The 72,089-nt window shown below is 34.9% G+C and overlaps 5 protein-coding genes across 6 annotated transcripts; all 5 read right to left on the bottom strand.

Annotated features, from left to right (window-relative positions):
• Positions 1-13,134: 13,134 nt before the first annotated feature.
• LOC119807611 (olfactory receptor 4C15-like) lies at positions 13,135-14,106 on the bottom strand. The gene has a single exon (XM_038319669.1). It carries the CDS (start codon positions 14,104-14,106, stop codon positions 13,135-13,137), a length of 972 nt encoding a protein of 323 aa, XP_038175597.1.
• An 18,967-nt stretch (positions 14,107-33,073) lies between these two features.
• LOC119807620 (olfactory receptor 4C15-like) lies at positions 33,074-34,045 on the bottom strand. Its single transcript, XM_038319697.1, has one exon. It carries the CDS (start codon positions 34,043-34,045, stop codon positions 33,074-33,076), a length of 972 nt encoding a protein of 323 aa, XP_038175625.1.
• A 16,171-nt stretch (positions 34,046-50,216) lies between these two features.
• Positions 50,217-51,134, bottom strand: LOC119806681 (olfactory receptor 4A15-like). Its single transcript, XM_038318557.1, has one exon. The coding sequence runs from the start codon at positions 51,132-51,134 to the stop codon at positions 50,217-50,219; it is 918 nt and encodes a 305-aa protein (XP_038174485.1).
• A 6,848-nt stretch (positions 51,135-57,982) lies between these two features.
• On the bottom strand, positions 57,983-60,121 carry LOC119807583 (olfactory receptor 4A5-like; the record flags this gene model as incomplete). Its single annotated transcript, XM_038319612.1, has 2 exons — positions 59,226-60,121; positions 57,983-57,995 (listed from the first exon to the last, which is right to left on the bottom strand). Coding segments are annotated over exons 1-2 (909 nt in total), but the record flags the coding sequence as incomplete, so codon positions are not given.
• Positions 60,122-68,886: 8,765 nt separating this feature from the next.
• On the bottom strand, positions 68,887-71,157 carry LOC119806866 (olfactory receptor 4A8-like). Of its 2 annotated transcripts, XM_038318927.1 has the most exons (2): positions 70,259-71,157; positions 68,887-68,905 (listed from the first exon to the last, which is right to left on the bottom strand). In XM_038318927.1, exons 1-2 carry the CDS (start codon positions 71,155-71,157, stop codon positions 68,887-68,889), a joined length of 918 nt encoding a protein of 305 aa, XP_038174855.1. The 2 variants fall into 2 exon arrangements, with proteins under 2 accessions (XP_038174855.1, XP_038174854.1); XM_038318926.1 differs by lacking the exon at positions 68,887-68,905 and having other exon boundaries at positions 70,234-71,157.
• Positions 71,158-72,089: the final 932 nt, after the last annotated feature.

The following is a 72,089-nucleotide window of genomic DNA, read 5'->3' as shown; positions in this document are numbered from 1 at the left end:
TACCTTCTCTTGCCCACCATATATTCATGATGATGCCCCTTTTTCTTAACTGGTCCTCCTGTATCTACTGGTTTTGTTTCTGACCCATGGGCTATAAGGTTGCTTATGTGAGCAAGTGTGTGGAATTATTTATTGGAGTTTTTCAACTTCACTAAAATAAAAAAAACTAAATAAAATGATACCCCTTCTCAATCAGTCTTTAACTGTCAATATCTCCTCAAGGAAAGGAGAGAGCTCATCAGTCCATTCCTTATTAATAATGCAATGTTACATTATTAAATTTTGTGCCATTTTGTGCAGTTAAAAACACATGCTGTTAATTTGTGATTCCAATTTCCTTGTCATATTCAGTCAAGTGATTTCATAGCATCTTTTCACTTGCAATTTCTTTCCCTCCTTGTCACACAAATAATAAAAACGCAGAGCCAGAAATTTGGTTTCAGCCTAAAAACCCGAAACGTAAAGCAGCCCAACCACTAGAAGTATCTTATCTTGTCCAAAACTGGCAATGGAGACTAAAAACAAACTAAGCCTCTCTCTCCTCTGATTTTATATTCCTTTTAGTGCTGAGATTAAAGGTGTGTAACTCCCTAGGACTAGGATTAAAGGTGTGAGCTACCACTACCTGGATTTGTTTTTGCATTGATCTTGTGCAACCCAGTGTGGCCTTTAAATATCAGAGATTGATCTGACTCTGTTTCCCAAATCCTAGGATAAAAGGTGTGTGACACCATTTCCTGACCCTTAATGGCTTTAGTTTTGCATCTGGTCTTCAGACAAGATTTATTTATGAAATACAAATAATATTCCTCTAAATTTTCCCTTATTCATCTACTACAAAAAGGAAGGCTATAAATACTATAAGAACTACATACAATAAGTGCAATGACTATATCCACTATATACAGGCAACGAATACATCAACAATGTCTAGTACATTTGCATTTGACAAATTCATAGAAAATCCTATCCTGGTGAGTCAAAATTTTTGTACCTAATTTATTACTATTACCTCCTTTCTGTGTCTGGTAAACAAGGAAAACTATATCTCGTCTTCAACTCCCTCAGAGACTCAAGAAGGAAGTAATATTAACTGAGTAAGCACAAGTAAGCAAATATCAAAAATTGTGAAAAAACCAGAACAGTTGGCTACCTGAACAATTATTCAAAGTTCCTCTATCATGTTGGAGCATATATATATCTGTGAAGCAGGATATTCTGAAAGGCTATTACTCTGTGTCTTGACAGTGTTTGGAAGTCACTTCCTTTGGACTAGAAATTTGCATTACATTGTTAAAAGAATTATATAGGTACAATATCTTGAGAAAGAGTAGAAATGTATGTAGAATTTCTTTACCAAAATTAATTTTAATGTACACAACTTATATACAATATATAAAAGTCCAATCCAATGTAAAATTTAAAACTAGTAGTTGCTTTTTAAAAAAGTAGATTCAAGCAGGCGGATCTCTGTGAGTTCGAGGCCAGCCTGGTCTACAAGAGCTAGTTCCAGGACAGGCTCCAAAGCTACAGAGAAACCCTGTCTCGAAAAACCAAAAAAAAAAAAATAATAATAATAAAAAAAATAAAAAGTAGATTCAATAATATACCCTTTGTTCCGATCATATCTATATCTCTCTTTTTTCTTTTTTTATTTATTTGGTTGTATTAATTCAGAAAACAAACTCTGTGAATGTTTTGAAATCATTCCTTTGTGATAGCTCTTCTAAAAGAGCTAAACTTTTCTTTTTTTCTTTTTTATTTATTTTTTCATTCAAAAATTTACACTTTCCCATTCCCCTCCTGCTCCCCTACTCACCCTCTTCTCTCCTCCTCCCTCCTTAAGAGAGGGCAGAGAACCCTGCCCTGAGGGAAGTCCAAGCCCCTCCATCCAGGCCTAGGAAGCTTTACATCCAAATAGACTAGGGTCCCAAAAAGCCTGTACATGCAGTAGAAACAAGTCCCAGTGCCTTTATCAATGGCTTCTCAGTCAGCCCCTATTTTCAGCCACATTCAGAGAGTCCGGTTTGATCACATACTCATTCAGTCCCCATCCAGCTGGATTTGGTGAGCTCCAATTAGAACAGGCACACTGTCTCTTTTCTTTTTTTTTTTTTTTTTTTTTTTTGAAGAAAATGATTTTTTTAATTCAAAAGATGTACAGATTATTATAAACTTATAACTGGTTTATAAGATAAGAATCCAATTTATAAGAAAATATGTAGTTTCTTAGGGTAGGATAAACAAGAAAAAGGAGGGGATATATTCAATCATACATAAAGCAATATTAGGACTACATATCAGGTAGCATCGTGGAATACCAGAAATGTGTCAGAGATAACATGGTAAAATGGGGAAAGTCTAACATTGCATATGTGAAGTAAGAACTTTTTTTTTTTATATTTAAAAATTTCCATCTCCTTCCCTCCTCCTCCCCCCTCCCTCCCCTCCTTCTCCCCCTTCTCTCCCCTCCTTCTCCCCCTTCCCTCCCCTCCCCTCCACCCATACCTTCCCTCCCTCCCTCTCAAGGCCAAGGAGCCATCAGGGTTCTCCACTCTATGCTAAGACCAAGGTCCTCCCAACTGGGAGCCTTCTCAGCTTGGTCGATCACCTTTCTCTTTTCTTTTAAAACAATAACCTTTAATCCAATTTCTTTGTTTAGCTTTTTTCTTCAACATTACCAGCAATAACTTGCAACAACTTCCCCTAAACAATGACAAATATCCATCAAATAGTTAAAAACCACCCACCTACCTTTTGGGAATGTGGACTTACACTTACTTCCAGTTCTCTGGGGGTGACAGTACCTTTAGGGGATCCTGAAAAAGATTGAGTTAATTGTCAAGTCCTGGGAGAGGTATGAATATCATTTTTTCTTCAGTCTACTCAAAATATGAAACTGCGGGAGTTGTCTCAAGTCCTGCCTAGAGAAGGCTGTTAGGCTAGATCAACTATCCACCTCAAAATTATTCTGAGCCATTTGTAGTTCAAAGCCAATCCTTAGGTGTTTTTTTTTTTCAGCTTAGTGGTCTTATCATAGTCCTGGAGGAGTCATCATTCTGGGGCCCCATCCTCCTTATGGAGACTTCAAAGGTCATTGTTAGGTGTGTTCATGTTTCACTGTAGAAAACTGATAAATACTCAAATCCAAAACTATGTTCTGAAAAGTAGATAAACCTTTTTCTACAATTAGTTAGTACTCTAAATGACCATTAATATCATGAAAAAGTTTTAAATCTAATAAATCCTTTTTCTATTTTTAAAGAAGTTTTAGTACAATCTTTTCTCATTTTGCATAGCTATCCCTGTTCCCACTCCCTCTCCTCTTCTTGCTCTACACTTCCCTCCACCTTACTCTCTAATCCATTCCTCAGAAAGGGTAAGTCTTCCGATGGGAAGTCAACAAAGTCTGAAGCTTCACTTCAAAGCAAGAGCAAGGCTCTTTCTGCTGTATCTAGGCTGCACAAGGTATCCATCCAAAGAGAAAATGCTCCTAGACACCAGTTCAAGCACTAGAGATAAATCCTCATCCCATGGCGTCACAGACCATCTAAGCCTCACAACTGTTCCTTATATTCAAGTTTGGTCCTATACAGGTTCCTCTGATATCACCTAAGAATCAGCAAACTCTGACTATCTCAGATCATCATGGATATTACCCTTTGCTCATATTATCACTCCTCCCTCTCTTTGACTAGTCTTTGGTAGCTCAGCCTAGTGCTTCACTGTAGATTTCAGTATCTGCTTCCATCAGTTGGTGGATGAAGGTTCTATGATGACAATTAAGGCAATCAACAATTTGATTACAGGAAAAGGTCAGTTTAGGCATCATCTCTATTGTTCCTTAGAGTTTTAGCTGGGGTCATCCTTGTGGATTCCTGAGAATTTACCTAATGCCAAGTTTCTTGCTCGCCCTTCAATGGTTCTTTCAATCAAACTGTCTCTCGTTTACTGCTCTTTCCCCTTCTTGAGCATTCAGTTCCCTCATGTTCTCCTCCTCTCTCACCTTCTCCAATCCCTCCCCCATTTCATCATTCCTTCCCTTGCCCCTCCTACTTTTTTCCAAAAGTCTTGTCTGTTTCCACTTCCCAGGGTGATCCATGTATGTCTGTCTTAGGGTTCTCCTTGTCACCTAGCTTCTCTGGGATGATGGACTTTAAACTGGTTATCCTTTGTTTTATGTATAATATCCATTTATGAGTGAGTAAATACTATGTTTGTCTAGTTTAGTCTGGGTTTCCTCATTCATAATGGTTTAGTCTAGTCCCATACATTTGCATGAAAATTTCAAGATGTCCTTTTTTAAATACTGATTAGCATTCCTGCGTGTACTGAGAAGCTTCTGTAAGGCAAAGAACACAGTCACTAAGAAGAAAAGAGCAACCTACTGAATGGAAAAAGATCTTAACTAGCCTCAGAATGGACAGAGACTGATCTCCAAAATATATAAAAAAATTCAAGAAATTGGACAAAATTTACCAAATAATCCAATAAAAAATGTGGTTCAGATCTAAAAAGAAAATTTTCAACAGATAAACTGCAAATGACCAAAAGACACTTATGGAATTGCTCAACATCTTTAGATATCAGTGAAATGCAAATCAAAATGGCTCTGAGATACCATCTTATACCAGTCAGAAAGGCTAAGATCAAAAACACCAAGGATAGTTTATGCTGGAGACGATATAGAGTAATGGGAACAATCCTTCTTTGCTAGTAGGAATGCAAACTTGTACAGTCATTTTGGAAATCAGTGGGGTGGCTTCTCATAAAATTGGGAATCAGTCTATCTCAGGACCCAGTTATAACACTCTTGGGCATATATCCAAAGAATGCACAATCGCACCACAAGGATATTTGCTCAACTATGTTCACAAGAAGCTTATTTATAATAGTCAGAATCTGAAAACAGCCTAGATGTCCCACAGCTGAAGAATGGATAAATCTTATAAATCTTAAACCTTAGGAAAATCTGTCAAATGTTCAATATAAAACCAAAAGATCGTGAGATTAAGATTAATCACAATAAAATAGTCCTTAAATTTCTGTTTTTCTTCTGTACTATGTTAGGTGTTTTTTTCTGACATAAGACAGAGATTTTGAATTTTACTTTGATAAGCATGTTTAGGCTTAGAGAAAGAGAGCTACACTCCAAATCCAAAGTCAACTTTAACCTTTAATTTGTCTGGAACTACAAAAAAATCATGTGTAATATATGTCTGCAGAGAATAGCAGAAACAAACATTTAGGAAAATTTATAAAATTTTACCCTGTTGGAAATGTGGTATACTAATAGAAAAAATTACTCTTTTTCTTGAGACATGTTTTCTGGATGATTTGTTCTTTTTCTTTAGATTTCTCATTTGTCTAAGAGTCTTCAGATTCCTCAACTGGATACCTTTATCCTCCTGAAAAGATAGAAACAAAACCCTTCCCCAACACTAATTTTGGGAGCTTCTCTCTTGGCAAATTGTATCTGATCAAATAAAAAGCATTTGTTAACTTATAGGTTAGTTCATATTAAAAGGCCATAATATTTGATGAACTATCATCTCTTCTGTTTGAGAGATGTCTCTTATCCAAATCGAATTTTTATCACTTTTGATAATATCTATAGCTTTCCTTCTTTGTGGATACAAAAGTAAAACACCTTCTCCAATGTAACACATATCTTGGCTTCCATTCTGAAGTCAGCACATCTTCAAAGTATATTGGCTGATTTAATTCCATAGTTTTTTCTACTACCCAATGTCTCCTCAGAGCTGTTATTCCTTTCCCATTAACACTGAGGAAATTCAAAGTTAATAAAGCATTGTGCAATCTATTTCTGTAAGTATTTTTGTCCCTTTCTGTTTATTTAACATATCCTTGATAGTTTGATTTGATTTTTCTATAACTGCCTGACCTATAGGAATTTTTGGTATACCTATAATGTGGTTTGTATTATAATAAGCAAAAACTGCTTCATTTTCTTAGAGAAAATATGCTGGAGCATAGTTCATCTTTATTTGTGAAGTTAACGCATCATGGCCTTAATGTCTAGCAAATGTGTGATTATTGAATCAGCCTTTTCCAAACTCAAAGTCGCTCCCCATTGAAAACTTGAATAGGTATCAATGGTGTGCTGCACATATTTTAGTTTTCCAAATTTACAAAACAGAACACATCCATCTACCAGATTGCATTCCTTTGAGTACCCTTTGGGTTACTTCCTACAGGTGTGATGTTTGGGTGCATAAATAACAAATAGGATATTTCTTTATAACTTCCTTGACTTGTTGCCATGTAATGGAAAAGTCCTTCTTAAAATCTTAGCTATTAACATGATTTTTTAATGAAATTCTGAGGTCTTCTTCACATTATCCAAGCAAAAATCGATCAATTTATGCATTACCTTGTGCTAGAAGAAGATCTGGCACCCACGTATGGGATCAGATGTGTGTTATGTGTAAGGAATGATGCCTATTCCTGATTTTGTCTTATACCCAAATAAATAATAAAATCAATTCTGTATCATCTGGCATAAATTCAGTGATTTCAATATGCAAAATAACCTTTTCTGCATATTGTGAATAAGTAACTTTGTTGAGAAGTTCTTTAAAATACTTTTGTACCATAAGATTAACATATAATTCTGACTTTTAGACAAAATCATAAGGTTTTTCTTGCACTCTACTTAAATTTTCTGATTTGTAACCTGCCTTTCCTGATTTATATGCATCAGTATAGAATGTAGGGGCTCAAGTTATTGGTGTGTCTCATACAATGTGAGAATCGAATTCTCTCATTTTAGGAGTAGTTGTTGCTAATTTCTCCCACACCCCCCCAAAATAAAACTGCTACCAGCTTTTTGCCGAGCTTCACTTTCTACCTGTAGTGATGAGCTGCAGGCTGCATTCCTGCCACCTGGCTCCTGGCCGCCTGGCTAGCTTATACCCTGAAATAACAACACACAAAGTGTATTCATTTAAACACTGCCTGGCCCATTAGTTTCAGCCTCTTATTAGCTAATTCTCACATCTTGCTTTAACCCATATTTAGTAATGTGTGTAGCACCATGAGGTGGTGTCTTACCGGGAAAGATTCAGCATGTCTGACCTGGTGGCTGGCTCCATGGCATCTGTCTCAGAGAGGAGAGGCATGGTGATAGCCTGAAGTGTCTGACTAACTTCCCTTCTTGCCAGCATTCTGTTCTCTCTACTCCACCTATCTAAATCCTGCCCTATCAAAAAGCCAAGGCAGTTTCTTTATTAACCAATGAGAGTCCTCAATCATCTACCCATAATTGGACAATTTCATCATTATTAAAATGTAGTATAATATCTGCTACATCTATTCCTTCTCATTGATGAAGTCTCAATTTTCCTTTACTAGTTAACTCAGAGATATTTTACATATATGTTTTTAATTTTTAGCTCTGTTTATGTGTTAAAAGTATCCATTCTAAGATCATATCTTTCTTCTGCATTAAAATTTCTGTAGGGGAATATTTATAGAATAATATGAACAGAACGCAGTTAAGATTCAGATTCACACAATCCACGTGTCTTCTGTAATTTTTTTCAAAGTCAATTTTCTCCCAGCATTAACTGATAATTCCCTGGGGAATATTTAAATTCTTGTCACCATCTAAAGTTTTGATTAAATGAACCAGTTCTTCAGGTTTTATCCCAATGGTGGGCCGTAGCTGGAAAATGTTGCTGGGCAATATTTGGAAGTCACTTAGAGTCTGCAATAGATCTCTCCTAATTTGCACCTTTTGGGGTCTAATTTTTGTAACCTTTCTTATAACATAAGTACTTAATAGAATCTCTTCTTTTATTTTTTTCAGGAGAAATTTGTAATTCCCCAAAAGGCAAAATTTTCTTTACTTCTATGAGCATTCTTTCTAAAGTATCTACATTTAAATCTAATAGCAAAATATTGCTTATGTAATGGTAAAATATAGATTGAGAAAATTGCTTATATATCATTTCCAATGGCTGACTTACAAATAGCAACACAGGGTGGGGCTATTTAACATTCCCTGATATCCTCTAGTGGGCTGAGAATTAGTATAAGAAGGCACTGAGATGGCAAATTTTTCTCTGTCTTTTTCTTGTAAAGGAGTAGTAAAGAAACAATCTTTTAAATCAATAAGTAAAAAGCCATCCTTTAGACAATAGAGCAGGCAAAGGAGAGTCCATTGGGTGAGTCACCTTTTTAACAACTATTATATCTGTTACCATTCTTCATATTCCAAATTTCTTTTTAACAACAATTATGGGGAGAATTCAAAGAGCTGCTTGATTTTTCAGTATGCTGAGATTCTAGTTGTTCTTGTACCAGTTGTTCTAAAGTCCGCAGTTCTTCTATTGTTTAAGGCCATTGCTGAATCATACAGGTTTGCCTGTCAATGATTTCAAAGGTAGGGCTGCAAGGTCTTTGAACTATCAGGGAGCTGTATTGCGCTATGCTTGTACATCCTGAATGATTAGTGACTGTTCTTTATAAAACGTTCTAACTATTTTTTTCTGAAACATACTTTAATCTATTCTTTCTTTCTAACGTGGGGAAATGTTAATCTGAGTATTCCATTGCTGCAACAAGTCATGTCCCCAGAAATCCATTGCTATGTTAGCAACATATGGTTTCACCATATCTGTCTTTCTGGCCTATATATTTGACCCATCTCATGCTCTGCTTTACATGAGATAGTTTCAATCCCTAGAATCTGAACATTTTTTTCCTGAAGACACTAATTTGGATGTCAAGATTCTGATGAAATTATTTTTACATTTGCCTCTGTGTCTACTACACCTTTAATGGCTTCATTTATTGTTGGAGAAGAGAGCCGCTTGTTGGTTCCTGCTGCCCAGAACTGAAATGATCACATAGAAACTGTATTAATTAAATTCTGTTTGTCCCATTAGCTCTATATTCTCATTGGCTAACTCTTACATAATAATTTAACCAATTTCTATTAATCTGTATATCACCATGATGTCAGGGTCTACCAGCAAAATTTCTGCACATCAATCTAGGCAGCAGCTCCATGGCATCTCTCTCACTTTGCCCTTCTTTCTCCCAACATTCAGTTTAGTTTTCCCCACCCACCTAAGTTCTGCTCTATCAATAGGCCAAGCCAGTTTTCTTTGTTCATTAATGGTAATCACAGCATACAGAGGGAAATACCACATCAATTTATCTGTGTTTTAAATTTTGGTCTTTATTTACAGATGCTTGCCAAAATACTTGCTTTATTGTTTCTTCAGAATTTTTTTTGTTTTCTCTTTTATAGCTGTTATAATATGAAGAACATTATTGTTCCTTAAAATAGGCATTATATTTTTAATTAATCTGGGAAGGAGTTTCCTCTAAAATGGAAGGAAATGACTGAACTGGATTTAGAATAGGGACTCAATTTGGTATAGGTGGCTGCCTGCAAGAGGCCCCTCAGGGAGTTTCCTGAGGGTAAAGAATTACTATGAATATTCCTTGAAGACCTACAATCATTAGTCCAATGACTGCCTTTGCCACACCTTCTGCCTAATCTGGGAGGAAGTGGTGTCTTAAATGAAATATTCTTAGAAATATAATTATTTCTAGAAATACTCTATTTACAATCTCTTTTAAAGTTATCTTCTTTGCCACATTACAACATTTGACACTTCAGTTTTTCCTCCAACTTCTGGAAATCACCTCTTCTATCTATGTATCATCATGTTTATGAGATTCTAGATTAATTGTGTCTCGGATCCACTCCTCAAAGGTGTTGACCTTGCCTCAGTCTAATTATCCTTTTGCATAGAGAACTGGCATTCTCAAAAGGCAAAGATTCAATTATTACTTGTCTAGTTTCTGAATTTGGTTTCTATCATTTTAATGCTGAAGTCAATCTTTTTATAAGACTATTGCTTCCTTTAATCTCTTTAAATCTAACAATGGCACAGGAGTCCTTTTAGCTGTAACTGACTTTCTGCCATTTGGCAATTTCTATCTTATTACTGGCTATATTAATTTGGCTGTCTGAAAATCTTAGGCTGTTCTTCTCTATTCTTATAATGCAATGCTGAAATTGGCTCTCCATTAAATACTACCCTGGTTTGAAACTTTCTGTAATCTGTTTTATTAGATTTTTCTAAGGCTTGTACGTTAGTGTCACAAGGAGCTGCTTGTTCATCCCAGCTGCCTGGCTAGTTTAGCCCTAAAATAACCACATAGAAACTGGATGAACTAAATCACTGCTTGGCCCATTAGCTCTAACTTCTTATTGGCTAACTCTCACATCTTATAATTAACCCATTTCTACTAATCTGTATATCACCACGAGGTTGTGGCCTACCAACAAAGTTCTGGCATGTCTATCTCTGATGGCGGGTCCATGGTGTCTTTCTCTGACTCTGCCTTCTTCCTCCAAGAATTCCGTTTAGTTTTCCCTACCTAGCTTTGTTCCTCTACAGCTTTGTTATAGGCCCAAAGCGGTTCCTTTATTAAACAATGAAAGCAACACCCAGACAGAATGACCTCCCACACCATTTTCCCTTTTCTGTTTAAATAAAAGGAAAGTTTAAACTTCAACATAGTAAAATTACATATAAAAAACAGGTATCAAACAAGAATTAGAGTTACAATATTTATATATACTTTATCTATTATCATAACTAATGCAAATTATGACTATAAGTACAAATTCTTCAACTCCATCAAAGACTCCAGAGGAATATGATATTACCTAAGTAAATAGAAAGTACATTGTAAACAACTTCCAAAACTCTAGAATTAACAGAGACATCTCGCTACCTGGACAGTCACCCAAAGTTTTTCTGTACCATTGTGGAGTCCATCTTCAGCCTACAGGCCCATAGTATCCAGTAGACTTTTCCATGAAGTAGGAAATTTCAAAAACAGGTCTGCCTATATTTACAGTTTGCCAGTCACTTTCTTCTGTATCCTGCAGAATGTTTCACAGACTCATGAAGCCAGAACCCTGAAGGATCATCTTACCTTTAGGAAAGTTCAGCAGTCATTTCTTTGTGGATCCTGAATGTCCTGTTCATCTAATAAACTCCATAAGGAGCCTCTTTGATGTCCATTTTCCTGTTGAAGTAGATTGGTGCTGCCAGGAGCAGATATGTCTCACTGTCATGAAAAGTTCTAAATTATTAAAACATTTAAATGCCATATTCTGAAGGTCTCTGAAAGATTTGAAGAATACCTAACTAACTGAAATATATATCTATATATCTAGAAAACCTAACATGACTACAATCTTGACTATTATTTAGATGACTATCTACTAACCTATATTTCTTATTTATACATTACATTTTTAAATGAGCCACACAAACACAATACCTTAGTCAAGATCAGAAATACATACACATATAACAAAACTGACCTCAAATTTGTATCAATAACCAAGATCCATGAATGCAAATTATTCATATATATATAATAACCCCTTAAATGTAAACAAACATTTGAAAATAGCAGGAGATATATGCTCAGTATATGAAATTTTAAATAATGATCAATATTTGTTAATGGTTTATGTTGTAGCATGGGTTTTTCCCAGGGAATCAGGTCCCATAGCTCATTCAAGAGGGGTACCCATGGAGCTGGAGAGATGGCTCAGTGGTTAAGAGCACTGACTGCTCTTCCAGAGGAGCCAGATTCAATTCCCAGCACTAACATGGCAGCTCACAACTGTCTGAAAATCCAGTTCCAGGTGATCTGATACCTTCACACCAATGCACATAAAATAAAGTTAAATAAATCATAAGAAGAGGGGTACCCACATCAATCCTTAGAAATTCTAATTGGTCATTTAAAAAATTCAGCACCTGACTCAAACTTTCCTCCAGGCATGAATAGTCCCAATTTTAAAATGTGTTCAAATGATCCAGCAACACTTGGACTTTAGGCTTTAGCCATGTTCCTATGCATTTCTAGGTTCTGAGGTCTCATCATCTCTTATAGGAACCTATTTTCTCTTGGAGCATTCATATATGTTTATTCTCCTTACTTAAAATACACACTAATTTAGTAAGACAAATTACCCATTCCAAGGGTTTGAAAAATCACTGTTTTTATTTTCAAAGAATAAAGTTAAATTAACTTCAATATTTGTCAATGTTTAGTGTGTTGGGGTTCCTGGGTAAGGCTTTCGAGCAGGACACAGGAGATGCAGAGTATGAACAACTGCATAATAAGCTTTATTTTGCATGGCTTTTTATACAGACTAAAAAGAACTACCTCAACTCTCAACCTGCCCCCTTACCCACATAGATGACTGTGAGATACTCTTACCTCACCCTGAATGAAACAAGGTCTCGATAAAAAGCAGTATACAAAATAAAAAGTATAAAGAAGCAAAGCACTTTGTTAATCTGTATCTGGTTAAGCCTGAAGAACTGAGCTCACAAGCCACATTGTTAATAAAGGTACAAATTCTTTCAGTCATTTCCCAACTTCATCTCATCTGCGCTAAAAGTCAGTTTTGTGTTTCCACAAATTTCCATATGTCAATGCTAACCAGTCAATTCATAGTGAAAGTGTGATCTTAGAAAGATCTTAGAAATACAGTTTTCTCATACCAGTGTTAAGGCATTCTATAAAAAATGATGCCATCTTTTAAAAGTAATGACTGATTACTTTTCATAACATTGTGACCTTTTCTTTTCTTTTCTTTTTCTTTTTTTTTTAGCTGAGGACTGATCCCAGGGCCATGTACTTGCTAGGCAAGTACTATACCACTGAGCTAAATCCCAAACCTTGACTTCTTGATATTTTTAAAATTAGTTTTCTAACTGTAATTATTGATTTGTGTATGTATACCTATGTGAACAGTGTGCATGGGAATATGCAAATGAGAAGTAGATGTTGTATGTACCTGTCCACATGCATGCTGAAAAAAAAGAAGGCTCCGACTCTGTCCATGTATTGTTTTCTACCTTATATCCTTAAGACAAGCTCTCTACTGAACCTTGACTTCACTGGTTTTCGTTACACTTTACAACACCAGTACTTCATTGAAAGTGTGCTACCATGTCTTACTTTTGACATGGGTGCTGAACATCAGTAAAAATATCCTGTTTTCCCTACATTGGTATTACCTAAACTCTGTCTCCAATGCACTAGAAGTATAATAATTTAATAGTCATGAGAAACTGCTATTAATCTCTTAAACATTTTCCGGATAGCATTCTTCATTTCCTTATTCCTGAAAGTGTAAACTATAGGATTCAGAAGTGGTGTCAAGATGGTAGCAAATAAAAATACACTTTTTTCAGAGGAGAAAGCTGATGTAGGTCGTGCATATATTAATATGCATGACACAAAGAACAAAAGCACAACAGTAATGTGGGATCCACAGGTAGAGAGAGCTTTCAGTCTCCCTTCAGAGCTGTGGGCTCTCAGAGAGTACAATATGACACCATAGGAAACAAGCAAAATAGAGAAGATTATGATGCAGATAGACCCACTGTTAGCAAACACCAAAATGACAAATATGTGTGTGTCAGTACAGGCAAGTTTTAGTAATGGGAACAAGTCACACATGTAGTGATCAATGACATTAGGCCCACAGAATGGCAGTTGCAAAGTGAAAGTAACTTGTATGATAGAATGCAAGAAGCCTCCAATCCAGGATATTGCCACCAAAATACCACAGAGCCTTCGGGTCATAATGGAATAATAGTGTAACGGCTTGCAAATGGCCACATAACGGTCATAGGCCATGGCTGACAGGACAATCACCTCTATTCCAGTGAAGAAGTGGAAAGCAAAGAGTTGTGTCATGCAACATTCAAAGGAAGTGGTCTTTGTCTCATAGAAGAAGTCTACAATCATCTTGGGTGTGACTGTAGAAGAAGTGCATGCATCCAATAAGGACAGGAATATCAGGAAGAAGTACATGGGGGAAACCAGCAGTGCAGGGCTGTAGATGATGGTCACCACGATTATCATGTTGCCCCAAAGAGTTGCAAGGTAGATCAACAAAAATAAAACAAACAATATTTTCTCAACTTCTGCATTCTGTGAAAGCCCAAGGAGTATGAACTCTGTGACAATGCTCTGGTTTTGCATTATTGTCAAGGAGATACTGAAGTAAAATCTTTTCATATAAATCTGAAATTATGAGAGAAGAATAAATCTTTAAATGTATATAATCACCATGTACAAGTTGGTACTTCTTTGATTGTTTTGCTATTAAAAAATAATATTTTTAAGGTATAGTTGCATAACATGTAGTACTGAAGTTGAGATAAATTATTGAATACTTTAAAAAGCCACATTTGATATTTTGAAGATTAAAATATCTACTTTGTTGAGACTATACCCATTAGTCTATCTATGAAGGGTCAGTTATGCTGGGTCAGTTTTTATTAGTCCTTATGTGATTCTCGAAGTAAAATATTGGAATGAATTGTTAAATATCCTATATATAAGTGAAGAACACATTGTAAGTCTCATTGTCTGATCACAACACTGACTTATTTACCAACAGAAGAGGCAAAATATTTTAGGACAAACCTCAAATTCATAGATTCAGCTTAAATATGTGTACACATGTTGATTTATAGGAACTTCCAATGAATTAATCTGTTCTTTATAAAACAAAAAATTCTTTTAAAAAGTATGTAGCATTCGTCTTTATGCATATGTTGAAAGGTTGTAAATTTCAAAAAATTCATCACTTTATAAAATAACAAGAACTTTGCGAAACTTAACGTAGCAGCTGTTTTCATAACAGCTAAGTAAACTACTATAAAAAACGCAAATAAAAACAGTTGCTCTGACCTTAAATACCTAGACCTAGTCAGCATTATGTTATAGTGGTTTGTAAGCTTTAATTTTGCAAAAATTACCAAAAAATTTTATAATCAAACAAGAAAGATACTCAATCTGGGTTGTTACAGACAGAAGATCTAATATCCATGATATCTCCACAGAATTAACAGGGTCAAAAATGAGATTTTTCTCCTCTGTAAAAAACTTCAGGTAAGGGGTGTTCTTTGTAATCCCTTTCACCCTCTAAAGGGTAAAGCATGGTCTTCTTTGGTCATTTTGCAAATGAGACATCTTGATAAAGCTACAGAGTCAATAATGAATGATCAGAAGGCCAAGGAACAATCAGCTATGAATGAAAATTAGTGACAACATATAACTAAAAAAAGAGAAACTCTCCTTCAAATAAAATTTAGAGTTTTCTAACTTAATTATTTGCTATGATGCATTCTTTCAAATTTATAAGAATTCACTATAAAACATGTTATAATGTCTTACCTGCTCATCTCCAAGTACTAAATGTTTAAATTTGAAAAATATCAAAATGTTACTCATGGTAGCATTCCATTATAATGTTAGGTGTAATTAATTCACAAAAACCCCACTCAACTGTATCATCAAAAGCAAGTACTTCCATAAATCTTCTATGTAAATATTCCGGTTTTCTAATACATTTTCTTCAGGTAGTTACCACCCAAAGATGTCTGTACCTTTTTCTGTGAATTGTTCTCATGTATGGGCACATGTCTAATGGTAAAATATCTGTGTGTATAAGAAAAATGTGTTTGTTCTGAAATGAAAAATGAGATGTTTAAATATGTGACATCTCAAGAAAGTAGACATCATTTTGAATGTTCATAAATATATCATATGATAATGACAGGGTATTTATTTTTCAACAGTAATTTACATGATGTCCTGAGTTCTGTTCCTCACTACCTTATTTAATATGACCTCCATCTACTCACATGCTATAATCAAGGAAACAGTGTTTTGAAAGAAACCCTATAAACTCACTGGACCAGGCAGTAATCCTTTACTATACATTAGAATGATCATCACTTAGATTACCAATTGTTCTTCAGAGCTAATTCAGGAAGAACAAAGACAAGACGAGGTGCTCATGTATGAAATGTCAGAATGAACCTAGCATTTTACACAATGTAAATGCAAATGAAAACAACAGCTACTCCAGACTTTGAGACATGTGCTGAGATCCAAAACTATCATAGTGGATTGTGTTACTTTATATTCTCAAAGTTCTAGATGTTATGGTTTTGGTCCCTGTCCCTTTAACAGACAAGCCAAGCCCATTCCCTCCCCATCTGCTGAGGCAGGCTGATCTTCAGCTTCTGGCCTGAGCTCACTCTTTTCCATCTTCCTCTCGGAGAGGCAGCTTCGCTTCTCCCTCTCTCCCCACTTCTCTGCTCTCCCTTCTCTCTCCTCCTCTCCCTTCCCCCTTCATAACCCCTTGAATAAATATTCAACCTCACTCTGCAAGTCATGTCTATCCATGTCTCTGTCTTCTGCCCACCCACCATGTGTCTCCCTGCCTGGGACCAGCCACTGCTCGGGGACCGGCAGCCATCCCTGCCTGGGACTGGCTGCTCGCAGGGCCCACTGTCTGCCGCCACATGGCCTGCTACCACCATTTGGGACTTTAGAGCATTTGCTGCTTGCCTACAGCTGCCGCCTGGGACTCCGTAGCATTTTTTTTAAAGAAACACAACACTAGACACCTTGAGTTTCATTCTTATGGATTTTATAAGTAGGTACATCCTAAGTGTTTTAGGGAAAAGTCACAAAAATAAGGATGGAATCAGAAGCATAGATATAAATGAGTGTTTAAAACAAATTGTCACATATATCAGAGAGAAGTTACGATACTGTTAGTTGTAATTCCTGCTCACATGTCAAAATTGACAATTTTTTTATAATAATTCACGTGGCAGATTATTTTTAATATTTTAGTGAGTTGTGACCATTTCAATACACTGTGCCTCCTCATGTTCTTAAAATTAGTGGTCCAAGTTAGTTACTCCTGTGTGAGCTTTCTTATAAGTAGAAAACTGAGGAATTCAAAGAAAATATAACCCTAAGCTAATTTTAATATTAAGTGAATTTAGCTTCATATTTCTAATTTTAATTAAGATTTTAACAAATTGTTATTTGTTACAAACAAAAATGACACTAACATTTCCCAGTGAGTCAGGTTTCAAAATACATGTTAACACATCCACTATGGAAAATAAATGCAATGTAGTTGTGGTTTCTGATCACAAGGGTCGTGATTTTAAACCATTGAAAACATAATCGACCTAAGCAGAGTGTGTAGTATAGATTTATTCTTACAATATAATATTAGAGGGGTTACAATTCAAGATTAAGCTAAATATAAATAAAATGTTTAGGTAAATATGGTTTGTCCATGTTTATTTTACGATCATGACAATCCATATTCACAGTATTCACAGTGAGGCAGTGTCTGAGTCATGTAAAACTATGTGAGTTACATTCTGTAATCATCAATACTGTCATGTCCTAACATAAAATGAGACTACATAAAATTTTATGTAAAAAGAAAAACAGCTCACTTTCTGTTATTAAATGAGCGAAAGGAAGACTGTCTGTAGAATAGCCATGCACCATTTACTGAACTACTAGACTTCAGTGTTTTGGATCCATGAAAGACAAATGAGTATATCTCCATTTTGTGTTTTGTGTTGAGGACAGACATTGGAGGAAGACAGGGTGAGAAGGTCTGATGCAGCCCAGGCTGTACTCAAAGACACCACTGTTGTGGGAACTGTTTACATATCACTTAGTCTGGGATGACTTTAAATTTCAGATCTTCTATTTTCTCTCTAGATGTTTGTATATCAATCCTAGGTCACCACACCAAGCCAAATCCTTATTTCCTATCAACACATTCTACAAACTATCCTTCAAAAAAAGATTTGAATTTTGAATATTTAAACAGTGTCCACATGCATATGTTGATGAAAATTGAATCAGCTAAAGAACAAATGTCAGTTTACAATGACATTTTAGATGCTGGAGAGAGGGTTCAATAGTTAAGAGCTCTCATTTTCACCCAGGGAACCTGAATTCACTTTCAGCACCAGATCAGGTGGCACAGCCCTCTCTAACTCTAGGTCAGAAGCTCAATTCCTCGTCTGGCTGTAGTAGACTCCTGCAGAATAATGGCATATATCAATTATGAAAAAACACATATCCATAAATAAAAATAAAAGAAAACCACATTTTAAAATGATACCAATTATTATAAAATTTATACACTCAAATATTAATTCAGGAAAATACATCTGCAAAAAAATAGAAACATGAACATGTTTATATTCTTTTTATTATAATTCCCAGTTATTAAATTATATTCCAAAATAAAGTTAAATGAAGGATATTTACATTAGAATATAAAACATAAAACAAAGTTAAATGAAGAAAATTTACACTAGAATATAATACTTTCAAAATATTTTAAACAGAAAACTATCTAAAACAATCATAATAAGGTAGCTGTTTATATAAGACTATCACAAACTAAAATCACACTATGATTCTATAGAAAATACACTTAATAAAGAAGTAATAATATCAAGCCTCAGCTTTTCAACAGTAAATTACGTGAAAAATAGAGGATTAACTGTCCACTTATGAATATTTGAATGTATTTAATATTATAAAAGGAAAAACATAAAATAATATTAACTTATGTTATAAATAATGGATTTAGTTTTTATGAACCAAATATTTAAAATTAAACATTCCTTTAAATTACTGTAAATGGCTCTGAGGTTTGCAAAGCTTCCACTGGCAAAAGTGAAGTCAACAGGATAACCACATAGCATCTGACAGTAACGATTTTTCCTTTTTAACATTACAATGATATTTCTGAGATTATAGTATAAATATATCATTTTTGGCCTTCACTCTCTTTCCTCCATAGACTTCCATGTGGAACCTTTCTTTTCATCATTTATTGTCTCACGTATTTCTGTGTGAGCATATTAAATATAGCCCTAAATACAGACTTCTCAGTCCATATAATCTTACCTTTAGGAGTTTTGAAAAGTATTATAATCTTTTCACAAACGGCAATACCATAAATTCAACTGTTTAAAACTTTCATTTGCTCTTTGACTTCTGTTTCCATGTTCTCATATAGGAACTAACTCATGTTCTCTGTATTTCTTCCCAGACACTCCATTGTTTTCTTTTCTCTAACAGTCAGACACTGTAAGAACCTAATCTTTTTCTTGTCTTGTTCAGAATCCCTCGCTACACAACTGTGGCCGCTGAACCATGTTCTGGAGTAGTGAACTTGAGAAATTTGATTCCCTGTGTCCTGCTGTCCATATTGCAAATACTTCCTTCCCATTCCTTTTAGCACCATTGCTTTTGATAGCATATTAATAACAGAAATTAATGCAGTGGCTTTGTTAACTGCAAAGTGTATAAAACATTCATACCTATCAAGGGATTAGTAGGAAAATATCATCCTGAATAGTTGCTTTTAAGTATATTTCAAGTGAAAAACTTAATATTGTGGTCACAAAGAATATTGATAAATTTAAAAGTTACTGGAAATTGTCCTCTATGGTAAAATTCTACAAAACCAGCATATTTTTACCTAAGATTATTTTTTAGCAGTAAAAATCTTATTGCTGTGTAGTTAATAGCTATATAAATTCCTTACTGTCACTCTCTAGGCAAAGTATTCTCTTCAGATTACTAATTCTTTTTTCTCTGTTGTTTTCCCAAAATGCCTCAGTTTTGCTTGTCTTGCTGTTCTTGTAAAACAGGAAAGGATTTACTATTCCCTTTTATTGCTTTGCTAAGGAATTCTACTTTTTTCCTAAAAGTTCCTTCTTACTGTTTGTGTAATTTTGTTGATGTTAAGAGAGACTGAGTCACCACCATGAGCACCGAAGCAGTTTCAATCCTTTTTGGTCTGAACAGTTCAGAAGCACCTTCTATAGCCCAGAGAAAGTTAAGTGTGCATACTTAAACCAGCAGACTACACAGGGACTTAAGGCATTCTTCCTGATTTAGAACTCTTCCCTGTACCATACTTAGTGTCCAGTTATGGAAAAATATATTTAATATTATCTGTCATTGACAAACACCCCAACTAACCCAGGTCCTGTGTCATCATTCCTTACAAAACTTCAAACATACTATTTTCTAAGCAATGATATCAGAAGAGTAAGAACGCCTGTGTTACTTGCTGAAACAATTTTTTCAAAAAAACAAACTGCTAATGGAGAGATAATAGATAAAAATCATTTCTCATGTCTCTTTGCTTTCAACTTCAAGATAAGTTGAAAATGTATTTAGTTTTATTAGACTTAAAGAAGCAGCTGTTCACATGAAGGAAGGAAAGGAGGAAGGAAGGAAGGAAAGAAGTAGGAAGAATAAAGGAAGGAACGACCATGTGCTCACTCTGACAACTGAGTTTTTTAGCATCTGAGAAATTATTAGTTGAAAAGTTCTGTCCTCTGAGTTCTATTTATGTCATTTTCATCACTGATGTATCCATTTCTCATAATAATATAATCATGATGTCCACACTAATGATGAGGAGTCTGAACACCAGAGTGTATGTAACCCATATACACAGCTGGGAATAGTATGCACTTTCCATTCTTTAAACACAGTACCCTTACACATAGCATCCACACTTAAAAGCACTCCGTATAATTTAAACTCATTAGTGAAAATGTTGAAATGTACCTTAAATAGAACACCAGGCAGCACATCTGAGAAAAGTCTGAAGTTAGATATCACCTATTCTTTCTAGCGAAGTCCATTCATGGTTACCAAAATTCCATTTGTGTCTGACTACCCTGTACACATGAGAGAGAAAACAGTGATCCTGGAAGTTAATGGAAAACATGTTAGCATTTCTTCTCAGGTTCTGCCATCAGCATGGTCTCAGGATGCAAGAAAAATAAAAAAGCCAAGTCTTCCTACTGTGTTATCAGTAGATTTATAGAGGTTTCTCTAAGAGGTGACCAATCTGGGAGAGTTATTCTTATTCCCCTGAGTTTTTAGTATTTCTTTCTGCATGTGTTTGAGATATAATTTTTTTCTTGAATACTTGCTTGAGTGTTTAAAACACTTTTTTATTAAAATGGTTAGAAAGAGCTTAATGTTTCCAAAAGAGATTCTTTTTCATTTTCCTTATATGCTGAAATCTGCCACTAGAAAGACTTTTGTATTTTTGTCTTTCACATTCAATGTTCTTTTTAAATAAGAATTTTATAAGTCCACATATGCTATTTTTCTTTTGAATAATAGGTTTGTATATAATAATTGTTTCATGTAACACTGTATTTAGAGAAAGAACACTGCTATAATATGGATGTAATACAATGTTTCTCTAGTACATTTAAGCACAATGTTTGGGTACTCATTAAACATAATAGTTTATGGGTTCTTTCGTAAAAAATGCTTTCACTAATTCCTACATGAAATGTATACTGTTTGAGAAATAAAGTATCCAAGACAACTCTTCAAAGAAAAATATTTTATGAAAATCTGTTTTTAAAGGTATATGTTAATTTGAATGTTGTTCACTTAAACTAAATTTCTTCAGGTTGTGTATCTACAGCATTTGTGGCTTGGTTGGGGGTTATCTGTTTTACTCCATACTCGAGATTGAACTTGTTCTTTCTTTGCTTCAGAAACACTGGAATCTTAGGCTTGGGCCAAAATCTTTGACTTATATCATAAGTTAAAAAGCATAAGTGGACTTTCTAGATTTGGGCGGATATAGTGTATCTTCACAATATGTGAAAGGATCTTGAAGATCACTTTAAGAAAAGGGATGCAGCCTTGATATTGCTGCTTGAGGGAAATCTTAAAAGTTGTCTCTTAGATCATTTAAACAATGAAACAAGTCAAATAGTCTACAGAATTTTATAATTCTTAAGTGTTGGTTTCTACCCTTCTTATCTGTTTGCACAACTCCAATAAGTAGAAATTAAGTAACTTATGACATGACAGTACTCGACTGTTTGTTTCAGAGGGTAGAGTATTCTCCTTTAACTTAAATGTCACATGTCTGTCCCATGAATTACATCCCATAGTAGGTGATAAGAGATCTTTAATGTTCAGCATTCAGATACTAACAATTTCTGTATTCAACTCAATTTAAACTACTAGTACCTTGCTAACAAAAAATAACAAAACAACTTTTCCTTCTTTGCTTAATTCTTTATCATCTATTTGTATATGAAAAGCAGAGCTTAAAAAGTACAAACAATACTTTTAAATATCATTAAGGAAGAATATAGAAAAAAATATGTTTATGATTATTTAACATTTATATATAATGCAGAAATACTATAAGTTTTTTTTTTTAGTTCAAAACATAAAACTTAAAAAGGGGGAAAGGGGAAGGAGAAATAACTCAGTACTTAGGAGTACTGTGGTTCTTAGAGAGAAACCATGTTTAATTCACAACACCTACATGGTGGCTCAAAGCCAACTATAATCTAGTTCCAGGTGATACAAAGTTTTCTTCTGACCTCTGCGGGCACCAGGCACATACATGCTGCACATATATACATTCAGGCAAGATATTATTAAATATGGAATTTTAAAAATCTAAGCAATTAATATAAAAAGAAATTTGAAGTAACAAGCAAGAAAATATAAACAGGACGTGAGATGTCAGTTATCTCTGTGACAGTTATCTTATAGCCCACACATTTTCTCTAATTTATAATCCTATATTTCTGTATTAAATTTTTAAAAACCAATACATATGCAGATGTTTCTAAAGATGAGTAGTTGAATTTTTGATGTCTTCTAATAATTATATTATAAAAGTACATAGATAAATATACTGAGGCAGGAATATATATAAAGAAATACTCAGAGGTATCATGATTCAGTAACTATACATATTTGGACATTTTTTTCATAAAATATATTCAGTATGATCATGGTTCCCATCCCTCTTATCCTCGCTGATTCTCCCTCCTCCACATCAATTCAAATCCACATATGATAATACATCTCAAAAAATCATATGACTATTATAAATGAAGCAACAATAAACATGGCAGAGCAAGTGTCTTTGCAGAAGGAAGAAAGCCTCACTTGATGTATACAGACAGCCATGATCCACACTGAATTCCATAGCAACTGTACAAGTTTGTACTCCCACTAGCAATGTGTGTGTGTGTTACTTTACATTCTTGCCAGCAGGTGTCATTGGTTTTACTGACTTATGTAAGATGAAATCTAAAAATAGTTTTGATTTATATATCCCTGATGACTAAAGGTGTTGAACATTTCTTTAAGTGTTCCAGAGCTCTTTGATATTCCTCTATTAAGAATTCTCTGTTTAGGTTTGTACCCCACTTTTTAACCTGGGTTATTGTTTTATTAATATTTTCTATACTGGCATGTTTTGTATGCCAACTCGACACAAGCTAGAGTCATCACAGAAGGAGCTTCAGTTGAGGAAATGCCTCCGTGATATCCAGTTGTAAAGCACTTTTTCCATTAGTGATCAACAGGGAAGGGTCCAGCCAATGGTGAGTGGTGACAGCCCTGTGTGGCTGGAGGTTCTGGGTTCTATAAGAAAGCAGAAAAAAGTCATGGAAAGCAAGTCCTAATCAGCACCCCTCCATGGCCCCTGCATCAGCTCCTTTCTCCAGGATCCTACCTTGTTTGGGTTTCTGTCCTGACTTTCTTCAGTGATGAACAAAAATCCTGAGGTATAAGCCAAATAAATTTTTTTTCCTCAACTTGTTTTTTGGACCTGGTTTTTCTTTGCAGCAATAGAAACTCTAACTAAGACATGTACTTTCTTGGGTTCTTTATATACTTTAGGAATTAACCCTCTCTTGGGGTTACAGCTTTGGCCAAATTACAGTGTCCTATGCAATGAAGAAGCTTCTTAGTGTCATGAGGTCCTGTTTATCAATTGTTGTTCTTAGTGCCTGTGATAACTTTGTTCTTTTCAGAAAGTATTTATCTGTGCCAATGAGTTCAAGGGCATTCCACATTTTCTTTTCTGTCATGTACAATATATCTGATGTTATGTTGAGGCCTTTGATCCATTTGAACTTAAATTTTGTGCAAATTAATAAATAGGGTCTAGTCTCAGGCTTCTACATGATTAATTAAGTTTGACCAGAAACATTTGCTAAAGAAGCTGTCTCTTCCAAGTCTGTGTTTCTGGTCTCTTATCAAAAATTAAGTGTCTATATATATATGTGATTTTTTTGGCTGTGTCTCTAATTGGATTCTACTAAATTCTAATATAAATATCTTCTCTGTAGAACAATGTGTTCTCTTTATAAATCATGATTAATGCATAAATGCTTGCATGAATAGATATTGACTCTTTATTCTTAACAATAAGTTTTCCAAGTGTAATGTTCTTTTTTATGTTTTTGTATGTGGAAATTAGTACACTTGCACAAGTCAACAAAGCCCAGATAAGGGCGCTGACTATGTCCATCTACTTGTATATGTGTATTATTTTCTTGAGACAAGTCATCTGAATGAAACTTGTGCTTTTTGCATTCCTGACAGATTAGCTGACATGTTAGCCCCTGGGGATTTTTCTGTATTTTAGCAACCCTAAGTTAAAGATATGTCCCCATGTCTGTCTTGTCTTGAATTCTGACTCACCAAACTGTCTCTCATACTTGCAAAGCATGTGAACTTACCAATTAGACATCTCCCCAGATCTGTAAATATAGCATTTTAATACTCATCAGAAACAATTATCAATGTCTTTCCCTTTTTTTCTGATGGCATTCTTGATTTCCTAAAGAAGTAAACCATAGCTTTGAACAATGATTTCAATACGACAGCATATATAACCATGTCTTCTCAAAGAATAGTGGGGATATAAGTAGTCCATAAATAAATACTTCTGGAACAAAGAAGAAAACTACACTAGGATATAAGAGCCAAAGGTAGAGATAAAATTGCATTGCCCTTCAGATCTGTTGGCTCTCAGAGAGAAAAAGATGACACCATAGTTGACAAGAATAAGAAGATAAAACCATTGTTGTCATTGACAAAATTTGTATGTCAGTGATGGTAAGCTTCAGCAATGGGAACAAACCACATATGAAGCAATCATTGGCATTGGGTCCCCAGAAGGGCAATTGTAAATTAATCTGTAAGATAAAATGCAAAAAGTCCCCTGCCCAAGTCACTCCTACCAGAAAGTTACAGAGTCTTTGTTTCATGACCTCAGAGTAGTGCTAGGCCTCTCAAATGGCCACATAGCAGTCATATGCTATGGTTGTTGGGACAATCACCTCAAACATAGTAACGGATGGTCTGCAAATACTCGAATGAGATGGTCCTCTCACAGAAGTCTACAAGCATCTTGTGTATAACACAAGAAATAAATTCATACTGGAGGGACAAGAAGTACATAAGACATTCAAAAGTATAGATGATTGTGTGTGAGTGTTTTATGTGTCTGTGTCTGTGAGTGCATTTGTGTGTGTGTCTGTATTTGTGTGGGTTTTTGTGGGTTTATGTGTGTGTGTATGCATCTCTCTGTGTGTGCATGGTCCATAATAATTTCATTGTACAACAATAAAAGTGCTAAAATCATATTTTTCAACTTCTGTTATTGTGGAAGCCCCTCAATATTAATTCACTGAGAAATCTCTGGTTTTTCATGTTTCTCCAGAGGACTTTGAAAAGAAAGTTTGATGGGGAAGCTCAGCCAATCACATTTGGCTAGGGTGTGGCCTCCTGGGGTCAGGGAACAAGGATCTGGGAATCCGGATGCCGGCCCCATGTTTTGTCTCTCTTGGCTGCATGTGGTGCTTGCTGGACCCCGGCCCATGAGGTAGTTGGCTCAATGGTTAAGAACACTGGCTGTTCTTCCAGAGGTCCTGAGTTCAATTTCCAGCAACCACATGGTGGCTCACTATCATCTATAGTGGGATCTGATGTCCTCTTCTGGCATAAAGTCAATGAAGCTGTCATATACATAAAGTTAATAAGACTTTTTTTAAAAAAAAGAAGAGGGATAATTGGTGATGGGATAATAGATTGGTATTTGTGAGTTATTGTTTTTTAAAAATTATATTGGTATCGATTCTTGTATATTGATACAAAGTTAAATTATATTGAATATTGTATGTGAGTATGCTTCTACCTCTGTTTAAAACATTTGTTATGTATTGATATATATATATTGTATTGATATATATTTACCATATTGCAGTGTGCATTTCTACCTCTGATAAGATACTTATATATTGTTTATGTAATGATATACATTGTTTACATTTGGAGGTCATTGTCCTCATTTATTGCACAGTTGTTTATTCTCTTATGCACAGTTGTTTATTCTCTTAGTCTTCAAGTTAAATAGGTATCGAGAATTATAAATCAATAGTCATATATGTTTGTCATATTTATATTGAGGCTAGTCAGGTTCTTTAGATACGTAGAGATTATATTTAGTATTGATAGTATAATCTTCAACCTCTTCAAAGAGCTGTAGAAAATGGCCTTTAATCTAACCTAGAGTTCCATGGTAGTGAGACACAATCACTCCTGGCAACACCACTCTACTCCTGAGAGAATGTTGAGCACCAAAGACACTCCACTTGGAGCTTGTCTTCTTCTTGGCAGAACTGGCCTTTAGACAAAGAAGAGCCCATACCTGGACCACTGACAGAGATACAGAGTATCCATAAATGGATAAAAACAGGATTGTCTTTTCCTGCCAAGACAGGGTAAGATAGTTCTAAAACGTGTCTTGCCTTTGAAAATGGTATGTCAGTTATGTTAGGCCTTAGCCAAAGTTGGTTGCCTCAACATTGCAAATGAGACTTTGGGTGATTGCCCAGGTAGTCAGTTGTCTCTGTCATTTGTTGCACATTTTGGAAGTTTCTCGTTTGTACTTCCTGGTTGCTTAAGTAATATTACTTCCCTTCTCAGATCTTTGATAGAGTTGAAGATTAGATAATTGTAGTTACCCTCCTCATGATTTAGCTAAACTCAATTTCAGTTCATTATTTAGACTCCTTTACTAAGTATAGAATGCTTAGTAAAACTTTTGTTATATGTTTCTTACTTAATATTGTTTGTTGCTTGTAATTTTATATTAGGTATCTGTTCCTATTGTATATAGTTGTATTGGGTTTGGTTCGATCTTGTTTAGACAAACGAGGGAGATGATGGGGAAGCTCAGCCAATCACATTTGGCTAGGGTGTGGCTGCCTGGGGCCAGGGAAGAAGGACCTGGGAATCCAGGTGCCCACCCCTTGTTTTGTCTCTCTCGGCTGCGTATGGTGCTTGTGTGGTGCTTGCTGGACCCCGGTCGTGTGAGTGTCTCCATTTTCCAATTATTAAATTATATTCCTTGTTTTTGAGCTGGTCTGGTTAATTCTAATTACCGTTCAACCACGCCCTTCAAAAGTTTATTAAAAGAATTGTCTTCCTATGTCCAGATGTGAATGAGGCTTCTCCACCAAGGAGCCAGTAAATGAAAAAGAATCAGAATATGAGGTACCAATTACCTGCATGTGAACACTACACAGATAAAGAACAGAAAAAAATGTGGGACAAGAAAAGAATAAAATAAATACCTTGTATTGAAATCTCAAAGAATCACTGAAAAGAAAATGATAAGAAATAACTGAATATATTTTAGAGTTAAGACATAAGTATTCTGAAATTATTTTAATAATACAACCTTATTTGAAAAATATTGTTTTACAACAAACATGATTTGAAATTTATATGAATTTACACATGTTCACAAACACTTTCCTGCTCATGTCTTACTTTTATAATGCAGAGAGTTAAATTTAACAACATCAAGATGTCACTCTTGGCATTACTATTATAATTTATGAGTAGTCCATTATCTTGTAAATTCAGTTGCCTTCCCCTCAGAAATCCTTTCAATAAATTCTCTACATATTTATATTGAAAACTATCTATCATCCCCAACAATTGAGGACATGCAAACCAAGTGAGCTTGCTTGCTTGATTGCTTTCTTTCTTCCTTCCTTCCTTCCTTCCTTCCTTCCTTCCTTCCTTTCTTTCTTTCTTTCTTTCTTTCTTTCTTTCTTTCTTTCTTTCTTTCTTTCTTTCTTTCTTTCTTTCTACTTACACCAGAGTTAATGGTAAATATCCACAAAAGAACTGAAAACAAATTCTGAGGGAGGGCTCAGTTAAATATCTCATTATCGGTAAAATTGCTTGGAGCACTCCTGAGTCATGCCCTCTTAAACAAATTTAGCCACTGTTATGAGGAGTGTTTCTGAGTCCAGGTTTCGTAGTTTTAAAGACAGCAACTCAACACAAGTGTCTCATATACTTGTCATCTTATTGTTGTCATTGTGTCTTTTGCTTACCAAACCTTTTCTAGTGCCTGGAATGTAATCCTCCCTACCCCTACTGCCTCTTGACATCTGAAGTAGTTCCCTCCTTTGAACTGAGGTTTTCTCCCAGATAGACAAAGTTTGCTGTTTGTTTGAGGTTCTGATTCTTTATTACAATGTTAAAATCCTTGTGTGCCCTTACCATGTGTTATATCTCAGTCTTCTTCATGTTTGCTTTCATACCAAGCATTCACTTACTTCCACCACTCTATTTACCATTGTCTGCAGCTCCTTTGGACTTTTAGCAAGTAGTGACGTATGATTGACACAACACTCGTTATTGATTCAGTATATGCACATCTATCTCCTCATCCTCCAGGATTATTGCTATTATTAATCCAGGAATATATTGTAGAGCAGTGGTGAGAGGACACATCTCTGAAACGCTCCTATGGTTGTCTTAAACTAATCATTTAGTTCTCCACAGCCATTGACTGATGTAAAGGTATCTTTGTAGGCATTTTCTAGTATTTTTATGATTTGCACTGGATATCTGTAGAGCCTCATTGTTTCCCAAAGTCTCTTCCTCCAAATGCTATTGAATGCCTTTCTTAAATAAATGTGACAGACATATAAGTCTTTTGCAAATTCTTCATATTTTTCTGCCAGCTGCCTCAAAGTTCTGATCATTTGTGCTCCCGTTAGTTCTGAATCTGCACTGGGCCTCTGCTATGATTTCCTCTGTTCTGCCCTTGATTATTTTAGGGATAATGGAGGAAAATATCTTGCTGCTATGGAACAACAAACTAATGCCCCTATAAATTGAGTAGTCCAGCTTGTCCTTCTTCTTGTGTATGGGAATTGTGACTGCATGCTTCTTTTCAGTGGGAATCATGTTATGCTTCCATATGCCTCTGAAGAATCTGAGAAGTACCTTGGCCCCTTATCCTATTGTAGCCACCTCCAGGTCTTCCACAACGATGCCCTCGACTCCTGGGGTCTTCCTGCATTTCACTTTCTTGAAAGCTTTCTCTCTCTTGCTCCTGCCAATATTTAAAATATGTACATCATCTCTGGTGTTTAAGTGCCTGCCAGAGTGTTTCTCATTGTAGTCTACATTGACAGAATTGAGGTTACTATATAGGGTGTCAGAGTATTGTCTTCATCTTTGTTTTGCTTCCCCTGGTTATGTTAATAAATGACCTTGCCCACCTTTAATCATCTGAATCTGAGGAGCATATCTGTCAGTTATCTGTCTGAAAGTGTCATAGAAAAAAACTGTGTTTTTTATGGAGTCTAGCCTCCTTGATATCATCATGTACCTTGTATATACAGCTCTCTATCCATCTTCACTTTTTTTTACCTCCATGCACAGATATTTGTGGTGCTTTGCTGCCTGTGAATTGCCTCTTAGTTGTTCCTTAGCTTCTTTCTTTCTTCTCCCAGTTTTATAATCTCTGAACTGAGCCATTCTACCGGTGTTGCCATTTTTGTATAACCAAGCTTCCTTTGGTGCCTCCTGTATAGCTCTTTTAATTTTATCCTATTTACTTTCTATATTTGTAAAGGGTTACTTAATACTTTCCCTCATCTTTTTCTCAGTGGTTCTTTTATACTCCCTCCTTACAGCTGACTTCATCAGTTCTTTATGATCAGTCTTCGGGTTCATCCTGCCTGGCATGCCTCTCCTAAGTTTCAGTTGAATGTTGGGTATAACAAGCTGGAAATTTGACATTCAATCAGCACTAGAAAATTATCAACTGTTTTTAGATGCTAAATAAGAGTTTTTTGCTAATCAGAATGCAGTTAGTTTGGCAGTATGTGCATTTGTCAGGGGATTCCCACATCCAGCATCTTGATGTTTGCCTGCTTGAATTTTGTGTTCAATATGTACCAATCATTTGCATAGCAGAGGTCAAGCAGTTTTTCCCTTCTATCTTTCCTTTGTCTGAATCCATATATTTCCATGACACTATAGTCCATTCTTTTTCTAGATCCCACTCTTGCTCTGAAGTCATCCGTAACGATTAGTATATCATTCTTATGTGGCCTGCTGACCTTGTTCTGTAGAACTGTGGATATTTGCCATTAAGTCTGATGTAACTAAAAATAAAGAAAAAAAAGAAAGAATAAAAGCTCACTTGGTTTGCATGTCCCCAATATAAATATCTTATGCTAGTTTGTATAACGTTGCTTGTATATATAATTTTGGGGGCTCAACATATTTCATTAGATAACCAATTGGTGAGATCTTCTCTGGAAAAGGCTACTTCTGCTCTCAGAATTCCTTACTTCTTGCAGGTCAGTGTGTTGAACTGAGGCTGCATAGTCTTCCCTCCATCCACTTTGGCACATCTATTGTTTCACCCTTCTTAAGTTCTATTTTGGAGATCATGTTGGTGTAATTTTATGGGTGTGCATTCTGACACTACCCAAAGTTAAAGTTTCAAAACGATTTTCCTGATCCTCTGGTTTTTGCAATCTTGACCCTAGAGGCAGGACATTGTTTTATAGATGTATTCATTGGGACTGGGCTCCAAACATCTACATCTGATTAATTTTGTTTTTCTGTAATGATATCAGTATGTTACAAAAATATGTTTTACATGTGATGAATCATGAATACACTTTCTTATCTGTGGGTACAGTGAACAGTAATTAGAAAGTAGTTAGAGGAAATGATGGCTTTTGAAAGGTGTTATAGGTTCTCCTCATAGATGAATGAAGTCAGTAGTTATGATTATTTGACTTAGTTTTAGGTACATGGCATGATTTTTTTGCTTATTGGAAGGAATTAAGTTCAAATAGAGATTTCTAGGTTACAGCAGTGGTATGTGCACCCTTACTGCACCTTAAGGTTCATAATACCATGCTAGTAATTATAGTTAAATTAATCTTCAGTGAGGAGATATTTATATCAGTTCAATTTAAGGGTCTCTGAGCCCTGTGTCTGAAGTGCATGCCATCTTCAGCAATAAAAACTTACCTTCATCTGCTGGAGGCAAACAAGGACATAAGGAATATACTGCATGTTTTGGGAGATTCTTGTAAAATTCCAACCAACTTCAAAGCAGGACTTTATATGCCTGCTTCTAATGTTTTTGTTAGCTCATCATTGGCTTTTGTAGAAAACATTGTCAGCTCAGGTGAGAAAGTTTCATTTAAAATGTGTATTTGTACTTATATACAAACATATGTATTATATTTTAAGATTCTTAATAGCATGATCTCTTGTTATTATTTTTCAGACATCCTTAGTGTTATTTAGCCCTTCCCATCCTTCTCCTCCATTTATAATATTTTGCCATCCCTACTTTGAGACCTGCATGTTTTATAGACCTATATGTTTTATGTATGTGTGTGTATATGTGTATAAAGTATAATTATTAGAGAACAAAAGGGCACACATTTGAGAAGAGTGAAAAACACAGAAGGAATGGATGAGAGGATGCAAATACTTTTACATATGTGAAATTTCCCCAAAAATCCAAACAAATAAAGGGAAAATAAATGTTAAAATCATAAAATAAATTAAAATTTATTTATTTAGTTACAAATCTGCTTCCTCTTGATAGTCTTCTCTGTTGTGATAGTTTATGTGTAGTTGATCTTTATAAGCTCATAGGGAGTGACACAACTAGGGTGTGTGAATTTGTTAGAGCAGTTATGGCATTGTTGGATGAAGTGCTTCACTTTGCGGGTGGACTTTGATGTCTCCTATACTCAAGATAACACCCAGTACCTCAGTTTACTTCCTGATGCCTGTGGGACCAATATGTAGCTCATTCTCCACTCTCAGCTCCTTCTGCAGCACCATGTTTATCTGCAGGCTGCCATGTCCCACCATGATAATAATAATTAGACCTCTAAAACAGTCAGTCACCTCAAATAAATATTTCCTTTATAGAAAGTGCCATGGTCATGGTGACTCCTCAGAGCAATAGAAACCCTAAGACAGGAGATATGTGTTTGGTATATGTACATCTTAGGTAACAGTCAATATTAGCCTTTGGTTTACACTGTAGCCTTGGTTTTATCCCAGAAAATCAAATCCATGACTCATTCAAGAAGCATAGTCACATCACTCCTTATAAATATTAATTGACTAACCCTTTTAGAAATTTAAGACCTAACTCAACTTTCCTCTAGGCATTAATAAACCCACTGTTTAAATGATCCAGCATCACTTAGAAGTTTTGCCTATGCTTTACCTATGAGCTTATGCATTTCTAGATTTTGAATTCTCACAATGTCATGTGTGGACCCATTTTACTTGGAGCATTTACAAACATTTCTGTCTCTTAAATCAAATACATATTTATTTAGTAGAATAACTCTACCCCTTCCAGTGCTTTCCAAAATAACTCAATTTTCAAAAGTATAAAATTAAACTAGCTTTAACTTTCACAAACTAATATTAATTAATCAATTAATAGTGAAAATGATCTCAGAAACACAGATTTCCCACTCCAAGGTTAATGCATCTTATATAAAATGATGCCATCTTTTCAAAATGACTAATTCACAAAATACTTGTCCCATTAGTGACTTCTTAAATGTTTTGTTTAGTTTTGTAAATGTAATTATTGATCTTTGTGTTTACGTGTGTGTGTGTATATGACTAGTATGTATATGTGTACACAAATGAGAGGTTGATGGTATGTGTACCTGTCCACATGCAAGCTTAGAAAAAGTAAGGCCCTGACTGTATTTATTACTCTCTCTACCTCATTTCCTTAAGACAAGATCTTCAGTGAAACGTGGTCTCACTTGTTTTGGTAAGGCACTTGGGCTCTACACTAACTCTCTTAACCAGCGTTTTGTGAAAAGTGTGCTATTATGTCTAACTTTACTTGTGTGCTGAAATTCTTTAATAATATTTTTTGTTTGTACAACCTAAGCTCTTAAACACCAGGATGTCTCTCCACAATTGAAAGTGAAATATTTTAATAGTCATCAGAAGCCATTATTATTTTCTTCCACATTTTCTGGATAGCAGTCTTCATTTCCTTATTCCTGAAAGTGTAAACTATAGGATTCAGAAGTGGTGTAATGATGGTAGCAAATACAAGTGCATTTTTTTCAGAAGAGAAGGAAGACGTAGGTCGTGCATATATTAATATGCATGACACAAAGAACAAAAGCACAACAGTAATATGGGATCCACAGGTAGAGAGAGCTTTCAGTCTCCCTTCAGAGCTGTGGGCTCTCAGAGAGTACAATATGACACCATAGGAGACAAGCAAAATAGAGAAGATTATGATGCAGATAGATCCACTGTTAGCAAACACCAAAATGACAAATATGTGTGTGTCAGTACAGGCAAGTTTTAGTAATGGGAACAAGTCACACATGTAGTGATCAATGACATTAGGCCCACAGAATGGCAGTTGCAAAGTGAAAGTAACTTGTATGATAGAATGCAAGAAGCCTCCAATCCAGGATATTGCCACCAAAATACCACAGAGCCTTCGGGTCATAACGGAATAATAGTGTAACGGCTTGCAAATGGCCACATAACGGTCATAGGCCATGGCTGACAGGACAATCACCTCTATTCCAGTGAAGAAGTGGATAGCAAAGAGTTGTGTCATGCAACATTCAAAGGAAGTGGTCTTTGTCTCATAGAAGAAGTCTACAATCATCTTGGGTGTGACTGTAGAAGAAGTGCATGCATCCAATAAGGACAGGAATATCAGGAAGAAGTACATGGGGGAAACCAGCAGTGCAGGGCTGTAGATAATGGTCACCACGATTATCATGTTGCCCCAAAGAGTTGCAAGGTAGATCAACAAAAATACAACAAACAATATTTTCTCAACTTCTGCATTCTGTGAAAGCCCAAGGAGTATGAACTCTGTGACAATGCTCTGGTTTTGCATTATTGTCAAGGAGATACTGAAGAAAAATCTTTTCATGTGAATCTGAAATATGAGACAACAGTTTCACATTCAAGTTTATGAAATTATTATGTACAAGCTGATGTTTCTTTGTTTTGCCGTTTAAAAAGTATATCATACATTTTTAAAAGTATAGTTGCATAACAAAGTGCTGAAATTGAGATAAATTATTAAATACTTTAAGTAGTCACATTTAAAGTATTGGTGATAATAGTATCTACTTTGGTGAGAAAAGAGTCAATAGTCTAACTTTAAAGGGTCAGCTTTCATCCGTCTTTATGAGCTTTTTGAAATGTCGCACTGAAATGCATTTTAACCTTTTCCAAACATAAATATACATCAGAATGTAAGTCCTCATTATCTGATCAGAGCCCTGCCTCATCTACCACCAGAACAGGCAAAATATATCTTAGAGTACAGTTCAAAATCATATTCAGTTTAAATGTTTGTAAATGTCTGAATTTATTGGAACTTCTAATAAATTAATGTGTTCTTTATAAAAAATTGGGAAAGTATGTAGTACTTCTCTTTATGCACATGATGGAATGTTGGAAATTTCATTAAATTTATCATATTATAGCATAAGAACGTTGCAAAACTTATCCTGTTTTCATAATAGATAAGTGAAATACTGCAAAATAAAAGCAGTTTCTCCAGATTTTAGTACCTAGTCAGCGATATGTCACAGTGGTTAGTGTATTTTAATTTTGCAATAGTTATCATAATAACTTTTATGATCAAACAAAGAAAGGCAGCTCAACCTAGGACTATAAAGACACAAACTTTACCATCTATGATGTCTCCACAGAATCAACAATGTGGAGAATGAGATTTTCCTCCTTTGTAAGAACTTCAGGAAATGGGTGTTCTTTATAATCTCTTTCACCCTCTAAAGGATAAAGCATAGTCCTCCTTAGCCCTTTTGCAAATGAGGCATTGCAATAAAGTCGACAGAGTCAATGATAAAGAAACAGAAGGACAAGGGCCAATCAGCTATGAATGAAAATTCATGACAATACACAGGTAAAAAGAGAAGCTCTACCTCAAACAAATTTAGAGACTTTCAACTTAATTATTTACCAAGATACATCCACTGAAGCTCATAAGCATTTATATAAAACATGCCACAATGTCTTAACTGCTAATCTCCGGGTATTAAATGTTCAAATATGAAAAAACATCAACATGTTACTCATGGAAGCATTTTATTACAATGCTAGAAGTAATTAAGTAACAAAAAACATTGACTGTTTCATCCGTAATAAGTGTTTCTACAAATCTTCTGTGTAAATATTCAGGTTTTCTGATTTGTTTTCCTCGGATAGTTACAATCCAAAAGATATATCTTTTCCTGTGAATTATTCTCATGTGTGAATATACATTCATATACATATTCATGTCCATGTATTTTAGGCATGCATGTTTACTGCTACAAATATTTTGTATATAAGAACAATGTGTTTATTCTGAAAAAAACTGAGATGTTTCAATAACCAACATTACTTCACATTTGTAATTCTGCTATATGATCACTTATTTATTTATTTATTTTACAACAGTTATTTAGATACTGTCATAAGGTCAGTTCCACAAAAGACATATGCACTAAACCTCCATTCACTCACCATAGCCAAGAAAGCAGTGATCTGAAACAAATCCTATAAAATCACTGGATCAGGCAGTAGGCATTTATTATAAATTAAGATGATCACTACTTAGATTACCACTTGTCCTTCAGAGCTAAGGCAGGATGGACAAAGAAGTTTAGTAAGAAGATATTAAGGCATGATACCAGTGTATTAAATGTTAGAATGAACCTCAACATTTCACACAGTGAAAACGTATAGGAAAACAACAGCTATGCCATACTCTAAGATCCAAATCTCTTCCCTTTTACACTACGGTAGATAGGGTCACTCTATGTTCCCGATATTCTAGAAGCCTTATGATTTATTCTATATGAATTTTTTTTCTCATTTTTTTATTCAAGATTTCCATCTCCTCCCCTTCTCCTCCCCCTTCCCTCCCCTCCCTTCCACCCATACCCCCACTCCACCCCTCTCCAAAGACAAAGAGCCATCAGGGTTCCCTTCACTATGTTTAGTCCAAGGTCCTCCCAGCTCCCCCTAAGTCCAGGAAGGTGAGCAACCAAACTGACAAGGCTCACAGTGAGCCCGTCCATGCTGTAGAGTTCATGTTCATTGCCATTGTCCTTGGTTTCTCAGTCCTCCTCCACCGTCAGCCACATTAAGGCCTGATCTCCAAAATATATAAGGAACTCAAGAGACTAGACTTTAAAATATTAATTAACCCAATTAAAAAATGGGGCACTGATCTGAACAGAGAATTCTCAACAGAAGAAGTTCGAATGGCCAAAAGACACTTAAGGGCATGCTCAACCTCCTTAGCAATCAGGGAAATGCAAATCAAATCAACGCTGAGATACCATCTTACACCTGTCAGAATGGCTAAAATCAAAAACACCAATGATAGCCTTTGCTGGAGAGGATGTGGAGTAAGGGGTACACTCATCCATTGCTGGTGGGAATGCAAACTTGTGCAACCGCTTTGGAAAGCAGTGTGGAGGTTTCTCAGGAAATTTGGGATCAACCTACCCCAGGACCCAGCAATCCCACTATTGGGAATTTACCCAAGAGATGCCCAATCATATTCTATATGAATTTTACAGGAAGATATATCCTAAGTGTTTTAGGGAAATGTCACAAAAATAAGGATGGAATCAGAAGCATAGATGAAAATGAGTGTTAGAAATAAGTTATCATATATAATTAGAGAGAAATTAAAACACTTTTAGCTATAATTCTTGCTCACATATGGTCAAAACTGACAATAATTTTTCTTCATATTTATTCACATGGTAAATTATTTTTATATGTTTCAGTGAGCTATGACAGCTTCATTTCACAATACCTTTACATGTTCTTTAAAATTAATGATGCAAGTCAGCTACCCCTCCATGAGCCTTCCTGTAATTAGAAATTGGAAAGTTCCAAAGAAAATATAGCCCTGTGCTAATTTTAAAAATAAGTGAATTTTGCTTAATATTTCCAATTATAATTAAGATATTCAATGTTTTTTATTGCAAACAAAATGACAGCATCATTTGTCCAGTGAATGACTTCCAAACCTCATGCTAACACAAACACTATGGAAAATAAATATAATATAATCACGGTTTATGATCACAACAGTTTTGATTTTAAACTATTGAAACCATAATTGATCTAAGCACTGGGCATAATACAGATTTACTCCCACAAAATAAAGGAGGTTGCATTTAAAAATTAAGCTAAATATAAATAAAATGTTTAGATAAGTATGGTTTATATTTATTTCATGGTCTTGACACAAATATTCACAGTAAAGCAGAATGTCTGAATCATGAAAAACTATGTGAGTTATATCCTGCAACCTTCTAAACTGTATAAAATGAGCATGCTAACATAAACAAAATGTTAAGTAGAAAGAAAAGCAGCTTATTTTCTATTATTAAACAAACGAGAGAAAGACTCTCTGTAGAGTAGTCATTTTCCAATTATTGAACTACTAGACTTCAGTGTTTTGGGTCCATGACAGACAAAGGAGTCTATATTTTATGATAAGGACGGTACTGGAGGATAAGAGGGTGACAAGGTCTCTTGCAGCCAAGGCTGTACTCAAACACACCACTTAGACTAGGATGACTTTAAATTTCAGATCTCTTCTCTCTCTAGAAGCTGATGTATCAAGCTTGTGCCACCACACCAAGACAAATTCATAGCTCTTATCAATATATTCTAAAACATTTTAGTAAAAAATTAATATAAAATATTGAATATTTAAACACTTTTTACATATATAAACTGGTGAAATCTGAGTCAATCAAAGAAAAATTGTTAGTTTTAAATCCATTTTAGGGGTTTGAGATTGCTCAATGGTGAAGAACACTTATTGTACTTCTCAGTTATTAGATACAGTTCCCAACACCCAAGTCAAGCCTTTTAATCCTCCATAACATTAAATAAGGGATCCAATTCCTTCCTCTAGTTTTTATTGATTCCTGCATATAAGTGCATATAACAAAAAGACCAACACACATACCCATGAAAAAATAAAATAAAATGACATTTTCAAAATTACACTAATTATTATAAAATTGATCCACTCAAATAATAATTAATGAAAATAAATCAATTGTGAGGGAGGTCCTTCTGTCTATGTGTTGATTTTGTTGGTTAATGAATAAAGAACTGCTTTGATCCTATGGCAGGGAAGAACAGAACTAGGCAGAAAAGCTATGCTGTATTCTGGGAGAAAGAAGGGCGGAATCAGAGAGAAATATGGAGCCTCTGCTAGAGACAGTCATGCTGAAATTTTGCTGGCAAGCCACTGCCACATGGCAACACACAGATTAATGGAGATGGGTTATATTAATATGTAAGAGTTAGCTAATAAGAAGCTAGAGCTAATATGCCAAGCAGTGATTTAATTAGTACAGTTTCTCTGTGATTATTTCGGGTCTAAACTAGCAAGGTGGTTGGGAACTAACTAGTGGCCTCCTTACTACAATCAACAAACTAATTTAGAAGCACAAACATGTTTATACTCTTTTTATTAGCATACCAAGACACAAAATTATACTCTAAAATGAGTTTAAATTAAGAAAATTTGCATTAAAATATAATGTCTCAAAAATGTTGAAGACAGAAAAATATCTACAAACCTGATGATAAACTGGCTACATACAGAAGACTGTTACAATATAAACTGACACCATAAACTATAGACAAAGCAATAATAAAGCACTAATAATATAAAAATCTCAAGCTCTTTAACAGTAAACTAAGTAAAAATATAAAGGCAAATTAAGTATTCACTCATGAATAATTAAATGTATTTAAATTTAATTAAAGGAAACACATAAAATGAGACTTTCTTTATAACATGGATGGATACTGTATCTTTGAAGCAAATACCTAACATCAAAGCCTGTAAAATTTATCTTCCTTTAAATTTCTGTAAAAGACTATGAGGTTTGAAGATCTTTCACTAGCAAAACTGAAACCAACTGGGTAAACACATAACATCTGGCAGTAATATTTATCCTTTTTAAAATTATTAATTTTATTTTTGAGATTATATTATAATTATATCATTTCCCCTCACTTTCCTCCCTCCATAGTATTTTATATACCCATTATTTCTCAATTTTAGATTCATGGCCTTTCCTTTCTTTATTTGTTTTTGCATGCATAAGGTGGTAGGCATATAAAAATATAGTCCTAAATACAGACTTCTCAGTTCATATAATATTACTAGTGTTTTGAAATAGTATAATACTTCCATAAATATCAATACCATAAATTCAACCATTTAACACTTTCATTTGGTCTTTGACTTCCACTTCCATATTTTTATAAAAGACCCAACTCATTTTCTCTGTATTTCTTTCCATTGCTTTCTTTTCTGTAACAACCAGGCACGGTGAGAACCTAGTCTTATTTCTTGTCCTGCTCAGAATCTCTCACTGGATAACTGTGGCCACTGAGTCATGTTCTGGAGTAGTGAACATAGGAAGTGTGACTCCCGTGTCCTGCTGTCCACATTGCAAATTACTCCCCTCCCATTCTTTTAGCAACAGAGCTTCTGATAGCATTAATATATCAGAAGATCGTAGAATGTCTTTGCTAACTGTAAAGTATATAAAGCATTTAGAACTATCATCTGAATAGATGCTTTTAAGTAGATTTCAAATGAAAAACTTATTATTGTGGTCACTAAGAATAATCATGAATTTAAAAGTTACTTGAATTGACTTTATGGTAAAATTCTACAAAGTCGACATATTTTTACCTAATATTATTATCTAACACTAAAAAGATTATTACTGTGTAGCTAAGCAAACTCTTTACTGCCTCTCTTGGGGAAACAATTTTCTTCAGAACACTAGCTCTTTTCTTACTGCAGCTCTGTTTGTCTTACTGCTTCTGGCAAACAAGTAAGGACTTCACGGAACCCTCTAATTGCCTTGCAAATGGAATTCTAAATCTTCTCTTTTTCTTTCTGGGTTACCACAATCATGAGAACTGAAGAAGTTCATATCTTCAAATGATTGAATTTTCTGAACAGGTCAGAGACACTCTCTAGCACCTAGAGAAGATAAGTGAGCCCATCAGTCCCATTCCGACTGGACTTGGTGGTCTCCTGTTAGATCTGTCCCACCATCTCAATGGGTAAAAGCACTCCTCGCGGTCCTGGCTTCCTTGCTCATGATCTCCCTCCTTTTGCCTCTCATCAGGACCTTGAGAGCTCAGTCTGGTGCTCCTATGTGGGGCTCTGTCATTTTCTGCCAGGTGAAGGTTCTATGGTGATATGCAAGATATTCATGAGTATGACAATAGGATCTGGACATTTCTGGCACCCTCTCCTCACTGTGAGCCTTGTCAGTTTGGTTGCTCACCTTCCTGGACTTAGGGGGAGCGGGGAGGACCTTGGACTTAACATAGTGAAGGGAAACCTGATGGCTCTTTGTCTTTGGAGAGGGGTGGAGTGGGAGTATGGGTGGAAGGGAGGGGAGGGAAGAGGGAGGAGGAGGGGAGGAGATGGAAATCTTGAATAAAAAAATGAGAAAAATAAAATAAAATAAAATAAAATAGACATTTAACTAGCAAAAAAAAAAAAGATAAGTGAGTATTCTTCAATCAGCAGCCTTGACACTGACTTAACGCACTCTTCTTGATTTAGTGTCCTTCCCTGTACCAAACCTAGTGTTCAGTTATGGAAACGTACATTTTACATTCTCTGTCAATAGCTATGTAGTAAAAACAACACCCCAACTAACCCGGCTCCTGTGTCTTTACAAATCTTCATATATACTATTTTCTAATCAATAATATCAGAACAGTCAAAGCACTTACTTAGTACATTACTTACTATTGAATTACTTACTAAAAATGTTTTTTAAACAAATTAACTACTAGTGGAGAGCTAATCAAAGAACAGCACATATGACATTTATCTGTTACTTGCATTCAACTTCAAGATGACAAGTTGAAAATGTGTCTAATTTCATTAGACTTAAAGAAGCAGATGTTCAAGAGAAAGGAAGAAAGAAGAGAAGAAAGGAAAGAGATCCCACTCTGACAACAGAGTTTTAGTTACCTGAGGAATTATTAGTTGACAAGCACTGGACTCTGAGCTCTGAAGATACCATTTTAACCACTAATATATTCATTACCCATAATCATAATATTCACATTAAGGATGAGGAGACTGAACACCAGCGTGTGTGGAACCGCATACACGCAGCTGTTTGTCATATGCTTCCTGTTTGTTTTAAAGAGTAGCCTGACATACAGCATCCACACTTAAAGCACTCCAGGTAAACTTAACTCCATCAGTGAAAATGTTGAAATGTACCTTAATTAGATCACCATGTATCACATATGTGAAAAGTTTAAAGTTAGGTATCACCTATCATTTCTGGAGAAGTCCATCCAGTAGGTAACAAAATTCCATTTGTATCTGACTCCCCTGTACACCTGAGAGAGAAAACAGTGATTCTGGAAGTTAATGCAAATCTTGTTAGCATTGCTTCTTGTATTCTGATCTCAGCATCGTCACAGTGTGCAAGAAAAGTGAAGAAGCCAAGGCTTCCTCCTGTGTTGTCAATGGATTTATAAAGATTTCTCTTAGATGTCACCAGCCTGGGAGACTGATTCTTATTCCCCTGGGTTTTTATGATTTCTTCATGCATGAGTTTATAACACATTTTTTTGTGCTTGAACAATTGAATGTTTAAACACTTTTTATTAATATAGTTAGAAAGAGCTTAATTTTTCCAAAAGGGGGTTCTTTTAAATTTTAAATGTCTGCCACTAGAAAGATTTTTATGTTTTGTCTTTCATATTCAATATTTTTTTAATTTTATGTGTTCATGGATGTTATTTTTCTTTTGAATGATCAGGTTTCTATCTGATGATGATTTCACTTAACACTGTATTTAAAGGGAGAAGAGTGCTGTAAAGTGAATGGAATACAAGGTTTCTCTCAGGACCTTAAGCAAAATGCGTGGGTGCTCACCAAACATAATAGAATATTGGTTCTTTCATAAGGAATGCTTACATTAATCCCTATGTGATAAGTGTATTGTTTGAGAAATAAACTATCAAAGACTATTCCTCAAAACAAAACAGTTTATGAGAACCTTTATTTAAAGTATATGCTAATTTGAATACTTTGTACTCACCCTAAGATTCTTGAGCTTGTGTACCTCTAGCATTTGTGGCTTTGGGTTGGGGTGTCTTTTTCATTCTGTAGCCAAGGGTGAACTTGAATTCATAGCAAACTTTCTCTCTTAACATCCAGAACACTGGATTTATAGGTTTGGGAGAAAATCTATAGCTTATCTCATAAGTCAAGAATCAAAGTAGAGTTTCTAGAGGTCAAAAACATCGTGTATCTTCACAAAATGTGAAAGTTGCTTGAAGATCACTTTAACAAAGGGGATGCAGTCTTCACATTGCTGTTTGAGAGAAAAATTAAAAATTGTCTCTTACATCATTTTAGAGGTGGGACAAGCCAAATAGTCTGTCAGATTGTACAGTTCTTAAGCATTGATTTGTACACACTCAAATCTGTTTATACTTCATGTTAAAAAGTAGAAATTATGTGACTCATGAAACAATTGTGAATAATGGGACTCAAACAGCACCAGTTTAAAAGTCTATGAGTTTAAGAGGAATTGATTTTTTTTCTTTTTTTTTTTTTTTTTTTTTTTTTTTTTTTTTTTTTTTGGTTTTTTGAGACAGAGTTTCCCTGTAGTTTCTAGAGTCTGTCCTGGAACTAGCTCTTGTAGACCAGGCTGGCCTCGAACTCAGAGATCCGCCTGCCTCTGCCTCCTGAGTGCTGGGATTAAAGGCGTGCGCCACCACCGCCTGGCTTGATTATTTTTCTTTAACATAAATGCCATATCTCTATCTCAAAACAGAATAATTACCTAACATGAATTACATCCACAGTAGGTGACAAGGGATCTTCAAATGTCAGTATTCAGTGCTAACAATTTCTGTATCCCTCTCAATTTAAACTACTAACAACTTACTCTTCATATTCTTCCGACTTTGCATAATTCTTTATCATTTTTTCTCTAAGAAAAATGTATTTTAATAAATGCAAATAGCATTTGAAATTGCATTAGGACAGACAGTAGAAGAATTTTTTTTACTTATTTATGACATTTATGTGTATTGTGTAGTCAGATTTTCTTTGAAATGTCAGCTCCTGATAAATGACGTGGAGTATTCATACTAAGTATAAAAGCTTGACCTTAGCTTATTTTTCTCTACAAGTGATGGGGTAGCTGACCAATCCCTTGTCTGAGGGGCGTGACCCCTTCAGGGCACAAAACACCTTTAAAAGATCCATGTTTTGGTGAGCTCCTCCCTCTTGGTTCCCTGCTCTTCACTGGAACTTTGACTCTGTAAGTTTCTCCCATTTATTTAAGCTGAGTATTTCATATAAGGCTAGTTTGGTTATTTCCCATTGCCGGCTGACCACACAGGCTACATTTTGGTGCCCATGTGAGGCTTTTTTTTTTTTGCCTGACCGCCAGACAATAGCAGAGCGGTTCACTCACAGCTCACAGGCACAATGCTCGCCTGGCTCGATTGCCAGGCACCCCACAAATACTTGGTGCACAGCCACAACTTGGCAGCTTCAGCCCCGCCCAACCGGACTGTGCACCATACCCACCTGGCCTGCTAGCTTGCTATATAACTCAGGCAGCTTTCACAGCGCATTCAAGCTAAGGGAGCTCAGGCCCCTGCACCCTGCGCGTTCTTACACAGGCGACTGGCTTTGAGGCTACCTGTGATTCTGACTCCGCCTCTCTGCCCATTTTATAATCCACCCAGTGCATGGTCTGTGAGCTTCTATTTTTTAGAATTTCCTTTCTGGGTCTGACTTTCTCAGCCACGTGGATTCAGGTGCACCCTGCCATCTACTGGCAGGCAACAGTCATTACAGGTAAAATTTCTTTCTATTAAAAATAAATAAATAAATACATAAATACATAAAAATAAATACAGATCTGATTGAAAATGTCTGATAATATCACTGCTGAAAAAATTTATAGCTTGTTTGATTGCACAATGACTGAATTATGGAGCGATGCGAATGAGGTTTCCTTTGGTTGGATATTTACAGGGCTTGGTATCTTTCTTATCTTTATTTTTTTCATTTTAACGTGGTTGGACAATAGGAAAATGATAGAGTCCTTACAGTATGAATCCAGGATTCTTAAGGCAGAAGTTGAAAAATTAAGGAAGGGCACGACTGTTTTGAGAGACAACTTCCAAATGGTTGAGGCAATTTCAAAAACAATTCAGATTGACAATAACCACATCAAGAAACAGTTTGAAGTTCTCGAGGAAAGGAATAGATCTTTGTCTGATTTGACTCTCAATTGAGCAAAATTTGCAACAGGTTAAGTCTGTAATTCAGAAAAAATTCATTGCTATGGAGGAGGGAACAGCTGATTTGAACCATAAATTTCAGTCCCTGTCTGTAGGAATTGAAACATTATCTGAGAAGATTTGAACCGTTGAATGTATTAATAAGACTTTATCAAAGGGCTATGAAAGATTAATGGACAGAATTTCAATACAAGATGGCACAATTCATGCCATGAAAATTCTATCCAAGGATGAGATATTATCTGTATTGGACAAACTTCATATCTTAGAATCCTCTATGAAGGCCTTGGAACATAATTCTGGACAAGAGATTCAGGCCTTGCAGAAGGCAATGGTAAACAGATTTGAAAAGATTGAGGAAATTATAGACTCTGATGAACAGGAACAAATGGTACAAAGGAAAATCTTAACCCCATCAGTGAATAAAACTCTCTGGGATAATTTCCATAAAGCTCTACCTGCCTTTCCAGTAATAGCAACAGAGAAGGTGACTGGTTCTAAAATCCCCAGGCTCATCAAGGAACATACATGGGAACCCATCCGTATGAATGATCTCAAAGAAATTAAACAGGCTGTTATGAATTTTGGGATATATAGCTCCTTTGTTAAAGAGATGCTAAAAACATGGTCTATCAGCAACAAAGTCAGTCCCCACGTTTGGATTCATTTGATCTCTGTGGTTCTAGAGAGCAGATCTCAATAAAATGGGAAGTGTATGTTCAGACAAGAGGCTAGACTTTTAGAACAGCAGGAAAGAGCGAAGGGAATTGACACTACCCTAGATCAAATTCTAGGTGAAGGACTTTTTTCTGATCCTCTAGAACTAGCTAATTATGATGAACACACCTTATCCATATGTACTACAGCAGCCTAAAGGCTTGGTACAGGGTTCAAGACCCAGGACAGAGAATGAAATCATATATCAGAGTCTTTGTAGATAATGTTTACCTTTTCCATATCAAACAACAAATTTTCCTTCAGTAATCTTTGAAGTTTCCAGGATGAAGATGGGGCCCCACAACATCAACTCCACCTAGTTACTATGATGTCATGTTTTTAATAGCACTAAAATTAGATCTGTTTTTTTGGTACCAACTGCACAGGACACTTTTGAATGGTGCATATTTTTGACAACATTCTGGCCAGATCTCCTCAAAACATTCAGAGGCTAGATACAGTTTTCTTAGATCAAATGTTAACCTGGGTATTTTACCATCATTTGCTTTCACAGAACCCCCTGAGAAGAACGTCGCCCCCATGTCAGCTGGAAGCAATCATAGAGGACGACGCGCCCTCTCCCAACAGAGTTTGCCATCAGGTTAAGGGACACTAATTGGTGGTTGATATAGGGTCGAGGGGATGGGGGAGGTATTATATGGACTCAGGGGTGTATATATTGAAAAAAAGGAGGGATTAACTGGTCTGATGGGATGATTGATATTTGTGAGTTATTGTTTTTAGAAAACTGTATTGGTGTGATTCTTGCATATTGATATATTGAACATTGTATGAGAGTATGCTTCTACCTCTGTTTAAAACAATTGTTATATTGAGAAATTTACCATATTGCAATGTACATTTCTACCTCTGATATTATTTATGTAATGACATTGTTTACTATATTGCAATGTACATTTCTACCTCTGATATTATTTATGTAATGACTGTTTACCATATTGCAATGTACATTTCTACCTCTGATATTATTTATGTAATGACCTTGTTTACACTGAAAATCATTGTCTTCATTTATTGCACAGTTGTTTATTCTCTTAGTCTTCAAGTTAGATAGGTATTGAGAATTACATGTTTGTCATATTTATATTTTGAATAATCAGGGTTTTTTAGATACATAGAGATTATATCTATTATAGAGAGTATAATCTTCGACCTCTTTGAAGAGCTGTGGAAAATGGCCTTTAATCTAACCTAGAGTTTTGTACTTATGAGATACAATCACTCCTGGCAACACTGCTCTACTCCTGAGAGAATGTTGAGCACCAAAGACACTCCACTGGGAGCTTGTCTTCTTCTTGGCAGAACTGGCCTTTGGGCAAAGAAAAGCCCATACCTTGACTACTAACAAAGATACAGAATATCCATAAGTGGATAAAACAGGATTGTCTTATCTTGCCAAGACAGGCTAGGAGAGTTCTACTGAAGGTTCCTTGCCTTTGAAAAATGGTATGTCAGTTGTATTAGGCCTTAGCCAAAGTTGGTTGCCTCAACATTGCTAACGAGACTTTGGGTGATTGCCCAGGTAGTCAGTTGTCTCTGTCATCTGTTGCACATTTTGGAAGTTTCTCGTTTGTGCTTCCTGGTTGCTTAAGTAATATTACTTCCCTTCTCAGATCTTTGATAGGGTTGAAGATTAGATAATTATAGCTACCCTCTACATTATTTAGACTCCTTGAAGTAGAATGCTTAGTAAAACTTCTGTTATATGTTCCTTGCTTAATATTGTTGTAATTGCTTCTTGTAATTTTATATTATCTGTTCCCATTGTATATAGTTGTATTTGGTTTTGAATCTGTCTTATTTAGACAAAAGGGGGAGATGATGGGGTAGCTGACCAATCCCTTGTCTGAGGGGCGTGACCCCTCCAGGGTACAAAATACCTTTAAAAGATCCATGTTTTGGTGAGCTCCTCCCTCTTGGTTCCCTGCTCTTCGCTGGAACTTTGGCTCTGTAAGTTTCTCCCATTTATTAAAGCTGAGTATTTCATATAAGGCTAGTTTGGTTATTTCCCACTGCCTGCCGACCATGCACACTACATACAAGTTCTGAAAACTTAAATGAACACATATCTATAAATTTACATTCCACATTACATGCCACACAGAACCTCAGAGAAGAATGCATTGGCACAGGAGACCACTTCCTAAATATAACCCCAGCATCACAGACAGTGAGAGAAATAATTAATAAATGGGACCTCCTGAAACTGAAAAGCTTCTGTAAAGCAAAGGACATGGTAACAGACAAAATGCTAGCCTTCAGAATGAGAAAAGATCTTCATGAACCCCACATCAGACAAAGGTCTGATCTCCAAAATATACAAAGAACTCAAGAACATCAAAAGAACACATAATCCAATAAAAAATGGAGTAGAGAACTAAACAGAGAACTCTCAACAGAGGAATCTAAAATGGCTGAAAGACACTTAAGGCAATGTTCAACATCCTTCATCATCAGAGAAATACAAATCAAAACAACTCTGAAAAAAAAAAACAACTCTGAGATTTTACCTTATACCTGTAAGAATGGCCAAGATCAAAAACACTAATGACAACTTATGCTGGACAGGTTGTGGGGAAAGGGAACACTTCTTCATTGCTGGTGGGAATGCAAGCTGGTATAACCCCTTTGGATGTCAGTGTGGTGATTTCTCAGAAAACTAGAAATCAACCTTCCTCAAGACCCAGTAATACCACTTGGGGTATATAGCCAAAGGATGCTCAATTGTGTCACAAGGACATGTGCTCAACTATGTTCATAACAGCATTGTTTGCCATAGCCAGAACCTGGAAACAACCTAAATGCCCCTTAACCAAAGAATGGATAAGGAAAATGTGGTACATTTACACAATGGAGTACTACACAGCAGAAAAAAAATGACATCTTGAATTTTGCAGGCAAATGGATGGAGCTAGAAAACATCATATTGTAAGGTGAGGTAACCCAGACCCCGAATGACAATTATCACATGTGCTCACTCATAGGTGGTTTTTAAACATAAAACAAAGAATTCCAGTCTACAAACCATAATCCCAGAGAATTTAGACAATGAGGACACTAAGAGAGACCTACATAGATATAATCTACATGGAAAGTAGAAAACGACAAGATCTCCTGAGTAAATTGGGAGCATGGGGACCTTGGGGGAGGGTTGAAGGGGGCAGGGGAGAACCAGGGAGGGGAGCCGATAAAAATGTAGAGCTCAAAAAATCAATAAAAACAAACAAACAAACAAAAAAGAAACACACTTCAACTTCAAAGACAGACATTACCTCAGAGTAAAGGGTTGGGAAAAGATTTTACAATCAAATGAACCTAAGAAACAAGCTATCCTACTACCTAACAAATTAGACTTCAAACTAAAAGTAATCAGAAGAGATGAAGAAAGATATTTCATATTTTTCATAGGAAAATTCATAAAGATGAAGTCTCAATTCTTAACATCTATGTTCCAAATACAAGGGCACCCATATTTGTAAAAGAAACATTGCTAAAGCATAAATCACATATCAAACCCCACACACTGATAGTGGAAGACTTTAGTATTTTCTAAATACCTGCTGTTGGAGGACTGAGAAACCAAGGACAACGGCAATGAACATGAACTCTACAGCTTGGACGGGCTCACTGTGAGCCTTGTCAGTTTGGTTGCTCACCTTCCTGGACTTCCGGGGAGCTGGGAGGACCTTGGACTTAACATAGTGAAGGGAACCCTGATGGCTCTTTGTCTTGGAGAGGGGTGGAGTTGGGGTATGGGTGGAAGGGAGGGGAGGGAAGGGGGAGGAGGAGGGGAGGAGATGGAAATCTTTAATTAAAAAAAAAAAGAAAAAAAATACCAGCTGTTAAACTCTATACTGCATTGCTGTAAACTCTTTGATTATGGGTTATGATATTTTACTAATGGAAGGTAGGAACTATACTCTTTCAAAGTGCCGTGATCTCTTAAGGAGACAGACATTGTAAAATAGTATGGCATTAAGCTTTCTAAGGTATTATTACTATGCAATAATAGCAGCAAACATAGCAACCACTACCATGTGTTCATATGATTTTTCAATGTGAAAATCAGATTTGATTATTTTTTTATGTATCTCCATTATTTATTTGTATTTTTGTATACACCTTTCTATAGGACCTTTATCATTAATATTAAAACAGCAATATTATTTTTATTTAATATTAATATTCTAAGAAATTTCAGCATAATTATATAAATAAGATCCCTTTCAAATAAAAAACTAAAATTTGTATTTTGAATATTAATGTGCCAATAAGACTGTGTGAGGTAAAGAATGAGCAGAGTTGCTACATATTACTTCTTTATTCCTAAAAAGTGGTAATAAGCTTTCTCAGTTCTCAAAATCAACTACATTTATTTAAGAAATACAAATGACATTCCCATTAAATAAAATAAGTTTCCATTAAATAAAATAAATTATGCGACATAAATTTATAGTATGTGCAAAAAAATTTGTTACCAAAACTTAATGTTCATTTTTCTACAAATTCAGAAAATCTTAAAAATGTATGTTTCTCATGGGAATAATTCACTTAATAATTGTTTTTGCTCTACATAATTATTACCATTGAGGAGAACTTTCTGTTATAAAGTAATTTTTTACCATTTATTTTTAGTTATTTTAAAATTTTATTGTTTACACTTTTTGAAAATTTTATTCAAGTGTACTATATTTACATAATTTCCCCCTGCCCTTTCCTCTATCGAACTCCATCCTTGCCACCCCAGTTACTCAAAAATTTCATGGCCTCTTATTAAATTAGTTATTATTGTTTCATATGTACATTTGAATATTTAGTTATTTATAAATACAACTCAATGAGTTTATTTAGTGTTGCTTGTGTATATGTCATCTAGAGGTGACTACTTGAGATTGGATACTTAATCAGGGTTACAGTCCCTAAAGAAGATTAATTTCCTTTCTTAGCAGCCATAATTTTATGACATTTCTTTCAATTCACTTCCTTTTTCTTGTCCAAAGTTTTCTCATGGCATTTTTCATCTCTGCATTTCTCAGAGTATATATAAGGGGGTTCAACATGGGGGTGATAACAGTATAAAAAACAGTCAATGATTTATCGATTGGTAAAGTAGAAGGAGGTCTCACATACATAAAAATACAGGGAACAAAGAATAGGACTACCACAGTGATGTGGGAGCCACAGGTGGATAAGGCTTTGCGCCTCCCTTCCTGACTGAGATTCTTCAGAGAGTGGAGAATGACCCCATAAGAAATTAGTAACAGCATAAAGATGACAACACAGATTGCCCCATCATTGGCAACAACCGTGAGGCCAATAACATAGGTGTCTGTGCAGGCCAGTTTTAATAAGGGGTACATATCACAAATGAAGTGGTCAATGACATTGGAACCACAGAAAGGAAGGTTATATACAAAGAGAAGTTGGACTACAGCATGTACAAAACCCCCAACCCAGGCCAGCAGCAAGAGCAGAACACACACACGTTGGTTCATGATGGTCAGATAATGCAAGGGTTTGCAGATGGCCACATACCGGTCATAGGCCATGACTACCAAGAGTAAAATCTCAGCACCACCAAATAAGTGTCCTATAAAAAGCTGTGTCATGCAAGCTTGGAAGGAAATAGTTTTCTTCTCATAAAGTAAGTCTATAAACATATTTGGTGTAACTGTGGTTGAATAAACAGCATCCATAAATGATAAGTAGCCAAGAAAGAAATACATGGGGGCATCTAAACTTGGGCTGACCACAACAGTCACAACAATGAGCAGGTTGCCTGCCATTGTCACAATGTAGATAACCAAGAACAGAACAAATAATATTTTCTGGCCTTCAGGACTCTGAGTGAGACCCAATAGAACAAACTCAGTCACATTGTTTCTTTGTTCCATATATATTTTATACTTTGTTCCTTCTGTATATTTTCATGTCAAAAATTATTTGAAATTTTATCAATGACTTCATGAATTTTTTTAAATTTGTTTGTTTATTCTGAAAACAAGAAAATAGAGATCATGACTTACTTTATCCCCACACTTATAGATAAAACAAACAGAAGTTTCCAAATTCAGTTTTCTTACAGACTAATTGAAAGAAATATAACATATTAGAGATTTATAAGGGAAAAGAACAGAGTGTTAAATAAATGAATTATAACAACTAGAGTTTACAATACCAGATAAAACCAGACATAAATCTAGTATAATAAGAAAAAAATAATATGGATTAAATATAAAATATAAGATTAAAACTGTATATAAAAGAAACACATAAAAGAAACAAAAGCATGCAAGATAATAATGAAAGACAACAACATAAGGTATATTATATTATAATTTCAAAAAAGCAAATTATAAGCAAATGATTTTAATAAAAACTTTAATATTTAAAGTTTAATTAAAGAAGTACTTTCAAATGTTTTAAAAAGTATTATAAGATGCTAAGATTCACTCATTAGAAGAAAATGAAAAATATAGGATGTTGAAATTTAAATGTAAATCTGTACCTAATAGATCATCAACAAATTGCTTGTGTAGTTGAAGAGGATATTTTTGTATTCTAAAGTTTAATGCAAATTTTGTATTTTGGATAAAATTTGACAATCTGTATTGAATAAGAAAATCCAAGTATTTATCATCTCACCAGTTCTAGACTTTAAATCTGTTTCAAAATATTAAAGTCACAGAACATGAGGACACACTCTGCTGTTTTATTTATGAGTAGAGGAAGCAAAAAATGAAATAGTAAATTAAATGATAATAAATAAATAAAACATAATGTTGTAATATATATTATATACTGTATATATTATATATTATTATATGTATTGTATATAATATATATTATATACAATATATCATATTATATATACTGTGTATATATATTATATATATATATATATATACTGTTGATGTAGGAAGACAGAAGAAATCTTACATTAAAGAAAGAAACTAATAGGAGGAAATAATCAATAAAGAAAGACAGAGAGGGAGGGGAAGAGAGAGAAGATGGGTGCAGGATTGATTTCATATACCAAGTTACCATACCATTCATATGTACACATGCCATGGCATACATGAGGAGGTCAGAGGACAATTTGCAGGAGTCAGTTCTCCTTTTCAATCATGTATGTCCTGGAGGAGGATAAAACTCTAGTCATCAGGTTTCATGGCTGAGTCGTCTCACCAGCCCAGCTCTTTAATACTCCCAAGAACACTAAATGAATTTTCCCTTCCATTTCCCTCATTATTGATTTTCTCCCTGTATTGTATTATTCTGTCATGACACTTTTGTAAGTCCAATTTAAAAAAGAATCTATCCTATTGCCCTATATTACCTTTAAGGATGTACCTACCTCTATTCTATTTTCTTTGTATACTCCCCACTTCACTGAACCTGATAGCTGATTTTGTTCTTCCTCTATTTATTTGTTGTCCTGCTATTTACACCAACTGAAGTAGCAGCAGGCTTAAAAATTATGCTAGTTTCTTTGATTCCCCTCATTTAACTACTGCATCATCATCCTCTAATGCTTAACATATTCAACAATGCTAAGAGAATGTCTCAGTTGAAACTATCAACTGATTGTTCAATGGAAGATCCCCCAAGTAGTTGCTTTGGAAATTAGTTGTTAAGAACAGTAATCAGGAAAATGTATTTCAGATTTTTATAGTGTTAAGACATTCAAAAGCATTACAGTTTTATATGGATCCATACACATTTTAATGATCACAATGTACCCATAATGGGAATGATCATCACAACCTCACAGACAAAATTTTAAAAGACCCTTACAAATAAATATACATCCTTAGTTACCTATGAAGGCATATTCATTCAGCTCAAATTCAGAAGTGTGGTTCCTGATTTCTGGTCCAGAATGATGACTACTTCACTCATTGATTCCACTTCTTAAGAGAGATCAAAATGACACAAGTGGTATTCTGGATTTTGAAATGCTTCCAGCTAATTAATTCTCTTCATGCTTGCAAGAATTCAGACTGAACAGTTTCAGAAAAAAAATGAAGTATTACTTTTTAACCTTGTTAGGATTTTTCAACAGAATATTTAGAATATCTTATAACTGCAAAACTTTGGTATTGATTTGCAACACAGAAATCTGAAATCTTTCTTTTTCAAAATTTCTTGAAATAGTAAATAAATATTAAATATTCATGCTGAGGCTACATAGGTAAATTTTGTTGGAGACCATAAATACTTAATAAAAATAATTGTAATTATGTTTTATACAAAAATTAAAATAATGAAAAAACCTTTGAAACACTGGGGTCTCAGATATACTAGCCTGTAAATGCAGTTGAACTTAGGTTGCCTGAAGGGTAGAAATAGTCTTAATCTGTATTCCTTCATTCTTATTTGAGTTTATCATTTCTGATTTTAAAAGCCCAGCTCCATGAATACTGATAGAGACAAACATTCTAAGGGAAGAGCAAAGTCTGTAGATGTTTTATATAACACACCATGAAAAACTATCCTACATTGGTATCTCCAATGGTAATTTTCCTCTAATTAGATTCATTGGGACCTTATTTGTAATTCTGAGGATAGGCTATGCATCTCCTCAGATATCCCCAAAGACAACCACTATAGACTTATAGAAACATAGCCTTTGAGGAAAATATCATGAGTGAACAACTTGAGGACAAATTACCAAATAATAATGTCCAATCTTGGCCAATAAAAAGAATGTATAAAATTTCATGTATAAAAATCACTGTGGGTATATTATTTAACTTTTTCTTTATCCATTGATAATTGATCACACAGCAAAAACATGAGGAATATTAATTTCAAACTAGTTACCAAAGGCTTAATTCAAATGTAGATATGTTCCTTGAGGGAAAAAGTTCAAGTTTATATAGCTTTAGAGAACAGTTGGCAGATTGTGTTTTAGTGCAGAGGTAGAGAGAGAGAAAACAAGTCGGAGACTATGTCTTTGAAATACCTCAGAAAATAGTCACTAAAATGGATCCTGAAGTCACTAGTCATGAGTCTATAACATATACTGATACATATTTCAAAGAATTTCAATCAATCAAAATAAATATCAGTAGGAATTCAGTTATAAATTGATAGCAAAATTAAGACTAAAATTTAACCAATTGTTTACAAATATAGCAATAAAATCTGTACATCTCCACTGGAATATACTTCTTGAATGAAAATTTCTACAAAAAGTAAAGTGCACATAGTAGTGCATATAATGAAATTGTATATAGTCATGTTTTAGTAGTATCAACCATATTGTTTACTTTTTTCAAGTCTACTAGTTTTATTGGTATAAAATTTAAAATTAGTAGTTTCATGTATTTCAAGTATACTACTGATATTTGGTTAAATGTATACACAATAAAGTGACTATGATAAGTAAGTCAATAATACACTGATCTTTCAGGTGATTGATTATTTCCAGTTATCATGTTATTGACTACTGTTTTAGTCAGGGTTCTCTAGAGAAACATAATGGATTGAATGAATATAATATAAGGAGATTGGATTGATTTATAGGCTGTGGTCCATGTGGTCCAACAATAGCTATATTTTAATGTAAAATACTGAATCTGATAGTTGTTCCATCCCCAGAGTTAGATATCTCAGCTGATCTTCAGTATATGTGAAATCCCAAAGAAAATGTTTCTAATGCTATTGATGGAATGTTTCATCTATATGATAGATGAACTTGCCAGCAAGCATAAGAGCAAGCAGGCTAAAAAGCAGAAGCCTCCTTTTTTTAATGCCTTTTATGAAAGGAAGACAAGAAGGTATGGCTGAGGTTTAGTGTATGACTTCTTATCCCAATAATTCAGTCTAGAAAAATCCTTCACAGGTATGCTCAACAGCTTGGGTTTTAGTTGATCTCAGATGTAGTCATGATGACAACCAAGATTAGCCATCATAGTTATAATGTAGAATCATTGTTGCTAAGTATTAATATTAAAGCCTTTCACATTGTTCTTTATGTTCTATGCTTTGACAAACATTGTGCTCTGCTCCTATAAGTCTAGAAAACCTCCCACACAACTGAAATAATGCATTATCTGACATTTTGGGCCTGAGATATGAAATATGATTTAGTTTAACAATATAAATTGCAATAATTGGCTGTGTATCTTTTCTCCTTAAGGCTGAATATTTTGTTATTTTATATCACATTGTCCTTATTCATTCCTCAAGGACAAGAAATTTCAGTTTATATATTCAGATTGTTAAAAATAACACAACAGTGAACGTGAACATAGTTCTTTGAAATATGTTCAGTTTTATTTGTCTAAATTAACACTAGTAGGATTTCTTGATAATGAATATTTTCATTTTTAAAATATTTTACTTTTAATGATTTATACACTTTCTTCCATGAAAGTTTACATACACATGGAAGTAGATGCCCACAGTGCTGATGAGGGAGCTGCGACATGGGAAACGGGAACTGAACCTGGCTCATCCTCATCATTTTTTTTCTTTCCCAAACTTATTTCCATACATCAAGAACATCATTTTATTTTGATTTTATTTATATAATTTATGTATTATTTTGGAGTTTTGTTCTGTTTATAAAGGGTCTACAATGGAACTCTAGTTGGTCTTGAATTGGGTACACAATTGTTTCAGTCTCCCAAATTCTAGACTGATGCCACCAAGCCTAGACCTTCTGCCTTTTGACGGCAACTGTTCCAGCAGATGTGAAATGACATCTACTTTCAGCTATTATTTTTAGTTCCCTGATGATTAGTAACATGGTGAAAGATTTAGTGGATACTTTGGCCATTTGCTAGTCTCCTAATAATGTATTTTGAAAATGAATACACTGGAGTTTTGTAATGTATTTGGTTTTGTTGTTGTCAGGTTTTGTTTTTCTTTTTTCTTTTTTCACTTTTTAGATTTATTTTTTATTTTTGAGTTTATAATTGCATCATTTCTCCTTTTCTCCATCCAAACAAGGTCATATATTCTCTTTGCTCTCTTTCAAATACGTGACTTTTTTCATTATTTGTTTTCATTTTTGATTCTGGATGTCATGTAGATGACCTTGAACTCATTAATCCCCTGTTTCCACTTCCAAGGTGCTTGGATTAAAAATATACTATAATTTCCAGACAGGTTTGTTTTGTGTTGCTTGCATAATACTTAGACTTTAACTAGGGTTTCACATATGCCATGCAAGCACCCTATTATGGAACTATAGGTCCAACTGAGTTTTATTTACCCTAAGTAAGAAAATGAACTCATGTCATTTTAAGAAAATGGATAAAACTTCCAGCATATATAACCAATATATTATTGTAAAAACTGTATAATAATAATAATAATAATAATAATAATAATTAATAATAATATAAGCACATAGTCTGTGAATTAATTGAATTTATCATACCTGCTTTAGAAAGAAAAGAATATAACAGATATCTGAGAAAAATTTTCTATCCAAAAAACATGCATCTACTAACTGATAAAATGGCCAAATAATGGTTCACAAAATGATACAATTTTTATGAGCCAGCTTCTCCCTCCCATTTATCATCATTGAGTTTCTTAGATGGTAGATGAATGTGACTACTAGATGAATGTATGAGGTCCATTGAGATCTAACACAAAGTTTATAGTTTGTGTTACTCCTTTGAAATGTATTATTTGCTGCTAAAAGGACATCAATATACAGACAGGAATGACCATTTTTAATGAAGACATTTTTGTAGGAAAATACCAAATGAATCCCCATGCATTTAAAGAATAACTCAGAGACACTTAGAATTATTGATTGAGGTCTTCCAGTTTTAAATATTAATTATATATTTGACATATTTAGAGTTATTGATTGAGTTGACAGAGCTTTTCCAAGGAGGGTTGCCCTCTTCTGGAGAGAGGTTGAAGCAGAGAGGATGGGATTTCATAAGGGAGTTGAGGAAGAGATTTGGAGGAAAGGAGGGAGGGAAATTTGCTGTCAGTATATACAAAAACTAAAATATTTTTTAAAAATAAATAAATGAATGAAAAAATAAAAAGTAACAATTGCTCTTATCCCCAAGTGCTCTCCAGTCTGAGTAAATAAAATATTATTTTCAAAATAAGATAGAGTAAAAAAGGAAATAGATAAGCAAATAAGCAAAATATAGAAATTACTATATTAAAAGGGGGTTGTTCATAAAATGAAACCCTTAGATAAGGGTTGGTAAGAACACAAAATTGCATAGCTATGTCTGAAAACACTACTTTGCAATCCATGCCATATTTAAGGATAGGAGTTTATGAACACCTGTGTGACTAAAAAAATATTTCCTTCTGATGTAGGAAGTATTGACCTTAGTCAAGATAGAATCAACCTACATAATAATGAATCTGTGTATAAATAAAGAAGAAAACAATATTTAGTAAAAACACACTGTGACATGCATTTCAGCCTTTAAAAAGAGGAACACCATTAATTTGTAGCAACAATGAATGACTTGAGTTTTGTGCAGGGTGATAGATGTGGATCTATTTTCATACTTCTACAAGTTGACATCCAGTTATGCTAGCACCATTTAATCCAAATGGATTAAAGACCTCAATATAAATCTGACCACACTGAACCTGATAGAAGAGTATCTGATAGAAAGAGTACCTGATAGAAAGTGGGAAGTAGCCTGCAATTTATGGGCACAGGAGACTACTTCCTACTTATAACCTCAATAGCACAGACAATAAGAACAACAATTAATAAATGGGGCCTCCTGAAACTGAGAAGCTTCTGTAAAGCAAAGGACACAGACAATTATATAAAAAGGCAACCTTCTGAATGGAAGAAGATCTTCATCAACTCCACCAGTTACTTACACAAAGTACTTTCAATGGTTTTATTACCAATGTATATGTAAAATACAAAAATCTATAAATAAGTTGCATGTGTTTCGAATATGCATAATCATATTTTAAAGGATGAATGTTCTAAGACACATTTTCAAATAGTAAATTATTTTACCAAATGTCTAGCCTTGTTCATTCTACACAACTTTATCTACTATTAAATATCATCTCAATAGCAGAAGTTAAGACTATAAGTACTAAAATAAGATTGTATTCAGAATATGGATGAACTAACACGGCTGTAGACTAAAAACAAAATCTAAAATTTAAAAATGTATATATAAGTTTAAATCTATAAATAAAATATTCAAGTAAAATATAATATTTATTAAAAACACTTTTTATAATAAACAACATTTTCTTTTCTTGATTTATTTAATAACAAATAATTATTATATACACTTATTTTTTAAAAAAATTGAAAAAGATATATTGGTAACTAGTGACAAAAAATAAAAATGGGTTCATAACTTGGCATAATATGGTTTTTAAATAATAGTTATTCTGTCAACAAAAACTGTAATCTTTTGCTATCTTCAACTGAATCTCATATAATCAAACTATTCATATCTTTAGCTAATCATATCATCTATCATTAGAGTACATGAAATGAAAAATGTGTTAAAATTGGCCCAGAAAAAAAGAAGAAACCCTGAAACAGTGCACAGGTATTAAAATCTGCCATGAAAATTATATTACACTAGAAATGTATAGTATGTATTTAGTTTAGAAAAATTTTTCCAGGAATTTATCTAGGAGTTGCTCTCATTGATTTCTCATAAATGCACATGATCATAATTTCAAAATCTTGATTAGCTGACTGATTAGAAAATAATAAACACCTTTTCTATGCCCTATCTAAAATTATTTTAAAAATATTTAAAAGATTAGCTAAGTTTTTTCTTAATATGTAATATTCAAAATTCTATTAGATTAATTTTAATCCCAATAGAAAATTGATTTTTCTCCTCAATGACTTTGTGCAAAGAAAATCATACCTAAAGAATTCTCTGAGCATACTGCATCCTTTGTTAACAGTTATTGTCTATTTGTAGCTTTGAAATTAGTGTGTGTTCAGCAAGGAAACATTCTTAATCTTTCCAGTTAGTCTTCCATACCAAAGTTTTCCCATACAACTCTTCATCTCTGAATTTCTCAGTGTATATATTAAAGGATTTAACATGGGGGTGATAATTGTATAAATTACAGTCAGGGATTTATCAATAGGAAAGTTGGAGACAGGTCTAACATACATGAAAATACAGGGAACAAAGAAGAGGATAACCACCATGATGTGGGAACTGCAAGTGGACAGGGCTTTACGCCTCCCTTCCTCACTATAGGTTTTAAGAGAGTTTAGAATAATCCCATAGGAGACTAGGAGAAGGATAAAGACAGTCATACAAATTGCTCCACCGTTGGCAACCACAGTGAGGCCGATTAAATAAGTGTCAGTACAGGCTAATCCCAGTAATGGGTACATATCACAGATAAAGTGATCAATGACATTGGGGCCACAAAAGGGGAGGTTGTAAACAAAAATAACTTGAACAAAAGAGTGGGCAAAACCTCCAGCAAAGGCTGTCACTAGTAGAAGAATGCAAACCCGACGATTCATGATGGTCATATAATGCAGTGGTTTACAGATGGCTACGTAGCGGTCATAGGCCATGAAAACCAGAAGAAAAACCTCAGCACCACCAAATAAGTGCTCTACAAAGAGCTGGCCTATGCAGGCTGAAACTGAAATTGTTTTTCTGCTGCAGATCAAGTCCATAATCAACTTTGGTGAGAAGGCAGTGGAATAAATAGCATCCATGAGTGACAAGCATGCAAGGAAGAAGTACATTGGGGAGTTCAGTGAGGGGCTAACAATCACTGTCCCCACAATAAGCAGGTTGCCCACCATTGTCACAATGTAGATGAGTAAAAACATGACAAACAATGCTTTTCTTCCTGCAGAATCCCCTGTGAGACCTAGCAGGATAAATTCTGTCACATTGTTGTTCTGCTCCATTTAGTCTGACAAGAGAAGATCCAGAGATAATACCTCAGGAAAACACCTGTAATAAAATTGTGATCAGGGCCAAGAAACATTTTATCTTATAACCAACAGCATCCTCAGTTTTTAGATTTGAATCCCAATTGGGTTTTGAAAAGCATATAGCAAATTTATTTTCCTCGGAGCATCATTGATATGTTGATAATGCTATTTTTCTTTTGTTGATTTTGTTGAGCCCCAGCAAACAGGTTTGTTGTCATGACTTAGGTTGATCTTTGTATCTGAGACCAAACAAAAGTTCTGCAGTTATTGATATGCTTAGACTTCTTGTTTAAAATATTATTTTTCACAAATGTCAACAATAACATAAGAAGGGCATTAATGTTAAGAAATCCATACTGTTGGTTGAATATAAAACTAGAGTACATCAAGTGACATAATGTCTATCATTTGAGTTTGGTGTTATTTTGTAGTAAATATATTCATAATACTATGCAACCTCCAGACAGCTCTACTCCAGGCACATCCATTTCTAAGCTATGATACTGTATCTTTACAATCTGTCCTAAACATCTCAAATGACTTTGTTCTTTAGAGATTTCATATTAAGTTTCAAGGAACTTGGCTTTAACTGTATCAAAAAGTTATAATACAATATTTAAAATGGTGGGCATATCATCTGATTCATTTTAAAGATTTGATTTCTATTAAAATTGTCTTAGTTTTATACTTAAAGTATCAACATAATTCTTGAAATTTTATTTAACAAATAACTTATTATATCTCACAAAATAATTTCAATTATTTTCAATAATTTCAATCTAAGTCATAGAAGGCAACTCTGTATGTATGTCCCAACAACTTTGGATCATTTTAAGGTTTACAAATAAAAGTCCATATCAAGTTTCTAGAACATAATACATATTTATTTCTTTACATTCTGACACTTCTCTTAATAAAATACATTTAATAATGAACCAAACATAATTTTATTTATTTCTTATAATCATATATAATACTATAAATAAGATGATGTGATATTTTCTATTGTTACACATGTAATAACATAATACTTATTATTTGACCTTGTAGAAATTAAACAATAATCACATTCTAACACTGGATACAACAAAAGATGCACATTCCAGTTAACTTATTGCTATGACGCCTTAAATATTTTATTCAGAAATCACCAAAGAGACTAATAAGCCATTGGTTTTGTTCATTATAAGAATACTTTAGCATCATTCGGCCTCTATTACTGCATATGTATCTCATCATGTGCATATCATATATTTGTTAAGATTTTATCTGGATTTTTCTGTTCACAACATAATTTTTATATTCTGTGGAGTAGTTAGGTACTTTTTCTTGCCAAGATTCAGATCATTTTCTCTAGAGAATTTTCAGGGAAAGAAAGTAGCTGAGGAGTGATTGATTTACTAATCTGAATTTGTTTCAATTGTTCTAACTGCAGTTAAAACCGCACAAAGAAGGAAGAGGTCATAACTGTTTTACTCAAAAATATTCTAGCAAAATTCAGTCTTACCATGATGGCCAGATTCTCTCTGCCCAAGAATTTCCATGGCATGAAGGCTAAGAAATTGCAACTTCTGTGTGTTTTAGTCTGTGTTCTAATTTTTAGAAGATGGTCCAGATAGTTCTAAGCCTTAGTAGGGGCAAATATTTCATCAGAGTCTCAAACTGAGGGATAAAGCTATATGACTCATAGCTGCTGGGAGATTGAGAGTTAGTTGTTGATTTTAGGGATGTGTCTCCAGTAGGTCTAATCAGCTCCAGTGGATGGCCACACACCCTGGAGTATATAGACAGCCTTAATTGCACTCAATGGGGTAAAAAATAGATGAAGGAGCACACATTTTTGTGTGAATATGGAATGAGAGTGGATCTGGGACAAAAATGAGAAAAGAGCAAGCTATGATCAAACTACTAAGAACAAAATTCTCAAAGATTTAACATAAACATATTTTAAGAGAAAATTTCATTAAATAGTGTTATATATAATGTTGGAAGGAATTTTTTACTTTCCTAAGAATGAAATGACGCACTTTCTTAGAGTCATCCACCCGCTTTTGGCTCTTACTGTCTTCTTCCCTCCTCTTCCACAAAGCTCTCTGAGCCCTGAGAGGAGGAATTGATGAGAATACCCAGTATGGAGTGTTCCAAAATCTCTCACTCTCACATTGATCTCTGTATTAGTTCCTATGTGATGAAGGAAGAAATGTCTCCGATGATGGCTGAGCAAGGCACTGATCTATGAGTATAGCAGAACATCTGTATGAGTAGGTTCTTTAGTAGAATAGTACAGTTTGGTTTTCCCCAAAACATTATGACTGATCCACATGTGAACTCAAAGTATCTGTGGCAGCATACACAGACTCTACACATATTCAAGACAAATGTTGTCCATGCACTGAGGGGAGTATCTAAATACAAAATCACATTCCTTTTGTCAAGAAGATATTTGCAACTGATACCCACTTGCAAGGGAAAAATTAGTTTTCTCCAGTGGGGTCTTACTTTGTATAGTAACCACATTTCAGGGCAGGTCCTGTGCAACAAGGTCAATACAAAATGGCGTTTCTATAGACTTTTGTCTCATTTCTTTGTTTGTATTTTTTTCTTCTACTGGTCTTTTGTCTGTATGATTTCTGAACTTGTGTTTTTGTAGTGTGTGTGTATATATGTATTTCTTGTACTTTTTCCTTTATTTTTATTTTAATCTAGCTTGTTTCGTTGTTTGCCTTATAAAAATGAAGGAAATGGCAAGGAAGTAGGTAGGAAGGAAAAAGGATCTGGGAAAAGTTAGGGGAGAATAAACAGTGATCAGAATATATTGTATAAGAACATCAATAAAAAGCAATCACCTGAGTTAGGAAACTTCCATTATTCTAAAATAGTCAAGCCCCGCCCCCCACATTTCCTCTCACTTTACTATAGTACACTGTCTATGAAACAGAGATACGCTAGTGACCAATATTTTATTTCTTTTTACTTCTTCTTTCCCATCCTTACTTTCCATATTCTTGCCCTCATAATTCAGATCTGCAGCACCTATGACATCGTGGCCATCAAACCAGGCTTTACTACTTCCTGCTTTTACTTTTCTTCCATATACTCCACTTTCACTTAGAAACTGCTGATTTCTCTGGAAGGCCTGATTAAAATTCTTCTGTTTTCTCTTAGGGTGTGAACAGTCTCTCCATGACCTATGGGATATGAGATGAATTTGTGCTTGGACACAGCTCTTACACAGAGGTGCTCTTATTGGAGGGATGAAGGCAACAATCTGAAAGGGCAGAAGAAGAGAAATGATAGGTATATGAGCAAATAAAATAATATATATGTATGCCTGAAATATCACAATGACATACATAGCTTTTACTTTGTCTACAATATTAATAAAAAATTAAGACTATAAAATATATAATAAAAGTTTTGACAATACTATATTCTCACGAAATATAAATAATTGTATAAGAAGCAGAAATTTAGATGTTTTAAAACTTTGCCCAAGAGAATGAAAGTTTAAATGCAAAGTACCCAAAATTATGGGGCAAATAAAGGTTGTTCTGAGAGGCAAGTTCATAGCACTACATGCTTACATGTACTGGAATGATTTCATATTAGTAACTTAACAGTATACCTGAAGCTCTAGAACAAAAAAAAGAAGTATTGCCCCAAATAGTAGAGAGCAAGAAATAAACTCAGGATTAAAATCAATTTAAGAAAAATATAGAAATACAAACAATAAATGAAACAAAGAATTGATTCTTTGTGAAACTAAATAATATTGACAATCCTTTAACTAAATTGTCCAAAAAGCCAAAGGAAGAGATTAAATTAACAGAAATAGAGATTAAAAGAGGGACATAAAAACAGAAACCAATGATAAAGAAAGAATCAAAGGTTTATACTTTAATAATATGCCAACAAATTGGAAAATCTAAAAGAAATGGATAAATTTTGTATATACCACCTAACAAATTAAACCAAGTTCAGATAAACTTCTGGACAGTGGTGGTGCAGACTTTTAATCCCAGAACTCTGGAGGCAAAGGCAGGCAGATCTCTGAGTTCAAGGCCAGTGCGGTCTATAAAACAAGTTCTAAAAGAGACAGGGCTACCAAAGGAAACATTTTCTCAAAATAGAAGAAGGAGCATGGGGAGATGAATAAAAGGAAGAAGAAAAGGAAGAAAAAGAGGAAGAATAAGGATGGATACATTCTTGAGATCTGAAGCTTGCAGCACCATAATGATGGAAACAGGAGAAAGAAAGCAATCAGGCAGTTTTTAGCTAGAACTTTAATATTTGGTCATTCTTCCTCTGGTACTCAACAATCTCATCCTTGGCCAGAAGCCATAAATGTCCTTTCATTTAAAGGCAGTTTGGTCCTGGCCAGAGTGCCAGAAAAGTCTAGAGATACTAGTTCCTGTTATCTTTTCTTGAATAATCTCTAGAGAGAAAATACTTGATTAGCACAACAAATGTAGTTAACTTTCAAGTGACATGGACTTTATTACTATTAACAGTTATTGTTACAAAATACTTAGATAAGGCAGATCATGTGGACCAGTGTAAAGATGGAGTCATCCCTACCCCAGTAGAACACTGTCCTATTCTAACAGTGAAAGAACCTATCCAAGAATCTTTGAGATTTAAAACTTCAGAATCTGTTGCAGTTAACATCAAAATTGTTGAAAAACCAACTAAGCATAGTTCTGCACATTTGAACAGAGTTGAGACATTTAATTTATGTCATTATCTCTGTGGAGCTATAGTGAATTTAGTCCATTCATTTGATTCCTTATTCTAATCCATTGTTAGTGGAATAACTTTTCCTGTCCACAGGAAATCAATCAATTACAACAGTGTCTAGAGCTTTCAATGTTGTCTCCCGTAATTGTTGACATTCAGTCCACTGGGCACATTAGTTGTAAATGGATCTTCTTTGTCACAAAAGCCTCATAGACACCACTAAAAATTAACTATTTCAGAATACAGATGAATCTAACAAACTTCTGGAGGCATTACCATCCCTGACTTCAAACTTTATTACAGAGCTACAGTATTGAAAACAGCTTGGTATTGGCATAAAAACAGAGGAGTCGACCAATGGAATCGAATAGAAGACCCAGATCTTAACCCACAAACCTATGAACACCTGATTTTTGATAAAGAAGCCAAAAGTACACAATGGAAGAAAGAGGGCATCTTCAACAAATGGTGCTGGCATAACTGGATGTCAACCTGTAGAAGAATGAAAGTAGATCCATATCTATCACCATGCACAAAACTCAAATCCAAATGGATTAAAGACCTCAATATTAATCTGAACACACTGAGCTTGATAGAGGAGAAAGTGGGAAGTACTCTACAACAAATGGGCACAGGAGACGGTTTCCTACTATAACCCCAGCTGCACAGACATTAAGGGCAACATTGAATAAATGGGACCTCCTGAAGCTGAGCAGCTTCTGTAAAGCAAAGGACACTGTCACTAAGACAGTGGGAAGATCTTTTTATATCTTACTAGCAGCCTAACCTGGTAATGTATAAGAGTCTCTCAGGTGGTTTAAAGGCATGAAGGGGTCATGGAGAGCCTCTGAGGTTTGGCACTGTGAGAGGCCCCGATAGGCCAATGGAGATGATGCAGCCACGGTATTAGTGGAAGCCTCAGGATAGAAGGGATCATGGAGAGAAGTGGAAGCTTGGTTGGCTCCATGAAGAGAGTCCCAGAGTGGCTATTGGAGGCAGCCTCATTGTATCAAGGAACCCCATCCTTTTTGAAGATGCCAGTACCATGGTATGACCAGCAGGAACAGCAGCAGCTATGGGGTGGAGACAGCCCAATTCAGTGCTGCAGAGGGTGAAGCCCGAGAAGGGACCTAATCTCTTTGGAGCAGAACGGAAGATTGTGAGTGGATTCTAGACAATGGATATTGAGTTATTGTAAGGATATGAAAAATTTAAGGAACTTTTTGCTTGCTTAATAGCTAATTAGGACACTGTGTTTAAATGCAAGGCGTCTATGTTTGATTAAAATCAGGATGTCTAGCTAGGGTGCTGAGCTCACCACAAAGTGCTCCAGGCATTCGGGCACCAGGTCACCTGTTAACTCCTAGCTTTGTGGTCCATCAGGGAGCAGAAATTCGGGTAAGGCTTTGGGGAGGGAATCCCTGCTAGACATAACTGGTAGTTGCTAGACATAACCACTTTGGGGAGGGGGCTTTTTAGAGTTAAGACACACCTGCTGTTACTTAAGACTAACTCCTTTGACACAAAATGATCCTGGTTTGTGGTTTTTGCCTATATAATGTCAACCCCAAATGATGAGGGGGCTCTCCTCTGTACTGCTCTGTGACCAGCAGGGGAGGAGACCGCAGACTGCCTGAATAGAACTCCGTATAAACCTTGCTTTTTTATTCTGGAAAAAAAAAACATAAATATTTGTCCTTAAACCCACAGATAAGTATACTTTTCACAGCTCAGTAGATAGAGACAATTACAGAAAACTACACTCATTCAAAATACAGAGTTGTAGAGACAAGTGTCAAAGGATACATCTTCAAAACATTCCTGAACTTAAGGCTCAAGAACACTGTAAAAAAAAGATTGTGGAAAGATTCTAAGAATCAGAAGATCAGAGAGTTTACAGTGAGATTGTGTCTACTAGTAATGTCAAAATCTCACCAACATGACTGCTCAAACATGACCTACAAAATTAGGCCATAGACATACAAAACTTGATAGATAAAAGCCAAGTACACTTCAACCCTATACTAAGAACTGCAGTCAAATAAAAAGTGCTGAGAGTGAGAGAAATAGTCTCGTCTGGGAGAAGCATACCAACTGGTTACCAAAGACAATAGTCATCCCTGAACATACAAATATAAGTAACCTAATACAGACAAAGTTTACACATACAGTATATGTTTATATTCATATATATTTATACATATATGCATGCAATAACAATTAATCACATAAAGAGTCCATGAATTTTAAAGAGAGCAAGGAAGTGTGTATGAGACAAGTTTGAGGGAGGAAAGTGAAGTGAAATACTTTCTAATTATATTATAATCCCCAAAACTTTGGGATTAAGTCAAATTTATCATTATGGATAATGATGCATGATGGGTTCAACACAGGTAAATCAATAAACTTAATGTACCAATAAAAGGACTGCCAAAAAACCCCACATGATCATCACATTAGATTCAGAAAGATCTTTGACAAAATCCACCACCCTTTTATGGTAAATGTACAAAAATGCTAGGAATTGCAATGGACATACCACTTCTGTTAAAGGGACATAGAAATAATAAGATTCGAATTACATATTACTATAATTATAGATCAATTTATTGCTCAGTTCTCATCAGAGAAACTTCTTCTTGTAGTAGATGAGAAATAGAACACTCATACCTACAACTGACCTGTGTGAGAGTGATGTAGGAGGGTCTTCTATCTATCTGTTGCTTTCATTGGTTAATTAATAAAGAAAACTGCTTGGCCTGATGATAGGTCAGAACACAAATAGGCAGGGAAGACAGAACAGAATCGTGGGAGAAAGAAAGCAGAGTCATGAATATGCTATGAAGCTCTGGCCTACGATGGACATAAGTTAGAATCTTCCTGGTAAACCACCACTTTGTGGTACTGTACAGATTATTAAAAATGGGTTAATCAAGATGTGACAGTTAGCCAAGAAGAGGCTAGAAATAATGGGCCAGGCAGTAATTTAATTAATACAGATCTCTGTGTACTTATTTGGGGTGTAAAGCTAGCTGGGACGAAAAGCATGCCTGCTCGCCTCATCGCTACATGAGAGAGTAAGACATTTGGAGTACTCAACTCTAAATGGTATGTCTTCATCAAACCCCTATCCTCAAGGCTCAGAGATCTACTTGGAAAAGGAGTGATGAAGATTGTAAGAGCCAGATGTGATGAAATATTCCAAGAAAAGTATATCTTCTAGACACAACAGGCTGGAGACATATATGAACACAAGAGCTTGGGTCAGAACATCCAAGACCTTCACAAACTCAAATTAGAAAAAATTCCAACACATAAATAGGAAGTGAACACAAAATTCCATCCCTAAACACGGAGATATTTGTAACTGATACTTCCTGCCTGAAAAGGGAAATATGTTATTTCTAAAAGAGTATTGTTGAATATATAACCACATTAAACATCAGACCTCACTCCCAAAAGTAGTTGACCAATATCAAAGGGCTCCATATTTTAATGTTTTAATTGTTTGGATTGATATTTTTGTCTTAGTAGATTTTCTTGTTTCCTTTGTTTATATTTTTCTTTCTTTTTGAGTGAGAAAGACAGAGAGAATATCAAGTTCAAAGAGTAGGAATGTGGGAAGTTGAAAGCAATCTCCACTGCTCCATTGTTTTTTTTTTTTTTTTTTTTGGTTTTTCGAGACAGGGTTTCTCTGCAGCTTTTTTAGAGCCTGTCCTGGAACTAGCTCTTGTAGACCAGGCTGGCCTCGAACTCACAGAGATCCGCCTGCCTCTGCCTCCCAAGTGCTGGGATTAAAGGCGTGCGCCACCACCGCCCGGCTTCCACTGCTCCATTGTTTTATAATAATTGTGTACTGAGAAAAATTCAGGAATGTTTGCTTATATGGAAAAAATTGAATACATGAAAATAAACTATTTTTAAGTTTATAAGGAAAATATTAAAACAGCTGACTCTAGCTAATTGGAGCTCAATGACTCTGGAATGACATCTGGGGAACCTTATAAGACTAAACTAACCCTCTGAATGTGGGTGACTATTGTGTGGTTTGGGCACTTTGTGGGACCATTGGCTATGGAACCAGTATTAATCCCTATTTCATGAACTGGCTCTCTTGAGCCCATTCCCTATGGGGGAGGGGAACCTGGCTCAGGCTAGATACTGGGGGCAGGGACTTGATCCTACTTCAAGTGATATGACAGACTTTGTTAACTCCCCATTGTAGACCTCACCTTCTCTGAGGACTGAATGGGGTATGGGGTGGGGGGAGGTGGGGTGAGCGATATGAGGGGAGGGTGGGGTAACTGGGGCTGAAAAAAGATTGTTTTTGAAAAATAAAATAGATAAAAAGTAAAATATTGAACTTCAATGTATATTTGAGAACACATTGCTTCTATAATACTTTGTCAGTTATTTCTTCGCTAGAAATTAGAAAGCAATTAAAGCAATTTGAAAAACAATTCTTTAAAGAAACTAGGATAGTCAGGTAGTGGTATCTCACACTTTAATCCTAGCACTGGGGGTGGGGGGAGGCAGAGGCAGGCGGATCTCTGTGAGTTCAAGGTCAGTCTGGTCTACAAGAGCTAGTTCCAAGACTGGCTCCAAAGCTACAGAGAAACCCTGTCTTGAAAACTCAAAAGCAAAAAAGCCTAGGATAGAACTTGTTAAATAGTCAAGAAGATTGTAAAAATTACTTATAACTTAACTTTTAACGTAGCCTTCAAGAACTAGTATCTAATTTCATAACCAGCTGCATATCATATAACAAACTTCATTAAAAGTGTCATAAATAGGCCAAATATGATCTTCAGTCCAAAAACCTGACCTAGAAGGGTAGAGACACTGAGATGAGGAAAGGGAGACATCGCAGAGCAACGTGCATGTTATAGCTATACAAATGTGCCATTCAGACAAATTAATGAATGATTGCTAAGCCCGTCCTTTCTTTTAGTCTCAGAAATTTGTCTATTAGTCATAACTATAAAAAGGTCTGGAGAAAATAATATGAGTGATCACAAATACAAAATATTGTTGTATAATTTTTCAATATATAAAAATAAAATGCTGTGTAATTACTCTGATTTAAATTTCAAAAGAGAATAATTATATTCTTAGGTAATATAGTTTTGTTTTTACATAGGATAAATTCATAGGACCTTTTTTATAATACTAAAATGATGTCATACTGGTTTCAATCTCAAAGGAAAACTTTATTTTTCAAAGGTTTTACATGAAGAAAAGTATCCTAGATAAATACAATCAGTAGATGGTATCATCCTTTGTTATAATTATTTATAACTAAATTTGTTCAAATAACAAAAGTAATTCCACCAAGTAGATGTTCCAGTTTAATCTGTAGATAGCAGTTTACACCAGAGCTTTATCATAGAACTTTTCATCTCTGAATTTCTCAAGGTGTATATTAAAGGGTTCAACATGGGAGTGATAATCGTATAAAAAACAGTAATGTATTTGTCAATAGGAAAGTTATAAACTGGTCTGGCATACATAAAAATACATGGAACAAAAAAGAGAATAACCACCAAGATATGGGAGCTGCAAGTGGATAGGGCTTTGTGCCTCGCCTCATTACTGTGAGTCTTAAGAGATCTTAGGATGATTCCATAGGAACTGAGGAGAAGGATGAAAATCACAATACACATGGCTCCACCATTAGCAATGACAGTGAGGCCAATGAAGTAAGTGTCTGTGCATGCAAGTACCAGTAATGGGGACATGTCACAAATAAAATGATCAATAACATTGGGCCCACAGAAAGGAAGGTTGTATACAAAGACAATTTGAATCAGAGAGTGTGTAAAACCTCCAGTCCAGGCAAATATCAACAAAGTGATGCAAACCCTTCGATTCATGATGGTCAGATAATGCAGTGGCTTACAGATGGCCACATAGCGATCATAGGCCATTGCCACCAGGATGACAATATCGACACCACCAAATAAATGTTCTATAAAGAGCTGGCTCATGCAAGCTGTGAATGAGATAGTCTTTTGATCACAAAGTAAGTCATTAATTAACTTGGGTGAAATGGCAGTAGAGAAAAGACCATCTAAGAATGACAGAGAGGCAAGGAAGAAGTACATTGGGGAGCCCAAGGAGGGGCTGGTAATGACTGTCACCACAATGAGCAGGTTGCCCACCATTGTCACAATGTAGATGAATAAAAACATGACAAATAATGCTTTTCTCCCAACAGGATCCTGAGTGAGACCTAGGAGAACAAATTCTGTGATATTGTTGCTCTCTCCCATCAGCCCCTTCAGCATGCTTGTATCAGAGATGGCAGCTCCTAAGAATAGGACCTACTGGAAATTTAAATATGTGACTTCACTATGACATGAATAACACCTTTATCATTGTTTTCGACTTTGGTAAGTTGCAGTATGAATTTAGTTAACAAGTCTTTGGTTTCTCCAAGAATCTAAATAAAGCTTTCTTTTGAATGTTTTATTTCCTTATGATGAGTTTATCTAGTAGTACTCTGCTTATCATGATTTCATTGACTCTATATTGTATGTATGTATCCATACACTTAGAATTATTTAAAATATATAATTGCACAAATTCATCACAGTTTTCAATAATGACAGAAAAATAATTCCCACTTTAAAAAAAATGGCTTCTATGTTATCACAAATCTTCACTAGCTAAATTAATATAGAAGCAATGATGTAAATTGCTTTATCTGATAACATATTCAAAATAGGTTCTAGGTTTCTAGGAACATAGACCTCAATGCCATGAAACTGTGACATTAGGCAAATGACCTGTATTTAAATGTATTTAAAACATTTCTGTCTATAGCAATTACTTCAACTAATTCCTATAATCCCCAGGAAACAACAAAGATCCTCAATTTTATTAAATTCAAATAACTCAGAAATCTTCTATTCCATGGTATCATCATATACTTCATCTGAAATTTGCATTTTTCTTTCTCTTAAATAACATAGGTAGTAAAACAGGAGGAAACATAAACTGAGGACTTGGGTAGAAAACACTCATTATTGGTTTTAAGTATCATTTTTTTGGGTAGAAAGTGCTCAGTTAGAAATGTAGTGTTCACATTCATGAAAGCATTGTCTTAAAGGGAAAAAGTCAGTCCTTGGACAGGGGTTATATAATGTGGGTTGTGAAACCATATGGATTTATTTATTGATCCAAGGTTCTTTTCCTTGCTGTG

The sequence above is a fragment of the Arvicola amphibius genome, chromosome 2 (genome assembly GCF_903992535.2).
Source record: "Arvicola amphibius chromosome 2, mArvAmp1.2, whole genome shotgun sequence".
In the NCBI taxonomy this organism is placed as follows: Eukaryota; Metazoa; Chordata; class Mammalia; order Rodentia; family Cricetidae; genus Arvicola; species Arvicola amphibius.
This window is presented reverse-complemented; position numbering and strand designations above follow the sequence as displayed.

Bases quoted from the DNA above. Each gene is read 5' to 3' on its own strand.
- LOC119807611 (XM_038319669.1), bottom strand. From the start codon at position 14,106: ATGAAAAGATTTTACTTCAGTATCTCCTTGACAATAATGCAAAACCAG.
- LOC119807620 (XM_038319697.1), bottom strand. From the start codon at position 34,045: ATGAAAAGATTTTTCTTCAGTATCTCCTTGACAATAATGCAAAACCAG.
- LOC119806681 (XM_038318557.1), bottom strand. From the start codon at position 51,134: ATGGAACAAAGAAACAATGTGACTGAGTTTGTTCTATTGGGTCTCACT.
- LOC119806866 (XM_038318926.1), bottom strand. From the start codon at position 71,157: ATGGGAGAGAGCAACAATATCACAGAATTTGTTCTCCTAGGTCTCACT.